Below are 72,089 nucleotides of genomic sequence, written 5' to 3' on the forward strand. Positions count from 1 at the left end.
TGCTCATTTATAAAGGAGCAATGATAACTCCTGCTTTGCATATTTTCTGTGAAAATAAGAAGCAACACACATGAAGGACTTGATCCATAATACGTATTCAATTAATAGGACGTCTATCTCAGTAGTGCCTGAAGGAAAAAAAAGTGCAGTATATCTTTAGATACAAATGGCCAAAGTGAACCTTTTGCTGTAAAGTACTTCTTCCAAAGTCTGAAAAAAAAAAATTAAGAGATGATTCCTGGAGTAAAGTTCCTGTATTCCAAACTATGAAAATGATTCTTAACTTTTCAAAAGTGAGATTTGTTAAATTGCTCAGTTGGGATGAAATCATGCAAAGTGAAATACTAAACAAATTTTTAAGATTTCCTCCCAAATGCAGATCTCTAATTATAATTATTGACTGTGTCAATATTCATCTTTTGTCCATACTAAGAATCACATTCAAAAAAATTCTCAAACACTCACTATTCAAATATACATGTTCAGGGACTTCCCTGGTGACCCAGTGACTGACTCCCAATGCAGGGGGTCCAAGTTCAATCCCTGGTTAGGGAACCTAAACTGAGGATCTTGCAGGCTGCAACTAAGACCCAGTACAGCCAAATAAATAAATAAAGTATATACAAGTTCAGATTCTGTTTTGGGGAAGACCTTCAAGGCTTCAGTCCTTCTATGAAAAGTTAAACTATTCTGAAGGTCCCTGGGTGATTAATTTTTTCCAAGTTGTTAATTAGGAAAGTGTATAAGATACACCAAAGACTATTTAAGCACACTACTATGAAAGATCTGCTTTTTCTAAGTTTGACCTTGCTTTCAAGTATCTTAAGAGAGAGTCTGAATTGTTTATAAATGAAGTGTTCTGGTCTTTGCAATTCTCCACTTAATTAACAAGAAGCTAATGGAACCTATAGGTCTGAATTCAAGACAGAAAACTGTTGTCTCCTCACATGTTAAGAACAATGCCCGGGAAATGAGGTTTTTTTCCCCTGCACAGTCATACACTTGTATCCCAACTCTTTTTTACATTACTGATAAGGCAGCATTCCCAGTTAGGTCAGTGGAATCAAAGACTCATGAATGCATTCAAATCTTCCACCCAACGAACCCTCCCCACTCTTGTGCATATACATAAATACTCTCAAAATTCCTTTCATAGGCAAGAGAGAAAATGTCTGATTCAATGCTAACATCAAAAAGGAACATTAGGAAGACAGAATTCAGGACTGGACACACATGTTTTGAAAGGCAGTGATGCTAGAAGTGTCTATTGCTGGTCACCCTTTTTTCTGTGTGTGTAGTGGTGTTGTTAAGACAAACAATGATAGAAACACCAATACTCTAAAGTAGCCTTTAAAAATTGCTTGCATAAACTCATTTATTTCCACAAGGTATATCCTAATTTATATTTTGTCTTAAATTTAGTTTTACCAAATACCTCAGTTGTAAAATTTTCTAAATATAAATATTTAAGTAAAACACATAATATTGAATCATCAAAATAAAACCTTTGACCAAATAGCTCTTTTACTGACAATTAGACTAAGGAATTAATACAAAATGAGCTCAAACAAAAACACAGTATTCATCATCATATAAAATATAACATTGAAAACTTAGGTATAACATATTTATTTATGGGTATCATTTAAATTAGTCAAGGTAAATCTTTGCTATGATGGAATACTACAGAGCAATAAAATTTTTAAATACAGTTTCCAAAAATATTATTGATACAAGGAAGTGTTAATATAAATAAAATATATATAAAATAATATTATGGTACAGTCCAAATTAAACATATATCTCATATGTATTTGTATACATCTATGACCTGGAATATTAGGTTCATAAATCAAGGTAAATTGGAAGTGGTCAAACAGGAGACGGCAAGAGTGAACATCGACATTTTAGGAATTAGCGAACTAAAATAGACTGGAATGGGTGAATTTAACTCAGATGACCATTATATCTACTACTGTGGGCAAGAACCTCTTAGAAGAAATGGAGTGGCCATCATAGTCGACAAAAGAGTCCAAAATGCAGTACTTGGATGCAATCTCAAAAATGATAGAATGATCTCTGTTCATTTCCAAGGCAAACCATTCAGTATCACAGTGATCCAAGTCTATGCCCCGACTAGTAATGCTGAAGAAGCTGATTTGAATGGTTCTAAGAAGACCTACAAGACCTTCTAGAACTAACATCCAAAAAAAATGTCCTTTTCATTATAGGGGACTGGAATGCAAAACTAGGAAGTCAAGAAACACCTGGAGTAACAGGCAAATTTGGCCTTGGAGTACAGAATGAAGCAGGGCAAAAGCTAACAGAGTTTTGCCAAGAGAACTCACTGGTCATAGAAAATACCCTCCTCCAACAACACAACAGAAGACTCTACACATGGACATCACCAGATGGTCAATACCAAAATCAGATTGGTTATATTCTTTGCAGCCAAAGATGGAAAAGCTCTATACAGTCAGCAAAAACAAGACTGGGAGCTGACTGTGGCTCAGATCATGAACTCCTTATTGACAAATTCAGACTTAAATTGAAGAAGACCATTCAGGTATGACCTAAATCAAATCCTTACGATTATACAGTGGAAGTGACAAACAGATTCCAGGGATTAGATCTGATAGACAGAGTGCCTGAAGAACTATCGATGGAGGTTTGTGCTATTGTACAGGAGGCAGGGATCAAGACCATCCCCAAGAAAAAGAAGTGCAAAAAGACAAAATGGTTGTCTGAGGAGGCCTTACAAATAGCTGTGAAAAGAAGAGAAGTAAAAGGCAAAGGAGAAAAGGAAAGATACACCCATTTGAATGCAGAGTTTCACAGAATATCAAGGGGAGATAAGAAAGCCTTCCCCAGTGACCAACGCAAAGAAATAGAAGAAAAGAATAGAATGGGAAAGACTAGCGATCTCTTCAAGATAATTAGAGATACCAAGGGAACAAAATTTCAACCCAAGATGGGCACAATAAAGGACAGAAATGGTATGGACCTAACAGAAGCAGAAGTTATTAAGAAGAGGTGGCAAGAATACACAGAAAAACTGTACAAAAAGATCTTCATGACCTAGATAATCATGACAGTGTGATCACTCACCTAGAGCCAGACATCCTGTAATGCCAAGTCAAGTGGGCCTTAGGAAGCATCACTACGAACAAAGCTAGTAGAAGTGATGGAATTCCAATGGAGCTATTTCAAATCCTGGAAGATGATGCTGTGAAAGTGCTGCACTCAATATGCCAGCACATTTGGAAAACTCAGCAGTGGCCACAGGACTGGAAAAGGCCAATTTTCATTCCAATCCCAAAGAAAGGCAATGCCAAAGAATGTTCAAACTACCACACAATTGCACTTATCTCACACACTAGCAAAGTAATGCTCAAAATTCTCCAAGCCAGGCTTTAACAGTATGTGAACCATGAATTTTCAGATGTTAAAGTTGAATTTAGAAAAGTCGGAGGAACCAGAGATCAAATCGCCAGCATCCATTTGATCACCGAAAAAGCGAGAGATTTCCGGAAAAACATCTACTTCTACTTTATTGACTACGCTAAAGCCTTTGACAGTGTGAGTGAAAGTGAAGTCACTCAGTCATGTCCAACTCTTTGCAACCCCATGGACTGTAGCCTAGTGGATTCCTCTGTCCATGGGATTTTCCAGGCAGGAGTAGCTGGAGTGGGTTGCCATTTCCTTCTCTAGAGGATCTTCCCAACCCAGGGATCAAACCTAGGTCTCCCACATTGTAGGCAGACACTTTACCATCTGAGCCACTGGGAAAGTCCTTGACTGTATGGATCACAACAAACTGTGGAATATTCTTAAAGAGATGGGAATAGCAGACCACCTAAGCTGCCTCTTGAGAAATCTGTATGCAGGTCAGGAAGCAACAGTTAGAACTGGACATGGAACAACAGACTGGTTCCAAATAGGAAAAGGAGTACGTCAAGGCTGTATATTGTCACCCTGCTTATTTAACTTATATGCAGAGTACATCATGCCAAATATCAGACTGGATGAAGCACAAGCTGGAATCAAGATTGCCAGGAGAAATATTAATAATCTCAGATACACAGATGACACCACCCTTATGACAGAAAGTGAAGAAGAACTAAAGAGCCTCTTGATGAAAGTGAAAGAGGAGAGTGAAAAAGTTGGCTTAAAACACAACATTCAGAAAACTAATATCATGACATCTAGTCCCATCATTTCATGGCAAATAGATGGGGAAACAGTGGAAAGACTTTATTTTGGGGGCTCCAAAACCACAGCATATGGTGACTGCAGCCATGAAATTAAAAGATGCTTGCTCCTTGGAAGAAAAGTCATGACCAACCTAGATAGCATATTAAAAAGCAGAGATATTACTTTGCCAACAAAGGCCCGTCTAGCCAACGCTATGGTTTTTCTAGCAGTCATGTATGGAGTGAGAGTTGGACTATAAAGAAAGCTGAGTGCCGAAGAATTGATGCTTTTGAACTCTGGTGTTGGAGCAAACTCCTAAGAGTCCCTTGGACTGCAAGGAGATCCAACCAGTCCATTCTGAAGGAAGTCAGTCCTGAAAATTCATTGGAAGGACTGATGCAAAAGCTGAAACTCCAATACTTTGGCCACCTGATGCGAAGAAATGACTCATTTGAAAGGACCCTGATGCTGGGAAAGATTGAAAGTGGGAGAAGAAGGGAATGACAGAGGATGAGATGGTTGGATGGCATTACCGACTCAATGGACATGAGTTTGGATAAACTCTAGGAGTTGGTGATGGACAGGGAGGCCTGGTGTGCTGCAGTCCATGGGGTCCCAAAGAGTCAGACACAACTGAGTGACTGAACTGACTGACTGACTGACTGACTGATGACCTACAACATATAAATATATTTATTAGTTTATATATATAAAAGTATATAAGTGCATAATATATGTGAAATTCCAAAAGGATATATACCAATGTCAGTAGTGTTATTTCTGGACTATGCAATTAGAGAAAATAGTTAATACTTTTTTTTTTCATGTCACTGTGTGTTCCATGAGCTGTCCAATGAATCTACATATTTTTAATGAAAAATACTTTTTTATTTAGGAAAAAAACCCTGAGTTGTACATGGAAGTCGTAAATCCCCAGAAGCATTTGTGCAAGTCAGATAGCTACTTACCTTCTGACCTCCATCCTCTGACTTTGTTAGCAGAGCAGTAGAGGGAGCTCCCTGCTGCTTGGAATTACTAGCTCACCTTGTTGCTGGGCAGAGTCATGTGGCTAAGTCTACGCCAATGAAATGTGAGCAGAAATGCTGTATGCAGCCTCTTGGAAAGCTTTTTCATGGAAGCTGATGGGAGAAACATATTTTTGGTGCGTCTTTCTGCATTTCCTCCTGTTCATGGCCTGCAATGAAAAGGCCTTGCAGATGGAGACCAACTAAAATGACACCACTTAGCCCCAGAGGAAAGCCAGAATCCTGTTGGCCCTGAAGCCACAGTACCAGTCGTAGACTTCTTTAATGAAAGAAAGAAATAAACTTGTGTCTCATTTCAGTTCTCATATTTGGGGATTTATCTTTTCTGTGCAGCTGCTATAAACTCACTCTACCAACACTGGCCCATGGAAAACATCAGCCTTTACACCAAGGGGCAGTAGCAAAGTAAAAATTTCTTTAGCAAATGTCAGAAAAATCGATATTTTATTTGGCCATAGAGAACCAAAGCAGAAAATAAAAACAAGCAGTAAGCCCCACATGGTAACAAGACCTGGAGCTACTTACAAGAAATTTGAAGATGGCTGGCCTTCCCACCTAGCAGGTAGGCATTATTGACTGGTAATATTCTTGCTACAGCTCACTAAATCTTTCAAATGGCATGACTCCATCCATCAATTTATTCTTCCTAACAGACAAGTAAAAATCCCTAAGGACTCTTTTCTTTCAAACTTTCTGCATAACTGTAATACAAAATTAATAGTTTTTGTGATCTGATCACTTCTTGGCAGGGTTCAGTTTCCTTCTTGCAAGCTATACAATTTCATGTTTAATTACTGTATTACAGTATTTTTAAATTACTTAAATTTTATTAAGTTCTAGTGAAATTTCAGAAGTGAAAACTATACCAGATTTAATTTTTGATTATTTAATTGTATGACTTCTTCCTCTGGGACTTTGGGTTTCATTTGTCTGATAGTTTGAGTCTCAAGTTTTTAAAACACATGCAACATTTTTAGTATCTTATTCCAAATGATAAGAATTCAGCATTTCTCCTATTTCCATTCCATCAAACTTTGCCCCTCTGCCCCACACTTACTATATACACTTATTGAGCTCAAGAGCTGGTTTTCTGCCTTATTTTTCTAATATGCATTCTGGTTCACTCCCTAGGGATGAACTTATTTGTTAAATTCTATTCTATAGGTTGGAGAAGGAAATGGCAACCCACTCCAGTATTCTTGCCTGAGAATCCCATGGCAGAGGAGCCTGGCGGGCTACAGTCCATGGGGTCGCAAAGAATTGGACATGACTGAGCGACTTAACAGTTTTCTATAGGTAATCAAATCTTGAAGGCTGGTCCTTACTGGGTGCTGAACCTCTTCTTCATACCCCCAGGGACTGGATAGTGCTCTGGATAAAACTGGGACAGTTGCTCTGCGTGACCTACATCTATGTCTATGCCACTCAGAGACAGATCAGCCCAAAAAAACCCATGGTCACCATAGCCCTTGTATTATGTTTCAACCACTCTGCTCATCTCCAGAGCTTTTTGCTCTGGTCCTGCTGAGATTCTAACTTTCCTTGCAGACATATTCATCAAAGAAATAATCACCTACAATACCAATTTTTCCTTCACTGAATTTGTGAATTAGTCACAGTAAGACAATTATACTTTGGTAATAATACCAAAATCTTAATGGCTTAAACTCTCCAGGACTGCAGTCCTCTAAAGGGTGCATCTTTATCAATAAATGATTCTGAAATAACCAATGAAGGAGAGAGAGATGGGAAAATAATGCAGAGTCACACACCAACTCTTCAATATTTCATTAACCAAAAGTAAACCATGGACATGCTTAACTCCAAGGGGCTGAGGATGTTAATCCTCCAGTAAACCCAGAATGAGAGGAGAACCATAAGTTACAATATTTACATCATTCATTCCCATTAGCATAATACCATTATCATAAGAGCCTTTATTAAAAATGACCATAACAAAATAATAATTGCTAACATACTTACATAAATATCGTACTTAATCCCCAAGACAATCCTATTCACAAAAAAAAAAAAAAACACACTTTCAGAAGATGAAATTGAGGCTCAAACAATGTTAGCAATTTGCCAAAGGTCACAAAGCTAGTAGGTGACAGATTCAGAATTTAACCAGTATTTGTATGGATCTAAAGACTTTGAAATTAGCATGACTGAATATTTATGGATAGCAATCAGAAAGAAATCGTGTTATCTATATTCAAAGCCCTAGTAATCTTGCCTCTGGGTATATAACTTTTAGGAGAGGTTGCTGGTGTGCTACCTAAAGGAAACAAAGCTGGACCAATACAAATGAAGAGATTTAAGTTTATTAAAGACTGGGTGAGAGGATGAGGTGAGTTTCAGTAGAACAAAGATTAATCCTGGGGACAATACTCTCTTGTGACTTTCTCTATCTCACTATTGGCTGCCTGCAGTGTTTTCAAATGTGTATAAGGGTATCCTACCTTTTTATGTAGTCTTACAAGAAAGAAACGGAGAAGGCAATGGCACCCCACTCCAGTACTCTTGCCTGGGAAATCCCATGGATGGAGGAGGCTACAGTCCATGGGGTCGCGAAGAATCAGACACGACTGAGCAACTTCACTTTCACTTTTCACTTTCATGCACTGGAGAAGGAAATGGCAACACACTCCAGTATTGTTGCCTGGAGAATCCCAGGGACAGGGGAGCCTGGTGGGCTGCCGTCTATGGGGTCGCACAAAGCTGGACATGACTGACGTGATTTAGCAGCAGCAGAAGAAGAAAGAAAATCCTATAGAAATCCACCACTGGATTTGCAACAAGGTGTCACTGGTGACTTGAAAAGTGCAGTTTTTCCCAATTTTATTGGAATAATGGTGGCCAGTGCTTGACTGGGAATGGCTCAAGAGTAAAAGCAAATCACAAAAGAACCTCCACAAGTTCCCATCATCACATCTCCCAGTGTCAGTGCCTATATACTCTGCTTGCCCTCCTTTTTCCAGAGGTAAATTCTGCATGCTCCAAGAAGAAGCCAACCCCTTCACATGCCCTTTACTAGAAAAAAAATCCTCAAAAGAGTTACCTAAACTCGCAGCCTCCAACTTCTCCCTTCTTTCTCTCTTGAACCCATTCACTAATCAAGCATTGGCTACCATCATTCCAATGAAACTGCACTTCTGAAGTCACTGATAGCATTATAGCTTACACCTTGTCTTGGGATCCCAGACAAGCCACCAGGATAATAGATGAAAGCTTACAGTGTTCTGGTGGATTCAAGGTCTCTGAAGAAGATTTAACTCTGGGACCAAAGACAGTCTCAGTCACTCAGAGTTTTGTGTAGTATAAATTTTATTAAAGTGATAGTGACAGGAAAAACTTCTAACATAGACATCAGAAGTGGGTAGAAAGACCCCACCTCACTAGTTTAAGCAGAGCATTATATACTTTTTTGGTAGCAGCTCAAAATAGAAAAAAAAATACCTCGAGGCTGTGAAAATTTTGCCCAGATCCTTTCCTATAACATTCATCCTGGGATGACATCAGCATGAGATTAGTCAGAAGGAACTGGTTAACCAGTTTTACCCAGACCTTCTCCCTAACATACATTCTGAGCTTGAAAAAGCATATCCTTGAACAAGAGATACTGCTGCCTATGAGGCCTATGAGTCTAAGGCAAAAGAACGTGAAAAGAAAGGTGTTTACCTTCTCCTTAAATGGGGCTTAGGCTTGAACTTCTTATCAACCTGCCTAAGTTAATGCTCTCATCACCAAAGACAAGTCTTCCCAGACCTCTACAAATTTTCCGCTCCCTTTCTCAGTCCATTTGTGCTGCTAGAACAAAATACCACAGACTGGGTAGGGTAAAAAAATACAAATTTACTTCTCAAGGTTCTGGAGATGGGGAAGTTCAAGATCAAAGTGCTGGCTAACTCATTTCCTGGGGGGAACCTCTAGAAAAATGTATGACCATGATTTTAAGAAATCTACTCCAATCCTAATTTTAGTACATAAATCCAGATACCTATACTATCTGTGATAGGGAGTTATTTAGAATATCTAAAAAAAAGTTTTAACCACACTGACTGGTATAGCAAAGAAATTCGTGAGTTGAAACTTAGTCAGAAATTCACTTGCAGACACAGATCAAAAATACAAACCAAAACTGGAGACTAAAAAAAAAGGATCTCTTCAAAAATTAATACTGTAACTTTCCTTCATAAAAAGAATGTTTGGCAAGTCCACAGATAAACATTAATCTCTGACAAATAAGCCAACATTAGGCCCAGAGCCCACCACAGGTCAAATATTGAAACAACAAATTTGGAGTCTGTCCAAATTTTCTGTTGGGTTGAATATTTTTGAAATACTTGGACCATCACTTGGGGCTTTAAAATGTGTCATATAGAAATCTGTTTTAACGGGATTTGACATATACACTGTTACAGTGTTTGCAGTGTTACCTTAGTCCTCCCAGATATTCACAGTGTATTGGAAGGGAGAGTCAGTCTTCCTGGTGCTGGTATCTGAAGAGTTCTGATGAAATTTGGATCCCTTTCCTTTTGAAGAGAAGTTTTACAAAAAGCTTGCCCCAGAGCTTCAAGTCACAAACAGTCTGGCTCAGGTCTTACCTTCACATAAAATCACCTTTCAAAGCATTGAGTAATGCAAGGGTAAATGTTCATTTATCTGATAACTCCGGTTATAGGAAACATTCAGACAGGGTTTAGCTTCTACAAGTATAGCCAGTGACATCCCAACACCAGTTGGCACATGCCCAAGGCCCTGAACACTAGTTTGGAAGCCAGCAGGACATGTTGGTAGTGTATAAGATGAGGTGTGTATAGTAGATACAATCTGCTGACAGTTTGGTTGTTCCGATACAGGAGCTAAACACAACTACCTCCCAAAGGCTATTTGGGAGTTAGAGCTTCTGCATACGGATTTGGGTGGATGTGCATGCTAAGTCACTTTAGTGACTATGGACTGTAGCCCGCCAGGCTCCTCTGTCCATGGGATTCTCTAGGCAAGAACACTGACATGGGTTGTCATGCCCTCCTCCAGGGGATTTTCCTGACCCAGGGATTGAACCCTTGTGTCTCTTATGTCTCCTGCATTGGCAAGTGGTTTCTCTACCACTAGCACCATCTGGGAAGCCCAGCATATGGATTTAGGTGAACACAAACATCCCCTCCTTTTTTATGCTTATAATTCTTTAAAAACTATATGTCTCATTTATAAATAAATATACATGTACACACAAGCATGAAAAATACACACATATGCAGGTTTAAGTCTTGTTCTCATCTCAATCAGTGGGCTAACAGTGTAAGTATTGTGCACACTCTATGTAGGCAGAAAATCTCACCTATTTTCTGTATTGTATGTCTCCAGCCACTAGAAAAGTGATTGGTTACAAATAAATATTTGTAGAATGAGTGACTAAATTTTTCCAACACTTCTTTTCCTCTATGAGATCTGAAAACATTACACAAAATGAACCAGAAAACATAGTCTTCTATTTAAATATGTTAGGAAACATCTACTGTTTAAAAATTCAGTTTGTTACTATAATACAAATGTGTGATTGATTTTTCCCTCACCTTCTCCCTCATAAAATTGTCTATTGTAATTCAAAGAAACAAGTCCTTAACGTTTAACTTTTCCTCCCACATAACATCACATGTATACAAATTTGACTGAATCATGTTTCCTTTCACAAGTTTTGGCAACACTAAATTCATACTAGCTCTGGGGGGAAAAAAGCACTTCCTTCAAACAGCTAAGGAAGCCTCAAGGTTTCATTGTCACTGTTTTAGTGAGTTTATGTTGAAAGAGGATACAATTTGAGAGAAAAATACATAATTAATGTCACTGTAAAATATGGGAAACTACTCGTATTTAGTATGCTAAGATTTATTTATAATTTACACTTTTGCTTCTATTCATCATCTTATTTCACTTCTCTTATTAGAAATGAAATCCTCCTACCTTTATTTTTATGAGATTATCTTTAATGTTAAAGGACTAAAACTGTCATTTAAAATCTATAGTTTAAAATTCATATAATAAAACCCATGAGGATTTATGCTTACAAGAGAGATTTGTCAATTTTATTGTTCCTCAAAGAGTTGAGCTGAATCTATAATAAGCAAGAAATCTTATTAATTCTATCAGATATTTTTCCTGTCAACAGGAATAATATAAAAATGAGTTTTTATGATTGAGATTATTAACCAAAACTTATTAAAATGTATGCAATGCATGACAGTGACCCATCTAAATTAGGTCAGGTCAAAACAATTCATCCAGTTATCCTGAATTCTAGATTTGCAGCATAATAATTCATTAAAATATTCTAAATGTGTGTTCATGAAGGATGATCTTGAAATTCAAAAAAGCAATTTACAAATACAAAAAGTGAAAACAAACTGGAACTCTAGACCCAAAAAAAGTACATTTTTAAACCTGGGAACAACTTTCTACTTTAACTTACTTCTAAAGAAGAGAATCTTTAACATGTTTGACTTACAAACAATTGCTAGCTTTAAGCATAATTTAACAATAAAAAGTTATAATAAAAGATGAAAGAAAGTAAAAAAAAAAAGATACCACTATTTTGAGAATTTATTTTAGTAGTATCCATCCTTATGAATTCTGATTGGGAAAGTATTTTGGCAAATTTATTAGGTAATTTTTAAACTTATTTTAATGGAAAAATTACAAATCATTTATTATTATTAAAAGTTACTAACTATAGCAATCAGCAAAGAGAAATATTATAACAACTTAATATTAAGTATTTCTTCTGTCTGCTTCTAAAATTCTAAAATTTGCATGAATATAATTTACAAATATTCAGCACAGTCATGCTCAGTCACTTCAGTCATGTCCAGCTCTTTGTGACCCTATTGACTGTAGCTCTCCAGGCTCCTCTATCCATGGGATTTTCCAGGCAAGAATACTGGAGTGAGTTGACATGCACTTCTCCGGGGAGTCTTCCCAACCCAGAGATCGAACCTACATCTCCTGAGTCTCCTGCATTGCAGGTGGATTCTTTACCCAGGAAACAACCTGGGAAGCCCACAGATATTAAGACTATTGTCCAATTATTTCCCACTTTAAGGAGGAAATCACAGCTCATAAACACACATTGGTTAAAACATAATTAAATGTCAGGAGTCCCAAAAGGATGCATGATATAAATTGGACTCATTCTCTGCTTCTTGTATATCAAGTATCAATTGATAAGCCTAATTAAGACTGTGAAAGACTGGAAAACCTGTAAGAAGTAAGACAAGGACATCAAGAAGTATCTGTGAGAGGAGCCTAGGAAAGGTTCTGAACCTATGTGTGCATGACTGAATGACATCAAAGTTCAATCAATAAGAAAAACAAGGAACAGCAACCTTTTGAAGATGGTATTAATACTCTGACCCAAGGGCTTCCCAAGTGGTGCAGTGGTAAAAATCTGCTTGCCAATGCAGGAGACCCAAGAGACATGGGTTTGACCCCTGGGTTCAGTCTCTGGGTTGGGAAGATCTCCTGGGGAAGGAAATGGCAACCCATTCCATTACCTGGAAAATTCCATGGACAGAGGAGCCTCGAGGGCAACAGCCCATGGGGTCACAAAGAGTCGGACATGACTAAGTAACTGAGCATTGAAGACCCTAGCCTATGCAGATATTTTTGAATGCCATGCATGGCACAGATGCCAAAGAGTTCCAAGTTCTGAACTATACAAATAAGAAGTAGAAGTCCTATTTATGCTCTTTTTTGAGGGGGTCTTACTTCAAAAGATCCCAAATATAATGAACTCTCTTAGTAATTGCAGAAGTTCAAGTTGAATGTCCCCCTTCATCCACCCACTACTACATCCTTCACCCTGGAAGGATCCACGGGTCTCCGACACACCTCCTGACACCTCCTGCCCTCTTCTAGGAGCTCCTCAGGGCAGGAACTGCCTTACCTAGTGCCTGAATAAAGAGTCACCTTTCATACATGTTTGCTGAGTGAATGAAAACATTTTAAGAAATTCCACTTCTAAATTTTATGGTTCCTGTTTTGAAATCAACAACTAAATATGTGTTCTTTCAGGGTTTCCCTAGTAGCTCAGCTGGTAAAGAATCCGCCTGCAGTGCAGGAGACCCCAGTTTGATTCCTGGGCCGGGATCCCCTGGAGAACGGATAGGCTACCCACCTCAGTGTTCTTGGGCTTCCATGGTGGCTCAGTCGGTAAAGAATCCACCTGCAATGTGGGAGACCTGGGTTGGATCCATGGATTGGGAAGAGTCCCCGGTGGAGGGCATGGCAATCCACTCCAGTATTCTTGCCTGTAGAATCCCCATGGACACAGCAGCCTCGTGGGCTGCAGTCCATGGGGTCGCAAAGAGTCAAACACAACTAAGACCAGCACAGCACATGTTTTCTTCTGTACCTGACATTGAAACTACCATAACATAAGCCAGCTATGTTATATTTAATCTTTTCAAGTAATAATTTCCTCTCCTAATTTGTTGTATTTGTTTTTTGTTTGGGTTTTTGTTTTGTTTTGCTTTGCTTTTCCTGCAAGTCATCATTCTTACCCTATACTTTAAAATATATGTATATCTTTCTGGCTCTACCTCTAAAATTTGGTTAATACCTAAAGGCCAACTTAATGAAATAACTTCGTGTGAGACATGGAGTCTTTCTGCTCATTTCTCAAAGCCTAGAACCATCCTATAATAGTATTTCCTTCCAATTTTCAATTTCAAATTAATCTAGTATAACATCTTTTGTAAAGCTTCAACCAATCAGCAAAATAATTGCAATGTCTTCCTCCTAAACGTACTGAATGGTTTTAAACCTACAAGTGTGCCAAAAATAGCCTTAGAAAGAGTATTAATATTTTTCAGAATTTGCCTTATTTCACAAACATTCAGGTACCTAAGTATTGAAGACAAAGAAACATGAGTAAAACATCACATTATATTCATACATCATTCACCCACTTCTGCAATTTAGTTTCAAATCTTCAGGAGATCTGATTGCAGTAGGTGGCATGAAGTTAATCCCCATTTATTCACATTTTCAGAACTACCACAGACAATCAGATTTTTGAGGGCATTTCTGACTCACAAATTCAAACCAGAGATGACCCACATTAAAGAAGACATAGGTACCCACATCAGGCAAGCAAAGTAGAGAAGGCAATGACCAAAGAAACTAGATACTGTGTTTTGCTGTATTTCGATTCAATGCCCAGTAGGACTAAAATATCTAGGTAGGTAAATAAATGGATATAGATATAGATATAAAGGGATAGATCTATTGGATAAAAGACCAATAACTAAAACTGACTAGCATGGCGATTAATTGTCATATTTACTCTGATCTTTTAATTAAAACTAAAACCAGAATAGCACACATTCTCCTGTGAACTGGGGGTCTAGCATACACATAATTATACATGATATTAAAGATTTCAGCCCCACTCTTCACAGTTTCTTCCTCTTACATCACACAGTCTAGAAAGTATTCTAATAAGCTTCACCCACTTAGTGAAAGCTTCCCATCTTGTTCCTTTTAATAACTTTGCAATGATTATAAATAAAGGTGAGGAACGAAATCACTGTTTTTGAGTAAAATGCTAAGCACACTACTTTGCAAGTCTTATTAGCATCTCTTTCAGAAAATCACAGGTAGCATATATAGCGTGTGATGCGAAATTGTCATAGTAGAACTGTACAGTCTTGCTGATTCTATCTCTACCTCATTCAGGGATAAAGATCCTAGTATTACATTTTTATAACAGTCAACTAAAAATAATATTCCTGAGTTATTTTTATGCAATAGAATTTCAAAATCTCTTATTTCTCCCCATAATTACATTAGAGCAAACCAATTAGGTTGATTCTTATTTCACTGGCTAAGTCAACTATCAAAGAAAATTAGGTATATGGCAAGGACTTTAAAAGGAATCAAAATATAATCCAAATGTAAGCAGCTACTGAGTTGACATATAACGTCATTTTCTTTATCATTGAAAAGGGATTATTATTCAAATATATGCAAAATATGCACTCATACAACTCAATAACAAAATTCAAACAATCTGATTTAAAATGGACAGAGGAACCAAATAGATATTTCTCCAAAGAAGCTATGCAGATGGCCAACAGGCACATGAGAAAACGCTCAACATGGCTAATCATCAGGAAAATGAAAATCAAAACCACAATGAGATATCACCTCACACCTATCAGAATGACTGCATCAAAAAGACGAGACAACAAGAGTTGGTGAGGGTGTGGAGGAAAGAGAACCTCTGTGACTACTGGTGAGGATGCGAGTTGGTGAGACACCATGGAAAACATTATGCTGCTGCTGCCGCTTAGTCACTCAGTCATGTCCGACTCTTTGTGACCCCATGGACTAGCCCTCTAAGGCTCCTCTGACCATGGAATTCTCCCAGACAAGAATACTGGAGTGGGTTGCCATGCCCTCCTCCAGGGGATCTTCCCAACCCAGGGATCGAACCTGGGTTCTCTTGCATTGCAGGGCGATTCTTTACTGCTGAGCCACCAGGGAAGCCCTAGAAAACATTATAATTTCCTTTGAAAATTAAAAATAGAACTGCCTTTTCCTTTACTTCTCTAAGAGCAGAAACTGGACCAAAATCTTGCATCTCTTCTATGCATCTGTGGAGTATGGGTCTTGATTATTAACATCCTAGGTTATCTGAATTACCTTAGATAGGTATACCTTAGAATTACCTTAGATAGTATAATTTAAAATAAAAAGTAAATGTAAAATAAGATCAAGTCAGGGGGGAGGTCAATCTCTGTAACTTTAGAGGAGGAAACATCTCTGAAACAAGTGAAGGTAAATATTGTACACCGGGTCTCTCACAATTCGAGTCCAGCCTCACCTCCTCTACACCCTGGACTTCAGCTCCAGTGGGTTACTGAATGGGGGTCTGAATCACCTGCAGAAGGAGGTCTTACTCTTCTCTCCACATCTTAGTCCTCCTTCATGGCAGCCTCTGGGATGGCTTCCCTACTGCTTCACTCCCCTCATCTGAATCAACTGATTTTTGATTCCTTCACCTTTGCTCCCATGGCATCTGTTCATACCACTGTTACAGGAAGCCTCCCATTGCGTTAACACTGCCTGTGTTCACCCGTCTTGTCTATTAAGCAGACCTCTGCAGAGACCTAACGATCCCCCTCTCTCACAGCAGAACACAGTAGGCACTTTTGAATGTGAGATGCATTCAACAAGAGTCACATTCAGAGGTGCTGTCACTGATTTTGATCACTTTTGAAAGCGTTTGTAAGACACAGGATGGCATCCCTCATTCAGTGGAAGTACGGGTGAAGTGGCCACACCATCACTCCCTCTTCTGCTGGAATCCTGCCCCGCCAAGGACTGTGGCCCTAGGACTGGGTGATCTCCAGAAGCCAGTTCAGCAAATGCCACTCTATCCAGCCACCAGCCCTCATTTTTAGGCTGCATTACTGAGGACAAACAGGTCAGGAAGGCCCCCAGAGGTCCTCAGAGATGCTAATCACTCCCTAGAACAATCTGTCCCTGAGCTTCACTAGGTCCTCCATTTTCTTGCAGTATTTCCCCATTATCCAATGACTTAAGCTTCTCTGTGTCCTGTGCTAGCATTGCCCTCAAATTTACTCAGTCAGCTATACCACACAGAAATGTTGGTGAAAATGTAACCAAATAAGATGAATATGAGATGGTTGGACGGCATCACAGAGTCAATGGACTTGAACTCCAGCGAACTCCAGGAGATGGTGAGGGACAGAGGGGCCTGATGTGCGGCAGTCCATGGAGTCGCAATGAGTTGGACACAACTTGGTAACTGAACAACAACAAGATTAATATACAGGCACCCCACTCATATTTGAAAAGTTGACTTAAGATAGAGGCAGCTTTGCATAGTGTGGAAGCAACGGACCACCTAATAAATCATGTCAGGATAATGATTAGCTACAGAAGGGATAAATAAATTTAGATTTTTACATCACAGCATGAAAAAATAAATTATTGTAAAAGAATATATCGATTGTATAGTGAAATATGTTTTAAACAAGACACAAAAGATATTAGCTTTTAAAGAAAATGTTAATATATTCCACTGCACCAAAATCTAAAGCTCTGTTCACCAAAAGAAACTCTTAAAGTACAAAGACAATCTACAGACTGAAAAAATGCATGTGCAATGCATATAAATGACAAAGAATTGGTATCTCAATGATATCATGAAGTCGAAAAACCAACAGGACAAGAACAAATGACCTAACAGAGTAATGGGCAAGGAGACAATTCACACCAAAGTAAATATTAAACTCTAATAAGCAGGGCAAAGGGGCTTCCAGGTGGCTTAGTGGTAAAAAATCTGCCTGCCAGTGCAGGAGACTCAGATGCCCTGGAGAAAGAAACGGCAACCCACTCCAGTCAGTGTTCTTGCCTGGGAAATCCCATTAACAGAGGAGCCTGGAGGGCTACAGTCCATGGGGTCAGAGTCAGACATGACTTCACAACTAAACAACAAAAACAGGGAAAAGCAAATAAAGACCCTTAAAAGATTTTTAAAATATTTATCCTTTTGGCAAATATTTAAAAGTCTAATATCAAGTGTTAACAAGAGTGTAGAGAAATAGGAATTGGGTATTTAGTTGTTGGGAGTATAAACTGGAGGATAATTTGGTAAAATGAAAGACATAGATATCTTCAAGCCAGTGATGCCACATCTAGGTTTATCCTAGAGAGAGTCTATGTACAAGAAGAGTTTTAAGAATATTAATTGCAGGATTTCATAAGGGCAAAAAATTGAAAACAATTTTAGAGGATATGCTACTTAGAGAATTACTAGGAGAGCGAATAGATAAATTATTGTGTATCAATACAGTGGGATCTTATATAGCATTTTAAAACAAGCTGACTCTACATACATCATCATGAATAAACCTTAAAAATATTGGTTGAGCAGAATGATATGTATACAACTATGTTACACATAAGCTTAAAATATACATAATACTATGTGCTATTTCTAGATGATTACAACTATAGCAAAAATATAAATAGCATAAACCTCTGAATTGTGATTGCCTATAGGAAAAGAGAAATCAAATGCTTTATCTCAAAAATTAACTGAAAATATCTAAGCAAATGAGACAAAAAGTTAGCATCCAAAATCTCATGCAGATACAAAAATGCCTGTTATTGTATGTCATTCTCTATATTTTGGTATGTTTTGAATAATTATTTTAAAAAGAAAGTGAAGCAATGAGGTACCATCTCACACCAGTCAGAATGGCTGCTATCAAAAAATCTACAAACAATAAAAGCTGGAGAGGGTGTGGAGAAAAGGGAACCCTCTTTACACTGTTGGTGGGAATAAAAACTAGTAAAGCCACTACAGAGAACAGTTGGAAATAGGACTGTCATATGACCCAGCAATCCCACTGCTGGGCATACACACCAAGGAAACCAGAATTGAAAGAGACACGTGTACTCGAATGTTCATTGCAGCACTGTTTACAATAGCTAGGACAAGGAAGGAACCTAGATATCCATCACCAGACAAATGGATAAGAAAGTTGTGGTATGTATACACAATGGAATATTATTCAACTAGTTAAAAGAATTCATTTGAGTCAATTCTAGTGAGGTGGATGAAACTGGAGCCTATTATACAGAGTGAAGCAAGTCAGAAAGAAAAACACCAATACAGTATATTATGGAATATGTAATTTACAGTATATGGAATTTAGAAAGATGGTAATGATGACCCTATATGCAAGACAGCAAAAGAGACACAGATGTAGAGAACAGACTTTTGGACTCTGTGGGAGAAGGCAGGGGTGGGATGATTTAAGAGAACAGCATTGAAACATGTATATTACCACATGTGAAATGGATGACCAGTCAAGTTTGCAGCATCAAACAGAATACTCAAAGCCGGTGCACTGGGACAACCCAGAGGGATGGGATGGGCAGGGAGACAGGAGCGGGGTTTGGGATGGGGGGAACACATATACACCCATGACTGATTCATGTCAATGCATGGCAAAAAGCCACCACAATATTGTAAAGTAATTAGTTTCCAATCAAAATAAATTAATTTTTAAAGGAATAAATAAATAAAAAGAAAGTGAGGGAAAAAGAAAAACACTTGCTCATGATGAAAACCATTGAAAAGAACATGATCACTCAGTGTTTTGCTTTATTTCCTTCCATTCAATTTCTGTGACTCTTTTACATGGTTGAGAATATATTTTATTATCACTTTTATGTTCTGCTTTTTGTTTACATAATACAATAGCACAAGCACAAGCATGTTTCATCATGGTCACACAATTATGCACATTAAATGGTTATGCATTTATTTGTCTTGCTAGTCTACATTTTGGAGCATTCAACTTTCTCTAATTTTGCTTGATTATGAAAAACTTAATGTTAAAAATGTCTTTGTACTGTTTCTGTAGTTCTGATTACTATGAAAGTGAAGTGAAGTCGCTCAGTCGTGTCCAACTCTTTGCGACCCCATGGACTGTAGCCCACCAGGCTTCTCCGTCCATGAGATTTTCCAGGCAAGAATACTGGAGTGGGTTGCCATTTCCTTCTCCAGGAGATCTTCCCGATCCAGGGACTGAACCCGGGTCTCCCGTATTGTAGGCAGACGCTTTACTGTCTGAGCCACCAGGGTTTTAAAACCTGTGAGAACTTAAAAGTTGACCTTGGTAAGTATGGCAGAGCTTTGAAACAAATCAGCAACAGGTGTGAAAATGTATAGTTCTGGGCAAAAATCAAGGTAGCTCCTTGCTAAGGGATCAATTTGTGTGCTATGCGAACTGTATCTGAAACTCTCTATGGAGTAGTGATCACCAGCTGATTAAAGATAAATAGCAGAAAATCTTGTGTCTCCAGACGGGAATCTGGCAATGCTGTGGGTCCTCCTGGACACCACTTCCCTCACAGGACCGACTGTACGCTCCCCAGGAGGGAGCCCCCAGGGGAGCTGTGATGCCAGTCAGGTGAACCAGTGCTGTGACTATGAAATGCTAACAGGAAAGATTAGAAGAGATCCAGGAAACACTAGATATAGATCTTACACAAAGCAGGCACATAAACCAACAAAAAGAAAATCAATATTATCATGTAATATTATTGAATATGCAGTATTTAATAATATTAAATGATAATGCTATTGAATATGTAATATTAATGTTAAGTGGAAGTTATTGAATATGTAGTATTTAATAATACTAAATGATAGTGTTATTGAATATGTGGCTCAAGTGGTAAAGAAGTAAAGAATCTGCCTGCCAGTGCAGGAGATGCAGGAGACATGGGTTCCACCCCTGGATTGGGAAGATCCCCTGGAGGAGGAAATGGCAACCCACTCCAGTATTCTTGCCTGAAGAATCCCAGGGACAGAGGAGCCTGGTGGGCTACAGTCCCTGGGGTTGTAAAGAATCAGACACAACTGAGCGCACACAAGCACACACACACACATACACGTAGTGTTTTAAAAAAATCTCCAGCATGAGAATCATGCTATTCTTTGAAACTCTAAATATCATTCTCATGCACTGAAAGAAAATCGAGTAACTACTTTAGCTAAATAAATAACGTTTTTTTAAAAACTCTTTTCCCTTTGAATATAGGTTTTAGAAATGCTGGAAAATTTTATCAGTTCACAATTACATTTTTCTTAGTCTACTTATTAAAAATACAATCCTACAAGGGCTTCCCTCATGGCTCAGCGGGTAAAGAATCCACCTATAATGAGGGAGACCTGGGTTCGATCCCTGGGTTAGAAAGATCCCCTGGGGAAGGGAAAGGCTACCCACTCCAGTATTCTGGCCTGGAGAATTCCCTGGACTATATAGTCCATGGGGTCACAAAGAGTCGGACACGACTGAACAACGTTCACTTCACTTCACAATTCATTACCTGAATATAAATAAAAATGTGACTCCCTGTACCCCAATGTTCATCGCAGCACTGTTTATAACAGCCAGGACATGGAAGCAACCTAGATGTCCATCAGCAGATGAATGGATAAGAAAGCTGTGGTACATATACACAATGGAGTATTACTCAGCCATTAAAAAGAATTCATTTGAATCAGTTCTAATGAGGTGGATGAAACTGGAGCCTATTATACAGAGTGAAGTAAGCCAGAAGGAAAAGCACCAATACAGTATACTAATGCATATATATGGAATTTAGAAAGATGATAACAATAACCCTGTGTACGAGACAGCAAAAGAGACACTGATGTATGGAACAGTCTTATGGACTCTGTGGGAGAGGGAGAGGGTGGGAAGATTTGGGAGAATGGCATTGAAACATGTAAAATATCATGTATGAAATGAGATGCCAGTCCAGGTTCAATGCACGATACTGGATGCTTGGGGCTAGTGCACTGGGACGACCCAGAGGGATGGTATGGGGAGGGAGGAGGGAGGAGGGTTCAGGATGGGGAGCACATGTATACCTGTGATGGATTCATTTTGATATTTGGCAAAACTAATACAATTATGTAAAGTTTAAAAATAAAATAAAATTTAAAAAAAATAAAGTGCAGAAAATAAAGATAAAATAATAAAACACAGGCCCTTAATTTTTAAAAGCAACATATTTTTTAACTTTTCATGTTTTTCTATTACTATTATGGCTTCTTTTGTAATGAAATAGCAGATGCTGTCCAACTGCATTAGAGCAAACTCTAGTGGTAATTGGGTAAAAATCTTTGAAGAATCTTTCTCTTATACCTTGCAGGAACGATGAGTTTTACTCTACCCAAAGACTGACTTGGCAAACCAGGAGCATTGAAAAGAAAGGTCTTTGGGAAGCAGGGATCAAGAACTCTTTGGAGTTCCTCATTACCCGAGAGCCCACAGGCATGCCCTTGCAGTCACGCCTCCAGCAGACACCTCAGCAAGCTGTCAGGGCAGCCACCCACGCCCTCCTATGGCATTATGATCATTAGCTTTTCATCTCAAGGGGACTTTACAAACATTAACCAATTAACAGGAGTTTGCAGATGTAAATACCAGTAAGCAAGCGGAACAGAAATACAGTTATATAAAAGTCCTAGCTCAGATGTGTTTACACATTTGAAATTTACAATCTAATTTCAGTAAATGCCATTTTCTGGAACAAAATTTAAAGGTCATAGCTATTAATGACATTACATTCCTTTATTATTAAAGAGTAGGTGCTTAATAAATTCTGAATGGAACTTTTAGGAAATTTGTCCTCCATCATCTCCAAAAGGAAAGAAAGAAAATTAAAAACATTGTTTATGAAAACCCTGATTTTTAGCCCAAAACAGGTGGAAATCCTTGAAAGAGTACTCTTCTAAAACCTCATTGTCTGCCCAGCTAAGATCTATGGAAGCAATGTGGTAGGGATTAAGCTAGCTGTTCATTCTGCTCCTATTATGTATGATGCATATTATAACTGTGTTCATTAATTTTATATTGTTTTCTGTTTTTAGTAAGGTAATTTATACTTAGAGATGCCATGAATGAAGACAATACTAACTGCTTAGTTATGGTGGGCAAAATTATTTTGATCATCAGCCTGAAAAGAAAATAAACTTAAAGAAAAAAATTGTGTCCTAAAATACTTTAACTCTTCTGCATCTATTTATCAAGGTGATCTTGCGATAATTTTCACTGTCACAGTAACCAGACATTCTGAGTGATACATAAAGTAAACGTATAAGAATAAAAGGTGAGACACCTTACCTAGGTCATTCATTCCTACTACCTAAAGAGGCTGGGCACTCTTTAACTAGGATGTTACTGAAAAATGGAGCTTTAATTGATTGTACAGTAAGCATGTTATCATTAAAATTATTTTAACATGCTAATTATGCTGTATATGGAAAAATAGGCATTGCTACTCCAATCTCATCTGCATCCCTTTTCTCGAAACTCTCACAGAATAAGAATAAGAGAAAGAGCATGTGACTATATAATCCATCTGAAATAGAAGTACGATTCATCTTTAGCATCTCCTGCAAAGTTTGTAAATACGTTTCCTTGCCTGTACTGAATAGATTTTCTTCTTAGTGTATCAGTTATGTAGACCATTAATGTTTTACTTAAAGTTCCCATTACCAGTATTGGAAAAGATAAATATTAACTTGCATATATCCTGAAGAGATCATTAAAGGGATGATCTGAAAAAAACCTTGAACCAGCAATAATCTAGTTTAATAAGTAGAATATCTAGTCCCAAATTTTAAAAACTTAGCATAGGAATTATGTGTTAGGGGAAAAGGATATATACTTTGGGATCAGATAAATTTGACTATAAACCTTGGCTTCAGGGCTTGAGAACTTGAATCCAACTCTTTATTAGATTCAGTTTCTTCATCTATAAAGTAGTGGTATTACAAGCCTTTAAAAATTAATTATGCGAAAGAGTCACTCTTCAAAAAAAAAAAATAGAGTCAAAAAAAGCATATGGCATATAGAAGCCAGGGAATATATAGGGACACAGGGAAGGTTGGATGGATGGTTAGAAGATAAATAATGGATAGATAGATAGATATAGATAGATTGAGAACCTCTGCATATTAACCACCATCTTCAACAAGTTAGAAGACGCTTACTCCTTGGAAGAAAATTTATGACCAGCCTAGACAACATAATAAAAAGCAGAGACATTACTTTGCCAACAAAGGTCTTCTAGTCAAGGCTATGGGTTTTCCAGTAGTCATGTATGGATGTGAGAGTTGGACTATAAAGAAAGCTGAGTGCTGAAGAATTGATGCTTTTGAACTGTGGTATTGGGGAAGACTCTTGAGAGTCCCTTGGACTGCAAGGAGATCTAACCAGTCCACCCTAAAGGAAATCAGTCCTGAATATTCATTGGAAGGACTGATGTTGAAGCTGAAACTCCAATACTTTGGCCACCTGATATGAAGAACTGACTCATTTGAAAAGACCCTGATGCTCAGAAAGATTGAAAGTGGGAGAAGAAGGGGACAACAGAGGATGAGATGGTTAGATGGCATCATCGACTAAATGGACATGAGTTTGAGTAAACTCCAGGAGTTGGTGATGGACAAGGAGGCCTGGTGTGCTGCAGTCCATGGGGTCGCAAAGAGTTGGACAAGACTGAGCGACTGAACTGAACTTGACAAGTTTATACCATCGTATCCTCCCATTTGTTTATCATTGTCAACAATCGTGGGTAACTTTACCTGAAATTGGACCCCAGTGGCTCAGATGGTAAAGAATCTGCCTGCAATGCAGGAGACCCAGGTTTGATCCCTGGGTCAGAAAGATCCTCTGGTGAAGGGAATGGCTATCCACTCTAGTATTCTTGATTGGAGAATGCCATGGATAGAGGAGCCCAGCAGGCCACAGCCCATGGGGTCGCAAAGAGTTGGACACAATTGGGTGACTAACATTTTCACTTTTCACCAGCAACCTTAGAAGAATTGAGGCAGTAAACAAGGATGATTAAAGGCAACCATAAGAATCGCCTCCCTCCCCCTTACTGGTGATGACAGGTATAACATTACCAATCTCCAAATGCCCAGACTCAGAAGTGCTATTCTGATCTCTGACTAGTAGATAAACATCATGGCATTTCTCTAGCATAAGAAATCAACCCTCTCTAGCTACTACATCATGCTACTAGTATTGAGAGATGACATAGTGTAGAGAGGTGACCTATAGTCACACAGCCTGGGTTTAAACCTTGGCTCTGCCACCTGTGAACTCACCTTAGGCAAATTGCTACTTGCCACCTGTGTGACCTTGGATAATTTACCTAACCTCTCTTTGCCTCAGTTTCCTCATTTGTGCAATGGGGTTTGTCATAGTCTCATTTTATAGGATTGTTGTGACAACTCAAGACCAAGTCAGTATACTTAAAATCCTATTTAAAAAAAAGGTTTATTTTTATTATTATCCTTTTCTACATGTTTTCAATCTCAGTAAAATGTATAGAATAAGTACTTTTATATTATTCCAGGGATGTTACAAAATAAAATAAAACTTTTATTGCTCATAAAATTTCAGCAAAATTAGAAACCTCTTACCACATCTTCAAGAAAGAATTGGCCTCTAGGTCTCACAAAGTTTACACAGGATGAGTGGGAATATCTATGGTATTCATAGGTTTAGGGGAAAGAAAAGAAATGAACTAATTGCTGGAAAAAAATATGAAAATCATAAGGACATTATATTCAGGGTTCTGTACATGAAGAGGGGGTTTAAAAAGATAATAAAAAAGACCCAGTTGACCTGGGTCTCTGGTCCTTAGAGCAGAGGTAAGGTCATCCTTGGAATCCTACTGAACTCCTCCTTCTATATCATTTGGTTTAGCTACCAAACCTCTTTCCAATGTCTGACCATCTCCCATCCTTGTTTCATTCATGCCTCCATCATTTCTACCCTTAGTTACTACATCTTTTTGTTTTCACATTCATTTTTAATTGGAGGACAATTGCTTTACAAAGTTACATCTTGATGGGTCTTTTTCATAGTCTTTCTCTCTCCAGCCACCTTCCACAAAGCTACTAAATAGTCTTTCTAAGCTATATTCTGGTAATTCTGCTCCTCTGCCTAGTATCCATCAGTTACCCTCCTGGTCCTTATAAGTCTATATAAGAAATATAAAGTCATCATCACCTACCCCACATATTTCTCCAGCCTAATCCCTCACCAACCTGTTCCTTTCAAGCTGAACTTTTGCTCTCATCCTCCAAATGTCCACTGAACATGCCCTGCATTTCCTGGCCATTATTCCAAAGTATCTGGAATTCCAGTCCTCTTGCAGGGTGGTGTAATGATGGATAAGGTAAATTTTCTCTTGCCTTAAGTATTGCAATTCATCTTTTCCATGTAATTTCCTTATTTTAAGCAATAAAAGAACAGCTTGTGAGAAAATGTTCTCAACAGCAGAATGTTCACTGAATTACTCTGAGGATTATTTGGACATGTTCTTATGTATCCCAGAAACTATTTTCTAATCATTCCTGAAGATCATTTTCTAAATTCTGACACTGCTCTTGAGTTAAATGGAGTGTGTATATTTGTATATATGACAAGTTAAGGAATCTACATTTTACGATATTCAGATAACTATAACGGCTGTCTCCTGCACTGAAACAAAATAGCCTTACAATTATTACACAAAGGAACTCGTAGAATGAACTTGAGAACTTTAGCTGAGGTCTCACTATGCCTTTAATTATGCGCTCAGCTATCTAGTGTGCGATCTCATAGTTTAAAAAGTTAATGTCCTTTCTCTACAAGTGCTCTGAACAGAATAGTGTTATTTTGCCTTGATTTTCTGCTTACTTTGGGGCTTCCCTGTTGGCTCAGATGGTAAAGAATCTGGCTGCAATGCAGGAGACTCGATTCCACCCCTGGGTTGGGAAGATCCTCTGGAGAAGGGAATGGCAACCCACTCCAGTATTCTTGCCAGGAGAACCCCATGGACAGAGGAGCCTGGTGGGCTACAGTCCATGGGGTCGCAAAGAGTTGGACATGAAAGTGAAAAGTGAAAGTGAAGTCGCTCAGTCATGTCTGACTCTTTGTGACCCCATGGACTGTACCCTATCAGGCTTCTCCGTCCATGGGATTTTCCAGGCAAGAGTGCTGGAGTAGATTGTCATTTCCTTCTCCAGGGGATCTTCCCGACCCAGGAATCGAACCCGGGTCTCCCGGGTTGCAGGCAGACGCTTTACCGTCTGAGCCACCAGGGAAGCCTGAGCTACTAACACTTTCTGCTTACTTTGAGCTAAAATTTTAAGAAAATGTAACTTTCACTTTGGGCCCAAGAGAAGGGAGTTAGGTTATTTTTGAGAGAACAGACACATTACCACATTACCATGACATTAAACAAAAAAGACTAACAGCAGCTCAGAAGGTAAAGAATCTGCCTGCAACACAGGAGACCTGGGAAGATGCCCTGGATGAGGAAATGGCAACCCACTCCAGTGTTCTTGCCTGGAGAATCCCATGGACAGAAGAGTCCAGCAAGTTACAGTCCATGCGGTCACGAAAGTCGGACACAACTGAGCAACTAACATGCTGGATGACATTCCCAACACTCTGACCTCAATTCTTCGACCTCTGTTTCCAGTTACATTTTCTAGCCATTCAAAATCACAACAGGAACTCTCCAGAGCCACATCACATCTGAAATGAATAGTCTGATCATCCCCTCCCTTTCCCCTTTCTCTCCTTCAGCACTCCCTAGCCACGTGGACTCCTTCACTTTCTCTCAGCAGCCCCTTTAGCCTTCCTTTCTCTCCTCATTCAGGATGGATGGCAGGCACCCTTTCAGACTCTCTCACCTTCTTGTCCATTCCTCCACCATTTCAGCAACAGGCATCATCCTTTCCCTTGTTCAGAGGTTGAATTCTTTAATCTGCATTTTCTTCTTCCCTTTCTGGTACCCACTTCTTAATTCTCCCTGCCAATCTCTCCTTCTCTAGCTTGCTACTCAATTCCAAGTCATTCTCCACAGAATGGCGAAGCTGTTATAGACTACATCCACTTCACTGGCTCAAAAGCCGATAATGTCGTCTCAATATCTATTGTTGTTGTTTGGTCACTCAGTCATGTCTGACTCTTTGCAACCCCATGGACTGCAGGACACCAGCCTTCCCTGTCCTTCACCATCTCCTGGAGTTCACTCAAACTCATGTCAATTGAGTTGATGATGCCATCCAACCATCTAATCCTCTGTCATCCCCTTCTCCTCCTGCCCTCAATCTTCCCCAGCATCAGGGTCTTTTCCAATGAGTTGGCTCTTTCCACCAGGTAGCCAAAGAACTGGAGCTTCAGCTTCAGCATCAGTCCTTCCAATGAATATTCAGCATTGATTTCCTTTGAATTGACTGGTTTGATCTCCCTGCTGTCCAAGAGACTCTCAAGAGTCTTCTCCAGCACCACAATTCAAAAGCACCAATTCTTTGGCACTCAGCCTTCTTTATAGTCCAACTTTCACATCCATACGACTACTAGAAAAGCTGTAGTTTTGCCTATACACACCTCTGTTGGCAAAGTGAAGTCTCTGCTTTTTAATAGGCTGTGTAGGTTTGTCTGGTGGGCTACAGTCCATAGGGTCACACAGAGTTGGGCACAACTGAAGCACACACTATGTTTGTCACAGCTTTTCTTCCAAGGAGCAAGTGTTTAATTTCATGGCTACAGTCACCATCCACAGTGATTTTGGAGCCCAAGAAAATAAAGTCTTTCACTGTTTCCATTTTTTCCCATCTATTTGCCATGAAGTGATGGAACTGGATGCCATGATCTTAGTTTTTTAAATATTGAGTTTTAAGCCAGCTATTTCACTCTCCTCTTTCACCTTCATCAATAGGCTCTTTAGTTCCCCTTCAATTTCTGCCATTAGGGTGGTATTATCTTCATATCGGAGGTTGTGGATGTTTTTCCTGGCAATCTTAATTCCAGCTTGTGAGTATCCAGTCCAATCATCCAGTACATACATGTGATGTATTCTGCATAGAAGTTAAATAAACCAGGTGACAATGTACAACCTTGACACGCATTACAAAGAATCAATAGCTCTTTGAATTTTTAGATGTTCTTTTTGTACATTTACTCCATCCTGTAGCCTAAAAAGGTTAGTAATTCACTACCCAATCACCAAATTTACTATAGAACAATTTAGGCCATGGAAAAAGTGAAACATGTTGACTGCCAACCCCTCTGATAACATAAAACTGATATTTTTCTCTACTGGTTATTTGGCTCTTAAATTAGGAAACTCACTGCACAAAAAAAGAACGATGTAGCTTCACACACATATAAATTTGTGTCTGATCCCATTAATTGAAGAGGTTAGATTCTGGTGCTAATGAGGGAAAATGCAGAACTTTAATACTCAGACATCAGTTATTTTCACACACAAAGAAGCTTTGTTCTTAAGCTTACCACCTTGTTTTCACATAAATCTGTGGTACTGGTCATGAAGGAGATTAAGGTAAAATATCTCTATGGCGATTTATTTAGCAATCATGATTGAGCTTCTTCTGTGTCCCAAGCTTTGTGCTATATGGGGGATACAAACATAAATAAACCATAACCCATCCTCAAAAGTTTTCCAGTTTAGTCAATAGTCACTGACATGCATTAGCATTACTGAAAAATAATCATCTTACTAATATGGCTTGTCCTGAACACAATATACTTATTTTATACAGAACTCTGCAACTCAGCAAGCATTTTCCTGGAATTATCTCACTTCGTCTTCCCAGGAATACCCATTTGCAGGTGTTATTAAACCTCAATTTGGAGATTTTTAAAAATTCAGCAATTAAAAAGTTTAAATGAATTATCTGAGGTCACACAGCAAGTGCATAAACTCAGGCCTTTTCTCAAAGTGAAGTTCTTTCTCTGTCACTGAAAAATGTATAAGCCCTAGCTAATTTATATTCAGTTGGAAAATTCACAGTGCATAAACTATTCAAGAGAATGGTTTACTATGAGAGAGATTCAGCAGATACAACAAACAACAGGATTAGTACAATCAAGGATTTGACATCATATGCTAATCTGGAAAACACTAAAATAATTATGTTTAAAATAAAAACATTATAAAATCAAAACTATAATTAAAGAAGCATATGAAAAAAGTGTATAGATTTCAGAAAAAAATATTTTTAATTAAAACTAAATAGAGTGGTTGAACATCATATACTACTTAAAAAGAATCATATTGATAAAGCACTTCAAGTTATCTGTAGAACACATTTAATAAACCTATACCTAAAGAAAGACCTACATAAAGGAGCTAAAAGTATAAATCTCTTAGAAAAAAATTTAGGGTAAATATTTATGACCTTGGATTTGACAATAGATTCTTAGATATGACATCAAAAGTGCAAGAAACAATCTAAAAATTCAGTAAACTGTACTTTATCAAAATTTAAAACTTTTGTGCATCAAAGGACACTGTTAGCAAAGTGAAAAGAAAACCTACATAATGGGAGAAAATATTTTCAAATCATATATCTGATTAGGGTCTAGTGTCCAGAATATATCAAGACAAACAACCCAAATGAAAACTGGGCACAGAACTTAAACAAACATTTCATGTACTTGGTATGGCCAAGTACATGAAAAGATGCTTAACATCATTTGTTAGTAGGGTTGCTGCTGCTGCTGCTAAGTCGCATCAGTCGTGTTCGACTCTGTGCGACCCCATAGACGGCAGCCCACCAGGCTCCCCCGTCTCTGGGATTCTCCAGGCAAGAACACTGGAGTGGATTGCCATTTCCTTCTCCAATGCAGGAAAGTGAAAAGTGAAAGTGAGGTTGCTCAGTCGTGTCCGACTCTTTGCGACCCCATGGACTGCACCAGCTCACCAGGCTCCTCCGTCCATGGGATTTTCCAGGCAAGAGTACTGGAGTGGGGTGCCATTGCCTTCTCCGTTGTTAGTAGGGTAATGCAAATCAAAACCACAATGAGATATCATTTTACATCCACTAGATGGAATGGATATTTTTTTTAATGGAAACTAACAAGTGTTCTTGAGAACGTTAAAAAAAAAAAAACCTGGAAGCCGCATACATTGTTGTTGGAGATGTACAGTGTAGTCACTGTAGGGTGATAGTTTCCCAAAAAGTCAAACATAGAATTCCCATATGATCCAGAACTCCACTCCTTGGTATGTATTTAAAAGTACTGAAAACAGATCTCAAAAAAATACTTGTAGGCAAATGTTCATAGCATCACTATTCGTGATACCCAAAAGATACAAAGATGCCAAAAATCCCTCAGGGGATAAGTGGACAAGCAAAATGTGGCATATGTAAAAAAGAAATAGTATCCAGCCATAAAAAGAAATACAGTCCTAATACATGCTACAACATGGACGAACCTAAAAATATGCCAAGTGAAAGCAGCATAAGACAAAGTGGCATATTATATGACTCTATTTATATGAAATATTCAGAATAGGTAAACCCATAGAGACAGAAAACAGACAGGTGATTGCTGGGGTGTGGAGTGGTGGGAAAATGGATGGTGATTTCTTAATGGGTAGGGGGTTTTCTTTTGGGGTGATGAAGATGTTTTAGAACTTAATAAAGGTGATGATTGCACAACATTGTGGAAGTACACTTTAAAATGGTTGATCTTATGTCATGTGAATTCCATCTCAATTTAAAAAGTCAGTATATCAAAATATTACTGGCTGGATCTGTCTTTACTGGCTGGATCTGTCTCCCTCCTTTTCATTCCCCCCTTTTATCCTTCTGGCCACCTCTGTTACCTTCCTCCTTCTTCTCTTCTCTGTATAACCCCGTGAACATCTCTGAGTGGTCCAGTTGTGGAGTGCACATAAGGAAGTGACTACTGGCTAGCCCACTCTCTCCACTATTGATTCACCTCATCTCATTTGGGTCACCTCTAACTCCCTCCTCCCTCTTCTCTTCTCCATGTAACCCTGTGAACCTCTCTGAGTGACCCTCACTGTAGAGAAATTTTTCATCTTTAATGTAGATGTTTTATCAATGGTGCTGTATAGAAGGAGAAGTTTTGAAACTACTGTAAAAATAAGACCGATAACCGGAAGCAGGAGACTTAAGTCCAAACCCTGACTCCAGGGAACTCCTGACTCCAAGGAACATTAATTGACGGGAGCTCATCAAATGCATCCATACCGACACTGAAACCAAGCACCACACAAGGGCCAATAAATTCCAGGGCAAGACATACCAAACAAATTCTCTAGCAACAAAGGAACACAGCCCTGAGCTTCAAGATACAGGCTGCCCAAAGTCACCCCAAAACTATAGACATCTCATAAATCATTACTGGACATTTCATTGCACTCCAGAGAGAAGAAATACAGCTCCACCCACCAGAACACCGACACAAGCTTCCCTAACCAGGAAACCTTGACAAGCCACCTGTACAAACCCACACACAGTGAGGAAACGCCACAATAAAGAGAACTCCACAAACTGCCAGAATACAGAAAGGACACCCCAAACTCAGCAATTTAAACAAGATGAAGAGACAGAGGAATACTCAGCAGATAAAGGAACAGGATAAATGCCCACCAAACCAAACAAAAGAGGAAGAGATAGGGAATCTACCTGATAAAGAATTCCGAATAATGATAGTGAAATTGATCCAAAATCTTGAAACTAAAATGGAATCACAGATAAATAGCCTGGAGACAAGGATTGAGAAGATGCAAGAAAGGTTTAACAAGGACCTAGAAGAAATAAAAAAGAGTCAATATATAATGAATAATGCAATAAGTGAAATTAAAAACACTCTGGAGGCAACAAATAGTAGAATAACAGAGGCAGAAGACAGGATTAGTGAATTAGAAGATAGAATGGTAGAAATAAATGAATCAGAGAGGATAAAAGAAAAACGAATCAAAAGAAATGAGGACAATCTCAGAGACCTCCAGGACAATATTAAACGCTACAACATTCGAATCATAGGGGTTCCAGAAGAAGAAGACAAAAAGAAAGACCATGAGAAAATACTTGAGGAGATAATAGTGGAAAACTTCCCTAAAATGGGGAAGGAAATAATCACCCAAGTCCAAGAATCCCAGAGAGTCCCAAACAGGATAAACCCAAGGAGAAACACCCCAAGACACATATTAATCAAATTAACAAAGATCAAACACAAAGAACAAATATTAAAAGCAGCAAGGGAAAAACAACAAATAACACACAAGGGAATTCCCATACGGATAACAGCTGATCTTTCAATAGAAACTCTTCAAGCCAGGAGGGAATGGCAAGACATACTTAAAGTGATGAAAGAAAATAACCTACAGCCCAGATTATTGTACCCAGCAAGGATCTCATTCAAGTATGAAGGAGAAATCAAAAGCTTTTCAGACAAGCAAAAGCTGAGAGAATTCTGCACCACCAAACCAGCTCTCCAACAAATACTAAAGGATATTCTCTAGACAGGAAACACAAAAATGGTGTATAAACTCGAACCCAAAACAATAAAGTAAATGGCAACGGGATCATACTTATCAGTAATTACCTTAAACGTAAATGGGTTGAATGCCCCAACCAAAAGACAAAGACTGGCTGAATGGATACAAAAACAAGACCCCTACATATGTTGTCTACAAGAGACCCACCTCAAAACAGGGGACACATACAGACTGAAAGTGAAGGGCTGGAAAAAGATTTTCCATGCAAATAGGGACCAAAAGAAAGCAGGAGTAGCAATACTTATATCAGATAAAATAGACTTTAAAACAAAGGCTGTGAAAAGAGACAAAGAAGGTCACTACATAATGATCAAAGGATCAATCCAAGAAGAAGATATAACAATTATAAATATATATGCACCCAACACGGGAGCACCACAGTACGTAAGACAAATGCTAACAAGTATGAAAGGAGAAATTAATAATAACACAATAATAGTGGGAGACTTTAATACCCCACTCACACCTATGGATAGATCAACTAAACAGAAAATTAACAAGGAAACACAAACTTTAAATGATACAATAGACCAGTTAGACCTAATTGATATCTATAGGACATTTCATCCCAAAACAATGAATTTCACCTTTTTCTCAAGCGCACATGGAACCTTCTCCAGGATAGATCACATCCTGGGCCATAAAGCTAGCCTTGGTAAATTCAAAAAAATAGAAATCATTCCAAGCATTTTTTCTGACCACAATGCAGTAAGATTAGATCTCAATTACAGGAGAAAAACTATTAAAAATTCCAACATATGGAGGCTGAACAACACACTGCTGAATAACCAACAAATCACAGAAGAAATCAAAAAAGAAATCAAAATTTGCATAGAAACGAATGAAAATGAAAACACAACAACCCAAAACCTGTGGGACACGGTAAAAGCAGTCCTAAGGGGAAAGTTCATAGCAATACAGGCACACCTCAAGAAACAAGAAAAAAGTCAAATAAATAACCTAACTCTACACCTAAAGCAACTAGAAAAGGAAGAAATGAAGAACCCCAGGGTTAGTAGAAGGAAAGAAATCTTAAAAATTAGAGCAGAAATAAATGCAAAAGAAACAAAAGAGACCATAGCAAAAATCAACAAAACCAAAAGCTGGTTCTTTGAAAGGATAAATAAAATTGACAAACCATTAGCCAGACTCATCAAGAAACAAAGGGAGAAAAATCAAATCAACAAAATTAGAAACGAAAATGGAGAGATCACAACAGACAACACAGAAATACAAAGGATCATAAGAGACTACTATCAACAATTATATGCCAATAAAATGGACAACGTGGAAGAAATGGACAAATTCTTAGAAAAGTACAACTTTCCAAAATTGGACCAGGAAGAAATAGAAAATCTTAACAGACCCATCACAAGCATGGAAATTGAAACTGTAATCAAAAATCTTCCAGCAAACAAAAGCCCCGGTCCAGACGGCTTCACAGCTGAATTCTACCAAAAATTTAGAGAAGAGCTCACACCTATCCTGCTCAAACTCTTCCAGAAAATCGCAGAGGAAGGTAAACTTCCAAACTCATTCTATGAGGCCACCATCACCCTAATATCAAAACCTGACAAAGATGCCACAAAAAAAGAAAACTACAGGCCAATATCACTGATGAACATAGATGCAAAAATCCTTAACAAAATTCTAGCAATCAGAATCCAGCAACACATTAAAAAGATCATACACCATGATCAAGTGGGCTTTATCCCAGGGATGCAAGGATTCTTCAATATCCGCAAATCAATCAATGTAATACACCACATTAACAGATTGAAAAATAAAAACCATATGATTATCTCAATAGATGCAGAGAAAGCCTTTGACAAAATTCAACACCCATTTATGATAAAAATTCTCCAGAAAGCAGGAATAGAAGGAACATACCTCAACATAATAAAAGCTATATATGACAAACCCACAGCAAACATTATCCTCAATGGTGAAAAATTGAAAGCATTTCCTCTAAAGTCAGGAACAAGACAAGGGTGCCCACTTTCACCATTACTATTCAACATAGTTTTGGAAGTTTTGGCCACAGCAATCAGAGCAGAAAAAGAAATAAAAGGAATCCAAATTGGAAAAGAAGAAGTAAAACTCTCACTATTTGCAGATGACATGATCCTCTACATAGAAAACCCTAAAGATTCCACCAGAAAATTACTAGAAATAATCAATGACTATAGTAAAGTTGCAGGATATAAAATCAACACACAGAAATCCCTTGCATTCCTATACACTAATAATGAGAAAACAGAAAGAGAAATTAAGGAAACAATTCCATTCACCATTGCAATGGAAAGAATAAAATACTTAGGAATATATCTACCTAAAGAAACTAAAGACCTATATATAGAAAACTATAAAACACTGGTGAAAGAAATCAAAGAGGACACTAATAGATGGAGAAATATACCATGTTCATGGATTGGAAGAATCAATATAGTGAAAATGAGTATACTACCCAAAGCAATTTATAGATTCAATGCAATCCCTATCAAGCTACCAACAGTATTCTTCACAGAGCTAGAACAAATAATTTCACAATTTGTATGGAAATACAAAAAACCTCGAATAGCCAAAGCGATCTTGAGAAAGAAGAATGGAACTGGAGGAATCAACCTACCTGACTTCAGGCTCTACTACAAAGCCACAGTTATCAAGACAGTATGGTACTGGCACAAAGACAGAAATATTGATCAATGGAATAAAATAGAAAGCCCAGAGATAAATCCACGCACATATGGACACCTTATCTTTGACAAAGGAAGCAAGAATATACAATGGATTAAAGACAATCTCTTTAACAAGTGGTGCTGGGAAATCTGGTCAACCACTTGTAAAAGAATGAAACTGGACCACTTTCTAACACCATACACAAAAATAAACTCAAAATGGATTAAAGATCTAAACGTAAGACCAGAAACTATAAAACTCCTAGAGGAGAACATAGGCAAAACACTCTCTGACATATATCACAGCAGGATCCTCTATGACCCACCTCCCAGAATATTGGAAATAAAAGCAAAAATAAACAAATGGGACCTAATTAACCTTAAAAGCTTCTGCACATCAAAGGAAACTATTAGCAAGGTGAAAAGACAGCCTTCAGAATGGGAGAAAATAATAGCAAATGAAACAACCGACAAACAACTAATCTCAAAAATATACAAGCAACTCCTACAGCTCAACTCCAGAAAAATAAACGACCCAATCAAAAAATGGGCCAAAGAACTAAATAGACATTTCTCCAAAGAAGACATACAGATGGCTAACAAACACATGAAAAGATGCTCAACATCACTCATTATCAGAGAAATGCAAATCAAAACCACTATGAGGTACCATTTCACACCAGTCAGAATGGCTGCGATCCAAAAGTCTACAAGCAATAAATGCTGGAGAGGGTGTGGAGAAAAGGGAACCCTCTTACACTGTTGGTGGGAATGCAACCTAGTACAGCCACGATGGAGAACAGTGTGGAGATTCCTTAAAAAACTGGAAATAGAACTGCCTTATGATCCAGCAATCCCACTGCTGGGCATACACACTGAGGAAACCAGAAGGGAAAGAGACACGTGTACCCCAATGTTCATCGCAGCACTGTTTATAATAGCCAGGACATGGAAGCAACCTAGATGTCCATCAGCAGATGAATGGATAAGAAAGCTGTGGTACATATACACAATGGAGTATTACTCAGCCATTAAAAAGAATACATTTGAATCAGTTCTAATGAGGTGGATGAAACTGGAGCCTATTATACAGAGTGAAGTAAGCCAGAAGGAAAAACATAAATACAGTATACTAACGCATATATATGGAATTTAGAAAGATGGTAACAATAACTCTGTATACGAGACAGCAAAAGAGACACTGATGTATAGAACAGTCCTATGGACTCTGTGGGAGAGGGAGAGGGTGGGAAGATTTGGGAGAATGGCATTGAAACATGTAAAATATCATGTAGGAAACGAGTTGCCAGTACAGGTTCGATGCACGATGCTGGAGGCTTTGGGCTGGTGCACTGGACGGCCCAGAGGGTTGGTATGGGGAGGGAGGAGGGAGGAGGGTTCGGGATGGGGAACACATGTATACCTGTGGCGGATTCATTTTGATATTTGGCAAAACTAATACAATTATGTAAAGATTAAAAATAAAATAAAAAAAAAGAAAAAAAATAAAAATAAAAATAAAAAGTCAGTATATCAAAATAAACAGAATTGTTGTATATTAGAGACATATAATTAAAAAGTATAATTTTAAAAATTCCCACTCACTATTAACAAATATTGTAAAACAATTACAAATAAATCCTCCAAAAAATACTCTAGACCTTTATGGAACACAAAAATATTATAAAATTTTATTAAAGGGAAAAAAACTAAATGAATAAATAAATGGATAAATATACCAAGGTCATAAAAGGTATGGAGATTCTATATAATAATTCCACCAGAATTAAATAATAAAATTAGTGTAATCCCTAGCCAGACCACGGCAGTGCTTTTTATCAATTTTGAAAAGATAATCTTGAAATTCATATTAAAGATAAAATGCCAAGAATAGTCAATATACTTTTATTAATAAAGAAGATAAGGAAACTTGCCTTACCAAATAGCATTTCACAGTAAAAAGTTAAAGTCATTGAAAAACAAAGAGGCTCTGGTGATAGATCTATAAATAAGCCAATAGGACTGAGCCAAGAGCTGAAAATCAGAACTATATTAAATGGAAACTTGATGTATGACATGTGGCTTTCAAATCAGTGAAAGTAGAATGGCATTGTGAAGAAAAAAAAATGCTATCCATATAGGAAAAAATTAAACTAGATCCTTACTTCATTCCATGCTGACAATTAGTTCCAGATTAATTAAAGGCACCAGTATGAAAAGCAAAACTTAAAAAATTATGGAAGACAATCCGCAGAGTCTCTATGTCTGAAGTGGCAAAGGACATCTGAAATCAGAAAAGTCCCACAAAATAAAGAAAAACACTGAGAAATTTAGCTACATTAAAATCTATCTGACAAAATGGCTATTAAAGCTAAAATACAAACTGCAGACTGGGAAATGTGTTTCCAACTCATGTAACTGACAGTAGATTTGGATCGGGAATATATAAGTAGATACATACATAGAACTCAATAGAAAAATGGACAAAGGTCACTAATAGGCAATTCACAGAGAAGGAAGCATGAATGTATAATAAGAAAATGAAAAGATTTCCAATCTCACTGGTTATCAAAGAGCTGTTTCACACCTGTCACAATGACAAAACTTTAGCCTTACAACACCAAGAATAGGTGAGATGGAAAAACAGGAATGGCTACACACAGCTTGTGGTGGTGTAAACTGTACACCCTATTGGAGAAATAATAATATGATTAGTCGTAAAAACCCAGCAATTCCCTTTTATATTAATATATCCTAGAAACACTTACATATGTACTCAGCAAGATTTGTACTAAGATGTTGACTGCCGTATGGTTCATAATTGGGAAAGTTTTAAAGCAACCCTAATATGTCTATCAGTAAAGGAATGAATGAGCCATGGTGGATGGACATAATAGAATATAGCAATCAGTATGAATGAACTCCATCTACATGTGTCAATACAGATAAATACTGAAAATAAAGTATTAAACTAATAAACTAATAAAGTAAATTGCAAAACTACCAAAAGCAAATATGAAAAATTAATATTTAGTAAATATAAGTAGCCAATGTCTGTCTTATCATTTCTGGATTTTTCTTTTTGAAAGTTTTCTAGTTAAAAATTGTGCACTTGCTTAGTCGCTCAGTCATGTCCAACTCTTTGCAACCCTATGGACTATAGCCTACCAGGCTCCTCTGTCCATGGGATTTCCCAGGCAAAAAACTGGAGTGGATTGCCATTCCCTTCTCCAGGGGATCTTCCCAAGCCAGGGATTGAACCCAGATCTCCTGCCCTGCAGATGGATTCTTTACCGCCTGAGTCACCAGGGAAGCCCTAAAAAATAGTTAGTTAAGTGGATAAAACACATTTTCCCTGTATTCAAGACAGACCCTGTGCACAGGTTAAAAAAGGCAGTGCCCTTCCTACTGCAGAATTCAAAATTGATGGGCAATTGATACATAAACAAATATTTGAATGGGAGATACAGATAATAGATATACAGAGAAGAGTCAGCAAGTACACAAAGGAGGGATGATCAGTTCTACCTGAGGTTAGAGAAGTTCAGAAGATCTTTGAAAATGTGATTACAAGTTGTTTCTCCATGAGCGGGAAGAATTCAACTCAAGTGCATTGCTTCACATTTCACTCCATCCACAATTACACTTATATCAGCATCTGGACAAAGAAACAGCCACAATGCTTGAAGTCAGGACCTGCGTCTTTAATTTTAAAGCCCTGTGCCTTGAAAGAACTTAGATAAATAAATCATTGTGGAAGGGCCAGACTCTGGCCCCTAGATATAACAATAGGGCTTAAACGAGTTACCTGAGTATAAATTTGGTGAAAGAGGTCATGGAAAGTCAGATTCAGGTTGATCCTTAGGCTGCCTACTTGGCCCAGCTGGACAAACCAAGGTCAATTGCTCCAAATTTTATGAACCCCAGCCAACTCTATGATTTTATCAGGACACTACTTTCTCACACTGTATAACAGATTATTTCTTAAAAGTTCAGTCTATACAAAGCTCCTGGAAGAAGATTTCTCACCTCCATAATTGTTCAAGGAACACTCCAAGCTATAGGCTCAAATTTTCCCCCATGTATTTATGCAATCTAGCAGTACTGAGGACATAATCCATTTACTGTTTTAAAGAACCACCTCTTCTGTCTACAAATTAAGGGACTTGATGGTTATTTCAAATGTATGCCAAGCCTCATTAACAAATTGGGAACCTCAATTTTCTCAGATTAGTATTTGATATAAGGCATTGCACATTACTGGCTTCCTCACTGGCTTAGCAGTAAAGATTCCTCCAGCAATGCAGGAGATGCAGGAAATGCGGGTTCAATCACCGGGTTGGGAAGATCCCCCGGAGGAAGAAATGGCAACTCACTCCAGTATTCTTGGTAGAAGAATCTCATGGACAGAAGAACCTGGTAAGCTGCAGTCCATGGGGTCACAAAGAGTTGGACACAACTGAAGCGACTAAGCATGCACGCGTAGCACATTGGTGTTTACCAATGGCCATCATAAAAATAGCATATGATCACAGCTTGTATCAAGTTCTTGACATTGACTTCAGAGAATCAGGTAAGAGTAGCGTGATGATATAATTTATCATTCAAGCCAGGACACTGTTGTGCATATGCTAGAAGTTATAGTCTTACTTAAAATTTAGAGGATTAACATACAGTTATCAATATAAGCCTTCCCATGGAAGCAATTTTTATTGGGTTTAATTCCATCTTCAGAGATAAGTGGACAATTCCAGGACTTTTATAATGGCTGTGGATCTGCACAATATTGAAATGCCTTAAATGTTTAAAACTGGAGCAACACACACACATTAAAATGTACAACATCATGTTAAAATTAAAATTTGGATCATTCTTTAAGATGTTTTTAATGTTCATATTTGTTTCTTGATGTCAAATGCAGGAGGCAGAACCAGTAAGAAGCAAGAAAGCAAAATTTCTGGAAAAAATACTTGACATTAGCATAACATTTTCAGTAAACATCTTCTACAATTAGGAATGTTTCCAAAAGGTATCAGAGGAGCTGAACACTATGACAATAAAGGAAGTGCTATGAACAATCCTTTTCATTATAGGGGACTGGAATGCAAAGTAGGAAGTCAAGAAACACCTGGAGTAACAGGCAAATTTGGCCTTGGAATATGGAATAAAGCAGGGCAAAGACTAATAGAGTTTTGCCAAGAAAATGCACTGGTCATAACAAACACCCTCTTCCAACAACACAAGAGAAGACTCTATACATGGACATCACCAGATGGTCAACGATGAAATCAGATTGATTATATTCCTTGCAGCCAAAGACAGAGAAGCTCTATACAGTCAGCAAAAACAAGACCAGGAGCTGACTGTGGCTCAGACCATGAACTCCTTATTGCCAAATTCAGACTTAAATTGAAGAAAGTAGGGGATGGCACCCCACTCCAGTACTCTTGCCTGGAAAATCCCAGGGATGGAGGAGCCTTGCAGGTTGCAGTCCATGGGCTCACAAAGAGTCAGACATGACTGAGCGACTTCACTTTGACTTTTCACTTTCATGCATTGGAGAAGGAAATGGCAACCCACTCCAGTGTTCTTGCCTGGAGAATCCCAGGGACGGGGGACCCTGTTGGGCTGCTGTCTATGGGGTCGCACAGAGTCAGACACGATTGAAGCGACTTAGCAGCAGCAGCAGGGAAAACCACTAGACCATTCAGGTATGACCTAAATCAAATCCCTTATGATTATACCGTGGAAGTGAGAAATAGATTTAAGGGCCTAGATCTGATAGATAGAGTGCCTGATGAACTATGGAATGAGGTTCGTGACATTGTACAGGAGACAGGGATCAAGACCATTCCCATGGAAAAGAAATGCAAAAAAACAAAATGGCTGTCTGGGGAGGGCTTACAAATAGCTGTGAAAAGAAGAGAAGCGAAAAGCAAAGGATAAAAGGAAAGATATAAGCATCTGAATGCAGAGTTCCAAAGAATAGCAAGAAGAGATAAGAAAGCCTTCTTCAGCAATCAATGCAAAGAAATAGAGGAAAACAACAGAATGGGAAAGACTAGGGCTCTCTTCAAGAAAATCAGAGATGCCAAAGGAACATTCATGCAAAGATGAGCTCGATAAAGGACAGAAATGGTATGGACCTAACAGAAGCAGAAGATATTAAGAAGAGATGGCAAGAATACACAGAAGAACTGTACAAAAAAGATCTTCATGACCCAGATAATCACGATGATGTGATCACTGACCTAGAGCCAGACATCCTGGAATGTGAAGTCAAGTGGGCCTTAGAAAGCATCACTACGAACAAAGCTAGTGGAGGTGATGCAATTCCAGTTGAGCTATTCCAAATCCTGAAAGATGATGCTGTGAAAGTGCTGCACTCAATATGCAAGCAAATTTGGCAAACTCAGCAGTGGCCACAGGACTGGAAAAGGTCAGTTTTCATTCTAATCCCAAAGAAAGGCAATGCCAAAGAATGCTCAAACTACCGCACAATTGCACTCATCTCACACGCTAGTAAAGTAATGCTCAAAATTCTCCAAGCCAGGCTTCAGCAATATGTGAACTGTGAACTTCCTGATGTTCAAGCTGGTTTTAGAAAAGGCAGAGGAACCAGAGATCAAATTGTCGACATCTGCTGGATCATGGAAAAAGCAAGAGAGTTCCAGAAAAACATCTATTTCTGCTTTATTGACTATGCCAAAGCCTTTGACTGTGTGGATCACAATCAACTGTGGAAAATTCTGAAAGAGATGGGAATACCAGACCACCTGATCTGCCTCTTGAGAAATTTGTATGCAGGTCAGGAAGCAACAGTTAGAACTGGACATGGAACAACAGACTGGTTCCAAATAGGAAAAGGAGTTCGTCAAGGCTGTATATTGTCACCCTGTTTATTTAACTTATATGCAGAGTACATCATGAGAAACGCTGGACTGGAAGAAACACAAGCTGGAATCAAAATTGCTGGGAGAAATATCAATAACCTCAGATATGCAGATGACACCACCCTTATGGCAGAAAGTGAAGAGGAACTCAAAAGCCTCTTGATGAAAGTGAAAGAGGAGAGTGAAAAAGTTGCCTTCAAGCTCAACATTCAGAAAACGAAGATCATGGCATCTGGTCCCACCACTTCATGGGAAATAGATGGGGAAACAGTGGAAACAATGTCAGACTTTATTTTTCTGGGCTCCAAAATCACTACAGATGGTGACTGCAGCCATGAAATTAAAAGATGCTTACTCCTTGGAAGGAAAGTTATGACCAACCTAGATGGCATATTCAAAAGCAGAGACATTACTTTGCCAACAAAGGTTCGTCTAGTCAAGGCTATGGTTTTTCCTGTGGTCATATATGGATGTGAGAGTTGGACTGTGAAGAAGGCTGAGCACTGAAGAATTGATGCTTTTGAAGTGTGGTGTTGGAGAAGACTCTTGAGAGTCCCTTGGACTGCAAGGAGATCCAACCAGTCCATTGTGAAGGAGATCAGCCCTGGGATTTCTTTGGAAGGAATGATGCTAAAGCTGAAACTCCAGTACTTTGGCCACCTCATGCGAAGAGTTGACTCATTGGAAAAGACTCTGATGCTGGGAGGTATTGGGGGCAGGAGGAGAAGGGGACGACAGAGGATGAGATGGCTGGATGGCATCACTGACTCAATGGACGTGAGTGTGAGTGAACTCTGGGAGTTGGTGATGGACAGGGAGGCCTGGCGTGCTGAGATTCATGGGGTCGCAAAGAGTCGGACATGACTGAGCGACTGATCTGATCTGATGAACAATCACACCAGGACAACAGGCACTTAAGCATCTGGGACCTTCAGGCCACCAGGACTTAACAGTCATCATAGGTACATTCCCAGGGAGCTATGTATGCTCAGTTGCTACATTGCATCCAACTCTTTGCGACCCCATGGACTATAGCCCACCAGGCTCCTCTGTGGGGAGGGATTCTCCAGGCAAAAATACTGGAGTGGATTGCCAGTTCTTCTCCAGGGGATCTTCTCGACCTGGGGATTGAACCCACATCTCCTGCATTGGCAAGCGGATTCTTTTACCACTGAGCCACCTGGGAAACCCTTATGTATCTACATGTGGTTATATTTCGTCACTCCTCATTCAGTCATCAGGAAACTATCTTATAATCACTTTATCTTGGAGGGTTCTGTAGGAAATCACATTGCTTAGAGTTAAGATGTTCTGTGGGTCCCTGCCTGAGGTTTATTTTTATGACCATGGTGAGCATTTGTCAACACCCACTTTGAAACTGTTCCAAACTAAAATCCTTGTGGCCGTGCTTTAGGGGCCTTGGTCACCCATCTGTTCATGTGCTGGAATAAACTAGAAATTATTTTTAGGGATAATCTTGGCTTACTCCTCGGTACTTGTTCAGTCCATCACTCTGTGGAGTTGGAATGGCCTCCTACATAATTCTGCAAGGAAAAACACACTATCAAAAAGACAAAGTATAATCATTAGACTGGGGGAAATACGGGCAAAGGAGAATACAAGAGAGCTGTCCCTTGTTCAGAAAACTCCAGTGCTTAAGGGTATGTGGGTCTGCATTTAACCAGAGCGCGGACCACCTGTATCCCCAAACACTGATTTGAGAGGATACTGTCAAACACAGCTACTCAACATTTTCAGTTAATAGCTTGGTTGAGAGAGAAATGCATTTTACAGAATTGCCTGAATTGTACATGTGTGCTCTGTTGTGTCTGAGTCTTTGCATAGACTGGAGCCCACCAGGCTCATCTATCTATGGAATTCTCCAGGCAAGAATATTGGAGGGGGCTGTCATTTCCTTCTCCAGGGGATCTTCTCGACTCAGAGATCAAATCCACATCTCCTACATTGGCAGACTGATTATTTACCACGGCACCACCTGGGAAGCCTGGCTAACTTTGCCTGCATTATATGTTGTCTATTCACTCCTATAAAAGCTGATCCATCCCTAAGTTAAGAGGACCACAGAACACCCTCGCACCTGGCCCGCATTGCTTCAGAAGCTCATATAATTCTCCTGCTAAGCTGTACTGATGTGTGCTGCCAACAGCCTACACAGAGTGACGGTAAAGAAACAGTCCTATGAAGCCTGTCCTATTTCTTCTGGAAGAAATTGTTTATTTTACTAACAGATCCTTTGCTATGAGGTCATTTAGAATAAATTTTCTCAGGGATCAGGACCACAAATAATTGTACGTGTTTTTAGAAATAGATATTATGTCTCACGGGCACAACAGCTCATATTTCCCTCTTAGTGTGGGCTGCTAGGAATCTGAAAGCCTCGTCTGTAGTCCTCTAACAGTGTTTGGGAACTAAACAACAGGCATTGTGCATTCTAACTTCCTCCTTTCATCACAGCCAATCATTCCATCCTTTATTTTCTCTTCACCATAATTCCCTCACTGTTAGAAGCTCTGGGGGCTTCTCTTGTAGCTCAGTCAGTAAAGAATCTGCCTGCAATGCAGGAGACCTGGATTCGATTCCTGGGTCAGGAAGATCCCCTGGAGAAGGAAACAGCCAACCCACTCAAGTATTCTTGCCTGCAGAATTCCATGGACAGAGGAGCTCAGCGGGCAACAGTCCATGGAGTCACAAGAGTCAGACACGACTTAGTAACTAAATCATCATAGAAGCCGTGAGGTACTGTACTTGTATTTGTGGGTTTCAAGGAACAAGGTAAGATATATATATAGTTTCACAAATACTGAGGTGAAAGTGAAAGTGAAATCCCTCAGTCGTTTCCGACTCTTTGCAACCCCATGGACTGTAGCCTACCAGTCTCCTCAGTCTATGGAATTTTCCAGGCAAGAATATGGAGTGGGTTACCATTTCCTTCTGCAGGGGATCTTCCCGACCCAGGAATCGAACCCGGGTTTCCTGCATTGCGGGCAGATGCTTTACCGTCTGAGCCACCAGGGAAGCCCACAATCTTGAGGTACATACATACAAAAAGAAGAAAGCTTATGAAACCACCTGGCCTCCTCTCCTCATCTGTGAAATAAGATGATTAGGTACTGTAATCTCCTCATCTCTCCAGTACTAATAGCATGTGATTCTAAATTTTGGTTTCTCAAATTGACTCAGCCACTGATTTCTCTGAACACCCTGAGGCAGATTCTACTCCTCAACCTCTCCATCTTTGAAATCACAGTCACATTTTATTTTATCCATATTCCTTACAACTTTATAAAACAACATGGTCTCTAAAACAGACCTACTTACTTTTCCGTAACACTAATTACAGCACCAGGAGCACCCATGAATTGTACTGCAGTGCTCTAGAATATCCCTTTGAATCACTTCCTTTCTGAAGGCTACCATCCTCCCCACCACCACCACCACCACCCCAACACACACATACACAGAGCTCTGATTTCATATTAACCAACATAAATTATTTCTTACAGTCACCTTTCAAACCAGCCACAACATTTTCATTCTGGTTTTCTTGCATCAAGAGCATAACAGAAGGAAAACATTTTCACTTTTTAATAGATGAACTGATACTACTTTTATTGCTATACTAATTCAGTTGAAAAGACTTGAGACGAAATGCAAAATCACCACCTTCCAGGCAGTGACTGAGAAGCAGTGTAACCTGGTGTTTACTGTGGTGTAAGACTGCCTCTATTCCAATCCCAGCTCGGCCACTTTCTAGTCCTGACTTCAGGCAAGTTACCCAATAGCTCTGTGCCTCTATTTTCTCATCTGTGAAATGCGAGTAAGCTGATACAGAATCAAATGAATGAATACAAGTAAAGCAATGAAAGATGCCTAACACCTGCTGCTGCTGCTGCTGCTGCTGCTGCTAAGTCACTTCAGTTGTGTTCGATTCTGTGCGACCCCATAGACGGCAGCTCACCAGGCTCCCCGGTCCCCGGGATTCTCCAGGCAAGGACACTGGAGTGAGTTGCCATTTCCTTCTCCAATGCATGAAAGTGAAATCACTCAGTCGTGCCCAACTCTTAGCGACCCCATGGACTGCAGCCTACCAGGCTCCTCCGTCCATGGGATTTGCCAGGCAAGAGTACTGGAGTGGGGTGCCATTGCCTTCTCCGGCCTAACACCTAGAAGCATACAATGTTGACTATCATTATCACTCAGTCAAAAAAGCTATAGAATTTAATAGACTAATGAATAGCATCTGCAATGAATTGAGCTGTAATTGCTAATCATAGAAATATAGATGAATCAAATTTCTTTTTTAAAGACATTTTGTTTCCTTTTTGGACAGCAGTTGTTGTTCAGTCCTTCAGTTGTGTCTGACTTTTTGCTACCCCATAGACTACAGCATGCCAGGCTTCCCTGTCCTTCACCATTTCCCAGAGTTTGCTCAAATTCATGTCCATTGAGTTGGTGACGCTATCTAACCATCTTATCCTCTGTTGCCCCCTTCTCCTGCCCTCAATCTTTCCCAGCATCAGGGTCTTTTGGACAGCAGCAAACTACTAATCTGTAAGGAATATAAAATATAAGATAGTGAAATGATTTCAATTGCATGCCAGTTTTCTCCTGGTATAATAGAAAGCAGCACAAGTCACTAATATATTAAAATATTTATGGAAATATTTGCATGACAATTATGTCAGTATTTTCCTACCTTCATTTTTGAAGTATTTGCTTTCTCTCTGGGAGGTTAAATTAAAAAGCTGAAATGAATGGAGGAAGATTAAGGTTTTAAGACACTCTAATGGCTGTAAATAAACAAATATGTCTAAAGTGGCCATGTGGTAAATCAATTCCCAAAACTTGGCCCTATTCACTGACATTTACATTTCGCCAGTGGCGCAGTGGTAAAGAATCCATCTGCCAACGCAGGAGGCACAAGAGACGTGGGTTTGATCCCTGAGTCTGGAAGATCCCCTGGAGGAGGAAATGGCACACTACTCTAGTATTCTTGCCTGGAAAATTCCGTGGACAGAGGAGCCTGGTGGATTACAGCCCACAGGGTCAAAAAGAGTCAGATATGACTGAGCACACACACACAGAATGCCTACCCAGACTGCAGAAGCAGTCACACACATGGTGCTTCTTAGGAACTATACTTCATAACTGACATAACTTATGTAATTTTTTTGAAACATTAACTTAAGTCATTAAGTAAAACTAACCATAACCTTTTGACATTGGTTCCCCATATGAATAGCACTAACCCTCCCTTTCCTCAGAAACACTGAACTATTTGTGTTTAGAGGAAGTGATTCTTCTCTTTATTTTAGGCTCATGTTACAGCTTGAGTTTTATGTGCCAATTTTTGAAAACAATTCTAAAACTCACATCATAAAACGTGAGTTATGAGCCCATGGAGAATTGTTTCAGTTTCCTGAGGGAGCTTAATACACAGCCCCGCCATCTGGAGAGCAGTCCCCATGTTACCCCCGCAGCACACCTACCCCCCTCCATCATAGATTTAGTTTGGGTCTAACTTCCGCCCCCTCAATTGATTTAAAGGCTGACCACTGCTCAGTGACATCACTCTTCAGTCTCAGTACCATTCCTTACAGCATTTAAATCTGTTACATCATGCAGGCTGAAGTATCTCTTCTGGAAGTCAGAATGACTAATGTTACACAAAACAGACATCAAACACTCGGCTGACAGAGGCTCTATTTGGAGGCATATCCCAACTCATCACCATCTCCCTGTTGAACAGTTCATTTCCTCTAAGTCACTTCCCAAATCTCTTTGGATGTCATGCTGTAACAGCAGGGCCTCATTTTATGTCACGCTTCCAACTCACTATGTACTATAGTGATCTATTATATTAGATTTATTTTATTTATATTAGATTCATGTATTTTATCTGTATTAACTATCGTATACATTTATTTTCCTTAATACTTCACCAGAATCTGAAGGGGTCAATCTTTGCTCTAGGGTTCCTAGAAAGGTCTAGATGTTTTTTTTGTTGTTTAGTCACTAAGTCATGCCCTGTGCTTTGTGACCTCATAGACTATAGCCCGCCAGGCTCCTCTGTCCATGGAATTTTTCCAGGTAAGAATACTGGATCAGGTCACCATTTCCCTCTGCAGAGGATCTTGCTGACCCAGGGATCAAACCTTCATCTCCTGCGTTGGCAGGAGGATTCTTTACCACTGAGCCACCAGGGAAGCCCAGAAAGATCTATATACCTGTCTTCTGTAACCAACAAAAGAATTTTTTTGCTTGATTTATTTTTACCTATTTAGTTATTTCAACCAATGTAACTCTTGGAGGCCATCCAGTCATTACTCACATTCTTCTAAGTTGTATCGGATCACAAAGAAGCCACCCCCAGGGACTAGCTTGCCCCTGTGAGATGGTGCTTCTCTGCCTACCTGCAGATTTCACTATCACATTTGCAGCCAGGAAAAATATCCTTCAATAACATGCAGCTTGTCACAATTGCTTTTTTATCATCTGCCATTCCGGCTTTTCCTGTTCTGGTTAAACTTGGGTAATTGTCTTATGAGGTTAGTATATCATCCATTTTATTCACAGAATCCTCCCTCTCTGACCTTTCTTCTTCTCCCTGAAGAGTAAACCAAGATAGCTACACAGAAGGTCTCAAATGACTGGAGCAAAAGCCTTTCCCATTTCACGAGCTTTAAAATGAAATATTTCTATCATTCAAAACTACTGCATTTCTGCTTCATGCCCAATACTATTATAGGTGCAGCTGTGAATGGCTCAAGCTGAGCATGTGTGTATGATCCTATGCATACTCCATGTGAGTGGGGAGGAAGGAGATAGGCAGTAAACAAGCACACAACACATAACACATCAGGTGGTTATAGGGCTTGGAAGGAAAATCGACCAGAGTAAAGGAAAAGTCCATGCAAGGTGCTGCAGGTGTGGGAGTGTGTGTGCTTGGTTGCTCAGTCACATCCAACTCTTTGCTACCCCATGGACTCTGTCAGTGGGATTTTCCAGGCAAGAATACTAGAGTGAGGTGCCATTTCCTCCTCCAGGGCATCTTCCTGACCCAGGGATCAAAATGGTGTTTCTTACATCTCCTGCATTGGCAAACAGATTCTTTACCACTAGTGCCACCCGGGAAGCCCGATAACTGTGGGAGAGCTGCTATTTGAACTAAGAAGGCAGAGCATCTGGGTAACATAAATATGGTAGAGAATACTTGTTAAACACACCAGTCCGGAGCCAGGCCACTTGGGTCAAATCCACTTGTGTTGTAAATGTAATAGCCATGTGAATGTTCTACTTATGCTGCATAATAAACCACCCCAATGCTCTGTGGATTAAAACAATAATCATCATTTCACTCATGAATCCATGTGTTGGGAATTCTGACAGTACAGCAGAAAGTGCTTATCTGTATATGCAATGTCTGGGGCCCCACCTGGGTGACCTGAAAAGCTGGGGGCTAAGCTGTGACAACTGGGGGTCACTGAGCATCACTCCTTCTACACGAGGTCCTCTCACTTGGCCCCCATCAGCCTCCTCCCAGCATGATCTCAAGGTATCTCAGAACTCCAAGAGCAAACACTGTTTGTCAAGAGAAAAGAAGTGAAAGTTGCCAAACTCTTCAGGACTGGACCCAAACATTGGCAAAGCATCACTTCTGGCATATTCTATTAGCCAAGGCAGACAGGTGCACTGGGAGGTGACTCCTCTCAATGAGAGAGTGTCAAAGAACCTGTGGACATTTTTACTCTGCCAGAGTGTCCTTGGGCCAGCTCCTTGATTTCTCCATAGCCCCATTCCTCAACTGTTAATATGGACAATAACTGAATGTACCTCTTAGCTTTGTGAGAAAAATTAGTTAATAAAAGTAGAGAGTCTGGAAAACAACTAGCATTCAATAAGTATTCATCGTTTTATTGTTTTCAAGCTATTTTTAATATTCTTTTAGTATGAGCACTGAATTTAAAATAGCATTTTCCGGTGGCTTCCCTGATGGCTCAGTGGTAAAGAATCTGCCTTCCAATGCAGGCAACATGGGTTCGATCCCTGATCCAGGAAGATCCCACATGCCGTAGGACAGCTAAGCCTGTGTGCCACGACTACTGAACCTGTGCTCTAGAACCCAGCAGCTGCAACTACTGAAGCCCTGGAGGCTGTGCTCCACAAGAGAAGCCACCGCAATGAGAAACACCACGACTAAAGAGTAACCCCTGCTGGCCGAAACTAGAGAAAAGCTGGCGCATCAACAAAGACCCAGCATAGCCAAAAATGAAATTAAATTAAACTTAACTAGAATAAAATAGCATTTTCCCCTTAGACACAGATCCACAGGACTTTAAATGTATATGATGGCAAAGAATCTGCCATCAGATATTTCTTTTGGAAATGTACAAAGTTTGGCTAGTTTTACAATGAGTAACAATAGCTCTGCCCCCTCAAGTTCCCCACCCCCTATACACACACACACTGAATCCCATGCTTTTTCACTCTCAACCCCAGGAATGAGTTGGTAAAAAAGGTTCTTGGTCATTTGGAAAGGGGTTGGAAGAAAGAAAAAGACTAAGATAAAATCAAAGCTGTTGCTCTGATCTGTTAATTTGCCAACACAGAAAATAAACCAAACACAAGATCTGTATCTCCCTTTTACTGATGGGTATGTAACTCTACTGAGGACAGAAAAAAAAAAAAACAAAAAACAAAAAACCAACCTTTCATTAGCAAGAATTTCTTGAAAAGGAAGAACAAACAAAAGCTATTTCAAAAATAAATAAGACAAATATAAAATCCAGTCAAATTTGTTCTCAAGTGGACACATTGATTTATTTTCTGTTTAACTTTTCCCTTTTATCCCTCCAACTCACTGTGGAAACCTCATTTAATAGATGAGAAAACAGTGTGTTGAATCAATCAACGTTGATTAAATTACATTTAACATCTGTTGCAGATTCAGAAATGTGAAGATTTGAGGGAGATTTTCGTATCTTCATTCTCATTTCGACTTGGAGCCAGGACGTCCACACAACCTGCCAGACAGATGGGATTAGTCAGCACTGGAGGATGGATGAGGTGTTCCTTTGGTGGAGGGTATTTATATACTTGTCACTTGGTCATGAAATAGAGACAGCTTAAATGTGCATTTCCCCAAAGTGAAAGAATTATTTCAGAGGGTGGTTTGTCGCCATATGCTTTCTCCTCTATTCAAGTTTTCCCCCATTGTTTACAATTATTCAATTCAATTCAATTCAGTCGCTCAGTCGTGTCTGACTCTTTGCGCAACCCCATGAACCGCAGCACGCCAGGCCTCCCTGTCCATCACCAACTCCCGGAATCCACCCAAACCGATGTCCATTGAGTCAGTGATGCCATCCAACCATCTCATCCTCTGTTGTCCCCTTCTCCTCCTGCCCTCAATCTTTCCCAGCATCAGGGTCTTTTCAAATGAGTCAGCTCTTCACACCAGGTGGCCAAACTCCTGGAGTTTCAGCTTCAACATCAGTCCCTCCAATGAACACCAAGGACTGATCTCCTTTTGGATTGACTGGTTGTATCTCCTCACAGTCCAAGGGACTCTCAAGAGTCTTCTCCAACACCACAGTTCAAAAGCATCAATTCTTCTGCGCTCAGCTTTCTTTATAGTCCAATTCTCACATCCAAACTGGAGAACAAAAGATTGGGGAGGATCCCAGAGATGATGTAATTCAGTATCCCATTATGTAATAAACCACCTCAAATTCAGTGGCTTACAACAACAATATATTATTCTCCTGATTCTGAGCTCACATGAGCAGTTCCTCTACTCTCTTTACTATGGCTGAAGCCTCTCAGGAGGCTTAATCAACTGGGAGTTTGGCCTCCCTCCAGGAGCCTGTCATCATTGAGTCTTCTAGCCCAAGCTTCTTTTCAGCACACTTTGCTTCCAAGATGGAGAATTCCCAGAGGACAGGCTCCACTATACAAGCACTCATCAACCCTCCACTTGGGTCATGTTTGCTAATGAGCCATTGGCTGCAGCAAGTCACATGGCTGAGCTCAGAGTCAATTTGCAAATTACCTCTCTCCTAATTTGATACTGTCATAAATTGGGCTCCTTGAAAATAGACTCTAAGACAAAGATAAACATATAAGAAATTTGTTGGGAAAATTATTGGGATCAAGGGAAGAGAGGGAAAAAAGCAGAATTTGGTGAAGGCAGAGTTGTCCTCAACAAAGGCAAAAAGTCAACTTAGCTGATGCACCAGGGAACTTTGAAGCTGGAATGACCCTGGTCCTGAGAGAGAATGAGAAAGCCAGGTCCATGTACCCCTGCCTTGACATTCACAAGCTGCAGGCTTCTCCAGGAAGGGACGTGATCTGGGGCAAGGCTTATTTCCTCTGAAATCTAAGAGGTATCTGCCTTCCAGCAGCTGGAGGAAATTCCTAAAGGAAACTTTGGACAACTTACTATATTTAATGCAATATTCTTTCCATCGCCACACAAGGTAATCCATAGTAGCCCAAGACAAAGTTTGAACTTTATCTTCTACAATTTGACTTATATTCTGTTCAGCCACAGTTTGAGACCAAGGTCTAATTGAGAATTCAGAGGCCTTAAATTTCCAACTGACTAGGTTGTTTCATATCAAAAATTCATGTCAGATACACCAAGTCCATAAGATGCTCCTTCCTTCTTCCTCTGAATCCCTAATGCAATTGTTTTTGGCGTATACATGCAACACATATATCCAGTTGCATCTACTGAACAGGGCTACACTGAAAAATTAACAAATTCAAAGAATAGTTTACTGATTTTTGAAGCTGCCTGGTTTTATCATAATTTCATCTCAATATAAAAATAGGACATAAAGATAATACATGGTTTCTCTATTGTGTCCTTATTGCATATAAATAAATAAACAAAAAATTGTTCATTGTCAGCTTAGTCTGCCAAGCCAATCAGAATAATTGTTTGACACTAAGAAGACTTTATCTTCCTATCAGTTTATGAAATATTTTACCTCAAATTATATCTACTGAAAAGGAAAACACAATAGTGTGTGCGCGCACACACACGCACACACCTCATTCATTGGCAATACAATAGCTTCCCTACTTAAAATCAGCATTATCTAAAATCTGGAATTTGATTACTTCAAATTCCCTTGACATCCTCTACTTAAATTAACATATCAGAGCACCAGGTTGAAGTCTCTCAAAGTCTTTGAAATTCAAACCTGCAAGACACAGGCAATCTGCCAGTTATCTGGGGAGGAAAGTTGGCGTCTATGATTCTATTTCCCCAACGTGCATTCCATGTTTATGTCATTCGGTCCAGTTCCACAAACCCTGCTGAAGAGTTACTATGGCCAAGATGTGAGAGATTCAGAAGTTAACCCAAGACAGAGTCAGCCTCACAGATGTACCTGAGTGTGTGTATCTTCAGAATTCTGTAAGTTAATTACATAAATTGAAGCATATGAAAGTGAACATTTTTTAATCTACAAAAAACAGCAATCCCATGTGGTTCAACCTAATAGAACTTAGAGGACAATAGAATTATTTTTTATAACAGAATGAAAAAAGTATTATGGGAACCAGGAGACGAAAATGTTCATTCTAATTAGGGGAATTGGAGATTTATGAAAGATTAAAAACTTGCCTTGATGGGTCAGTTTCAGCAGATAGATGGTTGATGGTAGCACAAAGGATCAGCTCAGAGGTAGTAGATAGATAATAAAGGCTCAGAGATGGTAGAGTTCATAGCTTAGTCTGGAAAATAACAGGTTCTTATGTTATTTGGAAGTTCCAAATGCTTTTTCTGGAAGGTTTTTTCAACAAAAGTATATGGGGTTTGTTGGTTTGTTTTATTTTGGTTTGGGTTTTATTTTTTGGTGGGAAAGACTGGAGCCTCCTGGGATCAAACACACATGTATACATACTCTTTGCCACTATGGAGGGAAGATTTTTAGACCTTTGAACCACTATGGAAATAAAATCCTGCAGCAACTGTCTAGAGAGGCTGAGATTTTTCCTTTTAGCTACCTGGAAAATGTAGAGATGCTATTTCAGGAAAACAGATGATGAAGTTCATGAAAGCATATCTTTCATTTAGTCAATAAAAATGTCCACCCACCTATTCCACCCACACTAAAGAATAGATAGGAATGAAATTGTGGCCTACACAGACCGAAAATAGGGGCAAAGCGAAGAAAGATACTAGAGAAAGATTAGCTTTAAACTCCTAATTTCGTTTAGAAAGTTTTCCTCATGCAAAAGCATTTGTATAAGCATTTTCAGACAAAATTGAGATTACTGGTTATGCCCTTTCATTTCTGAGACATAAAACTGAATTCATTGCTCACTGGCCACTGAAGGAATGAGTGTTGATCAGAGCTCCTTGTTTATTATTTGTGGGTTCATGCTCAGTCCCTCTATTAGGGAATGCTCCTCCAGGGATCACAGACCACATCTGTGTGAATAATCAAGTGTGGCAAAGATATATGGTGTTGTTCTCAGGGAAAATAAGAAAAGAGTGTGTATATGAAGTTGTTTAGATTCATCATAATGCTTGAGAATACAACCCCACTCCATTACCCAAACTAATAATGGGTCATGTGCAGTAGAAAAGGTTGCAGACAATATTGAGTCTGCACGGTAGCCACAGGCTTTCCAGTTGGCACAGTGGTAAAGAATCTGCCTGCCAATGCAGGAGATGCAAGAGATGTTGGCTCGATCCCTGGGTCAGGAAGATCCTCTGGAGGAGAAAACGGTAGCCCACTCCAGTATTCTCATCTGGAAAATTTCATGGACAGAGGAGCCTGGCAGGCTACAGTCCATGGGGTTGCAAAGAGTCAGACATGACTGAGAGACTGAGTGACTGAGCATAGAGGCATGTAGCTACTAACCACAGATGGCTAGTAAGTACCTGAAATGTGTATAGGCTGAGTTGTAAATTACACAGTGGATTTTGAAGGCTTACTAAGAAAATTAGAATGTTAAATATCTCATTAATAATTTTCAAATTAACTACATGCAGAACCAATAACATTTTGACATATTGGGTTAAATGATATATATTGTTAAAATTAATTCCACCTGTTTCTTTTTACTTTGTTGGCTGTGGCAACTAGGATATTTAAAATTATATATGTGGGTTGCACTACATTTCAACGAGAGAGCACTGGTCTAACAGTCACAACCCAACTTCTCTAAGCCTTGGTTTCAGTTCCTGTAAAAAGAAGAAAACAACTATTGTCCTGTCTCCCTGATGTGTCATCAAGATAAACTCATGCATAGCAAAGCATTTGGTAAAATGCTTTGTAAACTATTACATTCTGTACACTATTACACACTGTATAAATACAAGTGACTATCAAGAAGAATAATTCCTTATAAAAATGCTGCATATTAAATAAAGGTGGTGAACACAGATTTTAGCTACTGGCGTAGGATGTTAATGCACAAAGCAAAACTAAGAAATGTGGATCTGCCCTCCAAACCTTTCAATGTTTTCCGTTCACATAAAGCTGAAATACTAAGCACGCCAAGCCATCTGACAGGCTCCATGATGGACGCAGCCCTCCGAAGGCAGGATAATATTCCACGAGCATGTTCAAGGGGTGAAGTGAGCTATTATCCTATTCTCAGAAGCCAGCCTGGCTTGGCGTCTGAAAGGGTGTAGTATTAGCATCCACCAAGGTAGTGGGCGTATCAGTACAGCATTGGCAGTAAACAGCCAGCCATCTGAACCCAGGGCTTATGACTACTGTTGATCATCAAAATAATGGAATTTTCTAACCTACCATAAAATTATAGAAACTGAGCCTAAGTTGAAAAAAGTTAATATTCCTAACCTGGAAATTGCTTCATATTTTCAACCGTTTTTTTATTACTGCATCAGAATTTCCTGAAAGTACATGATCAGTACAAGAAATCTCAAAGACTGTGAGGCTAAGATAATTGAAGAAAGAAAGCATGAAGTCCACCTACACTTAAAACAAAGGGCTTCTCTCACCAAGCAGCACAACTTTAGGTTGATGGGCAGAGCTCCAAGGAGGTAGATTGAAAGTCCCCAAATACAGACGCAGGAAACAGAGAGTCAGCCAATTTTATCTACCATCCAGCCTCATCTTCTGACACGTTATCTCACCTTTGAGAGTTTACACACTGATTACAAAACAGTTGTAATTTCTCCAAACACATCGAGCCTTAGAAGCTGTGTGTGTGTGAATCTTGTGCTGGAACGGGCTTGCACTGTCCCCAGTGCTGTTGCCCTGGCAACCTGCTACTCCTTCCTCAAGAGTCAGCCAGTGTCACCTCCTCTGGGAACCTACCTCCAACACAGGCTAAAGCTTTCAGACCTGTGTTATAAAACTAACCTCCCTAGAATGCAAGCTGGTATGTATGGAAAACAGTACAGCGCTTCCTCAAGCAATTACAAACGAACTACCCCACAATCCAGCAATCCTACCTCTGGGTGTACACCCAAAGGAAACAAATGGTTATCTTGAAAAGATATCTGCACTCCCATAGTCACTGCAGGATCATGCACAACTGCCAACATATGGAAACAACCCAGGTGTCCATCAACAGATGAATGGATAAAGAAGATGTGGTATGTATGTACACAATGGAATATTATTTGGCCTTTAAAAAGAAGGAAATTCTGTCATTTTTGACAACATGAATGAACCCAAAGGGCATTGCTCTAAGTAAAAATAAGCCAGAAAAGCCAAATGCCAAATGGCATCACTTATGCATGTGTGCATGTATGCACAGTACTGACTGACTTTGTGACCCTGTGGACTGTAGCCCACCAGGCTCCTCTGTCCATGGGATTCTTCCAGACAAGAATACTGGAGTATGTTGCCATTTGTTCCTCCAGGGAACCTTCCCTATCCAGGGATCAAACCCACATCTTCTGTGTCTCCTGCATTGGCAGGTGGGTTTTTTACAACTGACCACTTGAGAAGCCCTGGTATATCACTCATATGTGAAATAAATTTTTTTAAAAAGTTGAGCTCACAGAAACAGAGTAGAAAAGTGATTTCCAGGGGATTGGGCAGGGGTGACAGGTTAGCAAAAAGGTACAAACTCTCAGCTGTAAGGTGAATAAGGTCTACGGATCTAACATATAACATGGTGACTATAGTTGATAACATGGTACTATAAGCTGAAATTTACTGAGAGTAGAACCTAAATGTTCTTAATAAATAAATAAGTAAGTAAGTTGGTGCACATCCAGTTAACTTGATGGTGGAAATCCTTTTATAACATACTTGAATACAAAGTCATCACATTGTATATTGTAAGCATCTTACAATTTTGACAATTATACCCCTGGAGAAGGAAATCGCAACCTACTCCAGCATTCTTGCCTGGGAAATCAAATGGACACAGGAGCCTGGTGGTCTACAGTCCATGGGGTCACAAGTCGGACATGATTTAGCAACTAAACTACCACCAAATGTTAGAATAATCACTAGCTGGAGCCTGGGGCAAGTATACATAGGAAGATCAGTCCTGTGAGTAGGATACGGGTGAAGCAGGCACTGGTCCCGCAGGGGATGTACAGAGAGCAAGAGAAGACCCATCTTGAGTGTGCTGACCAATACCCACCAACTTTGACAAGATTATAATCCTCAAAAACTTTCTATTATCACTATATTTGAGTGGATCACACTAAAAAGAAAATCTGGAGTCTGCTCACAATAGCTAGGCTTGGAGCTCAGGTGTCAGATGATGTTTAATATGAACCAGCCAAAAAACATCCTACGAAAAGAGGTCCTTGGCAATGGTGGTGAGAGAGGGGCTTCTAAACTTCTAAAACCCTCCAGGCAAATGGGTCATTAATATCTGAAATGTTATAGATCAGCAATTAAGATGTAGGCTAAGCAGTTGAACTGCCTGCCTCAAATCCTTCTAAGCCTTAGTTTCCTCACTTATGAAAGGAGGTTAATGAAACTACTGACTTCACAGATTTCTGCGAGAATCAGAGAACTTAATTCATGTCAAGGCGTTCATTAGTTCACACTTCTTCCATAGGAAGTGGTAACTCCTTGTAGGAGCTGGGCAGAAACAATGGCAGCAGTAACAACAGAAGTGGCTTAATTTGGGCATTCACACTTAGGGGAACACAGATGCAGCATGAAAAAAATTTCAAGAGAAAGAAAAGGAAGAGATCATTTCATGTGATAGAGGTAGTTTCTCAACTAGCTAAATGGAAAATTTGTCATTTTTACCCTTCCACAGAGTAGATTGTACCAATCTACTATTCACTGTTTACATGGGTGATTTTGTATATTTTTTCATGTATCTATCACAAATCTGACAATTTCAATTTTCCCCCATCAGGGTCACTTTACATTAAACCAGGAGCATCCCAGGGCCACCACCTTCTACAATATACCCTTTCCTCTTGATTTAAACCTCAAGTCAGAAATGTGCAAAACTGCTAAGCTGGATAGTCTGGTGCTGACTGTAACTAAATATTAAATTTTAATTCTCATTCATTCCCATTATCTATTTATTAAAAAAAAAAAAAACAAGACTAACAAACTAAGGTCTTCCTAGCATTCTTCTTTCTTCCACACATAATTGACTCAGGTTTCCCACAAAAAGAATACCACATGCAGAGTTCTGTTATTCTTAAACCTAAAAGGAAGAATGCTCAGTTTTTAAATCTATCCTGAACTAAATTTTTAGATTTGCTGGAAAGAAAAGCACAATTCCCTTTCCCAAAGCCAATATTTGAGTTGGTAGCCTGTAGCTTGCAAAGCACTCACCCACACTTCAAAGTTCTGCAAGCTGCTATCCTTAAGTGTTTCCTTAAATTGTAATCACCTGTGTTCTTAGTCTCCTCCTCATATCCCCTAGGAAACTTCTAAAGGAAAAAATTTTAATGAATTTAGTAAAACGGACACTTGCTTCCAAATGTACATCGTATCTTCCCACACATCTAAGACCAAATATTATCCAGGTTTTATATTTGATGAGATGAAGCTGGCATTTTGTCCAAACACTTTCCCATCTACACTCTACAGAAGAGAAATTGCCAAAATGTCAATTTCTTATATTAAACATTTTAAACTCTTCTGAAAGACTGACCAATGTATGCCCTATCTCCACACATATACACTGCTGCTGCTGCTGCTGAGTCACTTCACTCATGTCCAACTCTGCAACCCCATAGACGGCAGCCCACCAGGCTCCGCCATCCCTGGGATTCTCCAGGCAAAAACACTGGACAGGGTTGCTCTTTCCTTCTCCAATGCAGGAAAGTGAAAAGTGAAAGTGAAGTCACTCAGTTGTGTCCAACTTTTCGAGACCCCATGGACTGCAGCCTACCAGGCTCCTCCATCCATGGGATTTTCCAGGCAAGAGTACTGGAGTGGGTTGCCATTGCCTCCTCTGACACATATACACTGCCGTGTATAAAATAGCCAGTGGGAAGCTGCAATGTAGCACAGGGAGCTCACCTCGGTATTCTGTGATAACCTAGAGGGATGGGATGGGGTGGGGGGGTGGAAGCAAGGGATGTCCAAGAGGGAGCTTCACTTCATTGTACAGCAGAAACTAACACAGCATGGTAAAGCATATTAGACTCCAGTTTTTTTTTAAAGTAGTAGAAACTAGTTCACATAAGGATCACTCTCCTCTACCCATTTTCCAAGTTTGGCATGACTCCCTCTATCCTGATCAGCTTCCTACTGCTATTGGCCAACAGGCACACATAACTAAAAATTTTAAGGACACTGCATAAATGAGTCAAAAAATCTGCGCTTAGTGTAGCAAACTGTTGTTGCAATTCAGTATGGCTTCTACTCCATTTCTCTAATTTGCTATTAAGAATCCATGAGAGTGAACTGTACTGTCACGGATTGAAATCTCGCACCACACACTGAAAATCTAAAGTCACAACCAACTGCACTAACAATTCCTCCACAAACCCAAAACCTTAAAGGTCAGATGTATTTTATTTTCTCCAACCTGATCTCCTAAAAATAAATCACAGATATATTTCCCTTCCTCAATTTAATTACCCTCTGGAGAAGGCAGGTTAGAGTTGGAGGGTGTCATTTAGCAGCTTCTGGGGACTTGGAACCGCTTTCATTTGCATTGCTTCTTTGTAACAAGAATTCAGACAGACTCTGACTTCTTTTCCCAGAAAAAGGTCACAGTCTATCATTAGGAGCATGAATGAGAAATGGTAACACAGATATTTTTAATGATATAAGTTAGAGGCATTGAAAACAAATAAGGTATTGACATTTAAAGTATTCATTTTTTAAAAAACAGAGGGCACTATGGTGTCATTAGCACGTTCCTCATTATTGGTTTTCATCCATTTACGGAATCTGTGGGTTGGAAGGGGCAGTAAAGGTCATGGTGTCCAACTACCACCTGATGCCTCGAAAATTTTCCTTCCTCTGTGGTCAGTCTGATCTGTCTTCTAATAAATTACTTTTATAGTCAGTGAAGATCCGAGTCATTACAATTTATATCCGATCTTCAATTTTATGCATTGGCTTTATCCTCTTTGTTTTATTTGAACTCTAGAAAACAGTACTTTCAAAATGTCATAATTTTCACTTTGAATTCCTTCAACTCCCTTCTCCACTGGACATCAATTTCTGGTTATTTTCTAAACATCTTTAACATAATATCTTGAAATGCAATTAAGTCAAACAAGCACGTGTTTTAAGAGAGCTGATTATAATATGCACTATTCAGGTTTTTCATTAACCAGTTTCAAGAATAAATACGTGTGATTTGTGCCCACAGAAAAGAATATCTCAGTAGCAGGTATATAAAATGTGAGTAACATTCTAATGGAAAATGACTACTGTGAAATTCATTGCAATGATGATTACAGATTCAGTTCATATTAAGTCATATCCTGAGTTCACTTTCCTTTCTTCTTCTATTATCTTTGATCATGTTTCCATTCTTTTTATGATTCTCCATTTATCTCCAGATAGAAGCAATTGATTAGCATGGTAAGTGATTTTAAACAGAAACCATGTTTGCCAAGGAATGAAATGGCAATAATTCTAGGGTTAGAGAGATTGATCTACACTTAAAAAGCACCTACATAATTCAGAGCCTCACAAACACTGACCATTTGTGCCTTAGTGCTAGCTCATCATCACCAGCATCCTCAGAAGCTGAGAGCATCTCAGGGTTTTCTTTGATTTGACAAAACTGATACACTTAGTAAAGAAAATAATATTTTATTATAATATTTTTACTAAGAAAATAAATAATCATTTTATTAGTAAAGAAAATAATAGTGGTATACATAGGTGATTATGCGGCAGTGAGCAGCTGTACTCACAGTGGGAACAAGAAGAGGAAGCTGACTCCACTGAGTTTGAAAGGATAAACCTGAGTCAGCAAAGATAAGTTGGGGGTGGGGGGAATCTCACTTATCTGGTAACTGTGGATCTCTCTTAGAGTTGGAAATAACATTTGATGTCATCTGATTCTTGAACTGTGGTGTTGCAGATGACTCTTGAGAGTCCCTTGGACTGCAAGGAGATCCAACCAGTCCATTCTGAAGGAGATCAGCCCTGGGATTTCTTTGGAAGGAATGATGCTAAAGCTGAAACTCCAGTACTTTGGCCACCTTATGCGAAAAGTTGCCTCATTGGAAAAAACTCTGATGCTGGGAGGGATTGGGGCAAGAGGAGAAGGGGACGACAGGGAATGAGATGGCTGGATGGCATCACTGACTCGATGGACGTGAGTCTGAGTGAACTCCGGGAGTTGGTGATGGACAGGGAGGCCTGGCGTGCTGCGATTCATGGGGTCGCAAAGAGTCGGACATGACTGAGCGACTGATCTGATCTGATTCAAGCAACCTCTTCATTTTGCAAAAGAGAAATTCAGCATTTTGGGAGACCCATTTCTCCATTATCTTTATAATTGTTCTAGAGACTGTTAAGAAGGCAAACATTACTTTGATTCTTACAAAGACAAGGCAAGCGTATAGGAAGTAACTTACTATACATAAGCCCCCACAAAAATATGTGATAAATGTGAATAGATATCTTATTATGTGTCTCACTCAACTAATTGTCCCAAGACAAAGGACATTCAGTTCAGTTCAGTCACTCAGTCATGTCCGACTCTTTGCGACCCCATGAATCCCAGCACGCCAGGCCTCCCTGTCCATCACCAACTCCCAGGGTTCACTCAGACTCACGTCCATCGAGTCAGTGATGCCTTCCAGCCATCTCATCCTCCGTCGTCCCCTTCTCCTCCTGCCCCCAATCCCTCCCAGCATCAGAGTCTTTTCCAATGAGTCAACTCTTCACATAAGGTGGCCAAAGTACTGGAGTTTCAGCTTTAGCATCATTCCTTCCAAAGAAATCCCAGGGCTGATCTCCTTCAGAATGGACTGGTTGGATCTCCTTGCAGTCCAAGGAACTCTCAAAAGTCTTCCCCAACACCACAGTTCAAAAGCATCAATTCGTCAGTGCTCAGTTTTCTTCACAGTCCAACTCTCGCATCCATACATGACCACAGGAAAAACCATAGCCTTGACTAGACGGACCTTTGTTGGCAAAGTAATGTCTCTGCTTTTGAATATACTATCTAGGTTGGTCATAACTTTCCTTCCAAGGAGTAAGCTTCTTTTAATTTCATGGCTGCAGACACCATCTGCAGTGATTTTGGAGCCCAAAAAAATAAAGTCTGACACTGTTTCCACTGTTTCCCCATCTATTTCCCATGAAGTGATGGGACCAGAGGCCATGATCTTCGTTTTCTGAGTGTTGAGCTTGAAGGCAACTTTTTCACTCTCCACTTTCAGTTCATCAAGAGGCTTTTGAGTTCCTCTTCACTTTCTGCCATAAGGGTGGTGTCATCTGCATATCTGAGCTTATTGATATTTCTCCTGGCAATCTTGATTCCAGCTTGTGCTTCCTCCAGCCCAGCGTTTCTCATCATGTACTCTGCATATAAGTTAAATAAGCAGGGTGACAATATACAGCCTTGACGTACTCCTTTTCCTATTTGGAACCAGTCTGTTGTTCCATGTCCAGTTCTAACTGTTGCTTCCTGACCTACATACAGATTTCTCAAGAGGCAAGTCAGGTGGTCTGGTATTCCCATCTCTTGAAGAATTTCCCACAGTTTATTGTGATCCACACACTCAAAGGCTTTGGCAGAGTCAATAAAGCAGAAATAGATGTTTTTCTGGAACTCTGTTTTTTCCATGATCCAGCAATTTGATCTCTGGTTCCTCTGCCTTTTCTAAAACCAGTGACTGTGGCTCAGATCATGAAATCCTTATTACCAAACTCAGACTTAAATTGAAGAAAGTAGGGAAAACCACTAGACCATTCAGGTATGACCTAAATCAAATCCCTTATGATTATACAGTGGAAGTGAGAAATAGATTTTAGGGCCTAGATCTGATAGAGTGCCTGATGAACTATGGAATGAGGTTCGTGACATTGTACAGGAGACAGGGATCAAGACTATCTCCATGGAAAAGAAATGCAAAAAAAGCAAAATGGCTGTCTGGGGAGGCCTTACAAATAGCTGTGAAAAGAAGAGAAGCAAAAAGCAAAGGAGAAAAGGAAAGATATACGTATCTGAATGCAGAGTTCCAAAGAATAGCAAGAAGAGATAAGAAAGCCTTCTTCAGCAATCAATGCAAAGAAATAGAGGAAAACAACAGAATGGGAAGGACTAGAGATATCTTCAAGAAAATTAGAGATACCAAGGGAACATTTCATGCAAAGATGGGCTCGATAAAGGGCAGAAATGGTATGGACCTAACAGAAGCAGAAGATATTAAGAAGAGGTGGCAAGAATACACAGAAGAACTGTACAAAAAAGATCTTCATGACCCAGATAATCACGATGATGTGATCACTGACCTAGAGCCAGACATCCTGGAATGTGAAGTCAAGTGGGCCTTAGAAAGCATCACTATGAACAAAGCTAGTGGAGGTGATGCAATTCCAGTTGAGCTATTTCAAATCCTGAAAGATGATGCCATGAAAGTGCTGCACTCAATATGCCAGCAAATTTGGAAAACTCAGCAGTGGCCATAGGACAAAGGACATTACTACTATGCAAAAAAAAAAAAAGAAAAAAAATGGAGCACTGAGCTGAGAATTGAGAACCCTGACACTAATAGTTCTGTGACTTTGAAAAGGCTCTTATGTTTCCTCACTTAAAAAATCAGTCGGTGACATGAAACACCCTAAAATTCTTGGGCCATGTTGTCAGTCATCCCAGTTCACAATATTGTAACCAAAATATCTGAAATATAAAGATTCTAGAGTCACTCCAAAATCATCTGAGATTAAATGTCCCCTTTCATTAAGTTTTTGATTCCTAAAATTTTAAATTCCCTGCTTCTTCTTTATCCAGACTTATGTATTTTTTCCCCAAAATCCCCTAAATTGCCTGAGCCATGATTAAGCATTTAGAAGATTCTCAACAAACTTAAACCGTAATGAAAAAGCACTCAGAACATTCTTGTAGCTAAGGAACTTAAAAGCACTGAAACTGCAATATTTACAATACTTGAAACTTAAAGTCATAACAATTCACCGTCAGAGGGAAGTAAAACAACCCAAATGTGAAGGAAAATGGTTAAATATTAATATGGTGAGGTTTAAATTACAGGTCTGAAAATTCTCCTGAGAAATTCTTCTTCTCAATTTATAGGAAAGTTATCCATGTTAATACAGATTATCTCTATCAAACCCTAATTTCATACATTCTTTCTTCAATATATTTTTTAACTACCTCCTTTTCCTATTTACTGCTATTGTTGTTTAGTTGCTACGTCATGTCTGACTCTTTTGTGATCCCATGGACTGTAGGCTCCTCTGTCCATGGAACTTCCCACGCAAGAATACTGAAGTGGGTAGTCATTTCCTTCTCCAATTATTCACTAAATATCTGCTAAATTCCTATGTTTAAAACTCAGTGGCAAAACAAAACAGAAAATGTCAACAGTGTTATTTGTTTGTTTTGTTGTTTATTTATTAAATTGGATGGGTGGACAGGTGGGAAGAAATTTGGGGTTGTTTGCACCTATGCTGCTGCTAAGTCGCTTCAGTCATGTCCGACTCTGTGCAACCCCTTAGACGGCAGCCCACCAGGCTCCCCTGTCCCTGAGATTCTCCAGGCAAGAACACTGGAGTGGGTTGCCATTTCCTTCTCTGATGCATGAAAGTGAAAAGTGAAAGTGAAGTTGCTCAGTCATGTCCGACTCTTTGCGACTCCATGGACTGCAGCCTACCAGGCTTCTCCGTCCATGGGATTTTCCAGGCAAGAGTACTGGAGTGGGGTGCCATCGCCTTCAGAATCATTTTTCTCTTATAGAGGTCTCAAGATAAAAGAAAAGGTATCATCTGATGAGATCTTTAATTCCTCCTTGCACGTCAGCATTTAATTAATGCCCAGTTCTTTAATATGTTTAATGTGTTCTCAATCAATTCAGTTTTCAATACAGTGATTGATATTGACTTACAGTACTAGTGTTTTCTATATTTGTTTCACTAGTTTGTAAGACCTTGTTTTCCTTGGAATATCTTTGTGATTGTGTCCCACAAAACTCAATACTCATGGACTGTAATGAAATTATTCTATAAATTTATTTTACATTCATGTCATCCCTGAAAACAATTTCATTCAAGTCTATGGGATGTTTAATGTTTTAATCCCTGAAAACTTTAATAGTAGAGAGATGTCCATATATTGACTCACTACTCGAATAAGCATGATGCATTAGAACTGATATTACTATAGTATACATTGATTGCATTTATTTTATTTAGTTCCATTCACATAGTTCTCACCATTCATCACCCATAAAAATGAATGTCTCTTTCAACTTTCTTTTTAATTCTTTCTGCTTTAGAAATCTCTGCTCCCTCCACTCTTCCACATTTTCCCAAATGGGACCTATGATAAAACACATTTTCACCTATTTCACTAGTTCCATTCACTTACATTTATCTCCAGTGTATTTCAATATCCCTAAGTGTTATGTTAAACCAGAATGGTAAAAGTGATACGCAACTAACTCCCTGTCCTTCAAGCATATACAAAGTTCTTGAAGAGGCATGGCCATACCTTAATGAGATAATTACTGAACTTAAAAAGTCATAAATGAAAACCTTTTAAAGGAATGTGACAAGATAGTGATGTAAATTTAAGAACTTACCCCCTCCCAGGGACCTAGCAAATCTCCAGATGCTTATGGAACAATTTCCTCTGAAAGGAAATCAAGAAACACAGGATGTGACATCTACACACTGGGGGAAGGAGACAACAACCCACACCAAATGGTCGGAGAAGCTGAGACACAACTTTGCCATCAACCTCACCACCAGCTCAGCAACCCACAATGGGGAGGGAACTCCCCACTCACAGCTGCCCTCTGAGGAGCAGAGGGCTTGGGCCCCACCCCTGGTACCCCAACTTTTATGTCCTGCTCTCTCTGCTTCCGCTTTTCCCAGTTTAGATTTGAATCGTGCACCACTGTCTTCCATTCTCATCACAGGTGACAGGATTCAGGACAAGCTACCCCAAAATATGACACATTGGCATACTGAAGGTTTAGAGTTGAAAGAATCTGAGAAATAACAGATGCAGAAAGATTCTCTGATCCCCCAAGACAGGTCACAAGATTCTCAAGTGAGAAGTGTCCTCCCTACTCCTGGGGGAAAGGAGTGCCCTTACCTTCAAAGACAGAGGGACCCCCAAAAGCTATCACAATGAACAGGCCTCACTGTCTCCCCCATTCACTGCATTTGGCTTGTACTCTTTCTCAGCCCATCACATGTTCCCACAACTCCTCATCAAAGCTCACACAAAAACAGGCTTAAGCACCTCTTTGGTTCCTCATGAAGGTTCCTAGGTCACATGAAACTTATATTGAGTCCGTGTGTATGCTTTTCTCTTGTTAATCAGGGGCTTCAGCCGAGAATTCAGAGGGTAAAGAAAAAATATTTCCTCACATACACACAGAATCCCCATGGACAGAGGAGTCTGGTAGGCTGCAGTCCATGGAACTGCAAGAGTGGGACGACTTAGCGACTAAACCACCACCACCACATACACACAGGTATTCTCCAACTTCTGTCCTTCCCCAGAAACTTGAGCACCTGGATATCAGCCTCTTCACTCCATCCACTCCCTCATCACTTCCCCTTAACAGACATCACATTTTCTTACCTGGATTTATTCAAATCCTCTCCTAATTTTCTCCACTGAATCCTTTCTTCTCCAAAGTACCTGGCTCGGGGCCATGAACTTGAGGCACCCAGGAAGCACAGATGCTAAGGAGCAAAGCAGCACCAGGCTCACAGACAGGCTCCAACAGTCTGACCTGGCTGACCTCTATCAATCATCTCTGCTGCCATGAACACAAGTCCCTGCACCAGTGAGAACTCTCTGGTTGAATATCTGTTCCTTCTTCTCCCTTCCTGTCCCCCTTTCCCTGGGACTTCCAGCGAACTTAGCAAACAAGAGACAAATCCCAGCATCACTAGACATAGTACTGACGCACATGTGTGTGTGCTAAGTCATTCAGTTGTGTCTGACTCTTTGCAACCCCATGGACTGTAGCCCACCAGGCTCCTCTGTCCATGGGATTCTCCAGACAGGAATACTGAACGGGTAGCCATGCCTTCCTCCAAAGGATCTTCCCAACCCAGGGATCAAACCTGAGTCTTTTACATCTCCTGCATTAGCAGGCAGTAGGGCCGGGAGGAGCTACCCCCATGCCCCCATGCCCGAGGCCAGGGGCAGCAACGAGAGGAGTTACCTGGCTGCGTGGGCGCAGGAGGGCCTAGAGGAGCTATCCCACATGGAAGATCAGGAAGGGCGGCGGTGAGGAGATACCCCTCGTCCAAGGTAAGGAGCAATGGCTGTGCTTTGCTGGAGCAGCCGTGAAGAGATACCCCACGCCCAAGGTAAGAGAAACCCAAGTAAGATGGTAGGTGTTGCAAGAGGGCATCAGAGGGCAAACACACTGAAACCATACTCACAGAAAACTAGTCAATCTAATCACACTAGGACCACAGCCTTGTCTAACTCGATGAAACTAAGCCATGCCCGTGGGGCAACCCAAGATGGGCGGGTCATGGTGGAGAGATCTGACAGAATGTGGTCCACTGGAGAAGGGAATGGCAAACCACTTCAGTATTCTTGCCTTGAGAACACCAGGAACAGTATGAAAAGGCAAAATTATAGGATACTGAAAGAGAAACTCCCCAGGTCAATAGGTGCCCAATATGCTACTGGAGATCAGTGGAGAAATAACACTAGAAAGAATGAAGGGATGGAGCCAAAGCAAAAAGAATTCCCAGCTGTGGATGTGACTGGTAATAGAAGCAAGGTCTGATGCTGTAAAGAGCAATATTGCATAGGAACCTGGAATGTCAGGTCCATGAATCAAGGCAAATTGGAAGTGGTCAAACAAGAGATGGCAAGAGTGAATGTCGACATTCTAGGAATCAGCGAACTGAAATGGACTGGAATGGGTGAATTTAACTCAGATGACCATTATATCTACTACTGCAGGCAGGAATCCCTCAGAAGAAATGGAGTGGCCATCATGGTCAACAAAAGAGTCTGAAATGCAGTACTTAGATGCAATCTCAAAAACGACAGAATGATCTCTATTTGTCTCCAAGGCAAACCATTCAATATCACAGTAATCCAAGTCTATGCCCCAACCAGTTAACACTGAAGAAGCTGAAGTTGAACGGTTCTATGAAGACCTACAAGACCTTTTAGAACTAACACCCAAAAAAGATGTCCTTTTCATTATAGGGGACTGGAACGCAAAAGTAGGAAGTCAAGAAACACCTGGAGTAACAGGCAAATTTGGCCTTGGAATACGGAATGAAGCAGGGCAAAGACTAATAGAGTTTTGCCAAGAAAATGCACTGGTCATAACAAATGCCCTCTTCCAACAACACAAGAGAAGACTCTATACATGGACATCACCAGATGGTCAACACTGAAATCAGAATGATAATATTCTTTGCAGCCAAAGATGGAGAAGCTCTATACAGTCAGCAAAAACAAGACCAGGAGCTGACTGTGGCTCAGACCATGAACTCTTTATTGCCAAATTCAGACTTAAATTGAAGAAAGTAGGGAAAACCACTAGACCATTCAGGTAAGACCTAAATCAAGTCCCTTATGATTATACAGTGGAAGTGAGAAATAGATTTAAGGGCCTAGATCTGATAGATAGAGTGCCTGATGAACTATGGACTGAGGTTCGTGACATTGTACAGGAGACAGGGATCAAGACCATTCCCATAGAAAAGAAATGCAAAAAAGCAAAATGGCTGTCTGGGGAGGCCTTACAAATAACTGTGAAAAGAAGAGAAGCAAAAAGCAAAGGAGAAAAGGAAATATATAAACATCTGAATGCAGGGTTCCAAAGAATAGCAAGAAGAGATAAGAAAGCCTTCTTCAGCAATCAATGCAAAGAAATAGAGGAAAACAACAGAATGAGAAAGGCTAGGGGTCTCTTCAAGAAAATCAGAGATACCAAAGGAACATTTCATGCAAAGATGAGCTCGATAAAGGACAGAAATGGTATGGACCTAACAGAAGCAGAAGATATTAAGAAGAGATGGCAAGAACACACAGAACTGTACAAAAAAGATCTTCACGACCCAGATAATCACAATGATGTGATCACTGACCTAGAGCCAGACATCCTGGAATGTGAAGTCAAGTGGGCCTTAGAAAGCATCACTACGAACAAAGCTAGTGGAGGTGATGGAAATCCAGTTGAGCTATTCCAAATCCTGAAAGATGATGCTGTGAAAGTGCTGCACTCAATATACCAGCAAATTTGGCAAACTCAGCAGTGGCCACAGGACTGGAAAAGGTCAGTTTTCATTCCAATCCCAAAGAAAGGCAATGCCAAAGAATGCTCAAACTACCGCACAATTGCACTCATCTCACACGCTAGTAAAGTAATGCTCAAAATTCTCCAAGCCAGGCTTCAGCAATATGTGAACCGTGAACTTCCTGATGTTCAAGCTGGTTTTAGAAAAGGCAGAAGAACCAGAGATCAAATTTCCAACATCTGCTGGATCATAGAAAAAGCAAGAGAGTTCCAGAAAAACATCTATTTCTGCTTTATTGACTGTGCCAAAGCCTTTGACTGTGTGGATCACAATAAACTGTGGAAAATTCTGAAAGAGGTGGGAATACCAGACCACCTGATCTGCCTCTTGAGAAATTTGTATGCAGGTCAGGAAGCAACAGTTAGAACTGGACATGGAACAACAGATTGGTTCCAAATAGGAAAAGGAGTTCATCAAGGCTGTATATTGTCACCCTGTTTATTTAACGTATATGCAGAGTACATCATGAGAAACGCTGGACTGGAAGAAACACAAGCTGGAATCAAGATTGCCGGGAGAAATATCAATAACCTCAGATATGCAGATGACACCACCCTTATGGCAGAAAGTGAAGAGGAACTCAAAAGCCTCTTGATGAAAGTGAAAGAGGAGAGTGAAAAAGTTGCCTTCAAGCTCAACATTCAGAAAACGAAGATCATGGCATCCGGTCCCACCACTTCATGGGAAATAGATGGGGAAACAGTGGAAACAGTGTCAGACTTTATTTTTCTGGGCTCCAAAATCACTACAGATGGTGACTGCAGCCATGAAATTAAAAGAAGCTTACTCCTTGGAAGGAAAGTTATGACCAACCTAGATAGCATATTCAAAAGCAGAGACATTACTTTGCCAACAAAGGTCCGTCTAGTCAAGGCTATGGTTTTTCCTGTGGTCATGTATGGATGTGAGAGTTGGACTGTGAAGAAGGCTGAGCACTGAAGAATTGATGCTTTTGAACTGTGGTGTTGGAGAAGACTCTTGAGAGTCCCTTGGACTGCAAGGAGATCCAACCAGTCCATTCTGAAGGAGATCAGCCCTGGGATTCCTTTGGAAGGAATGATGCTAAAGCTGAAACTCCAATACTTTGGCCACCTCATGCGAAGAGTTGACTCATTGGAAAAGACTCTTATGCTGGGAAGGATTGGGGGCAGGAGGAGAAGGGGACACCAGAGGATGAGATGGCTGGATGGCATCACTGACTCGATGGACATGAGTCTGAGTGAACTCCGGGAGTTGGTGATGGACAGGGAGGCCTGGCGTGCTGCGATTTATGGGGTCACAAAGAGTCGGACACGACTGAGTGACTAATCTGATCTGATCTTTACCACTAGTGCCACATGGGAAGCCCACTGAATCACAGGTATAAGCTTTGTGGCTTCACTTTCTTTGTGTCTTCAG

The sequence above is a fragment of the Bos grunniens genome, chromosome 24 (genome assembly GCF_055505025.1).
Source record: "Bos grunniens cultivar Pamir isolate PY7600 chromosome 24, Bosgru_T2T1.0, whole genome shotgun sequence".
Taxonomy (NCBI): Eukaryota; Metazoa; Chordata; class Mammalia; order Artiodactyla; family Bovidae; genus Bos; species Bos grunniens.